Source organism: Camellia sinensis, chromosome 3, assembly GCF_055761805.1.
Source record: "Camellia sinensis isolate YWXY chromosome 3, ASM5576180v1, whole genome shotgun sequence".
NCBI lineage: Eukaryota > Viridiplantae > Streptophyta > Magnoliopsida > Ericales > Theaceae > Camellia > Camellia sinensis.
This window is the reverse complement of record NC_138963.1, coordinates 205382348-205454436: the sequence shown is the minus strand read 5'-3', so window position 1 is coordinate 205454436 and position 72089 is coordinate 205382348. Positions and strand designations below refer to the sequence as shown.

The 72089-nt window shown below is 41.9% G+C and overlaps 3 long non-coding RNA genes and 1 pseudogene across 3 annotated transcripts; 3 read left to right on the top strand and 1 right to left on the bottom strand.

Moving 5' to 3' along the window:
- Positions 1-16472: 16472 nt before the first annotated feature.
- Positions 16473-29591, bottom strand: LOC145822176 (subtilisin-like protease SBT3 pseudogene; annotated as a pseudogene).
- Positions 18538-20722, top strand: LOC145823052 (uncharacterized). The gene is made up of 4 exons (XR_014365141.1): positions 18538-18776; positions 19677-19763; positions 19851-19923; positions 20174-20722. It is a non-coding gene; the product is annotated as an uncharacterized LOC145823052 (long non-coding RNA).
- LOC145823053 (uncharacterized) lies at positions 21861-22554 on the top strand. Its single transcript, XR_014365142.1, has 2 exons — positions 21861-22006; positions 22202-22554. It is a non-coding gene; the product is annotated as an uncharacterized LOC145823053 (long non-coding RNA).
- Positions 23050-26805, top strand: LOC145823051 (uncharacterized). The gene is made up of 4 exons (XR_014365140.1): positions 23050-23218; positions 24999-25079; positions 25473-25536; positions 26473-26805. It is a non-coding gene; the product is annotated as an uncharacterized LOC145823051 (long non-coding RNA).
- Positions 29592-72089: the final 42498 nt, after the last annotated feature.

Below are 72089 nucleotides of genomic sequence, written 5' to 3'. Positions count from 1 at the left end.
CGAAGGATAGGTGGGAGGTAGGCTCACGCAGTAATAGCTCGGGTGGCACGTGCCTCTCGAAGCTCCGAAACTGGCGCAGGCCGTCGAGGGGCAAAACATGAATCGCCGGCCGGTAGGTCACCGGGTCGAACGGGGGCTCGCTCAAAGGTAGGAGCTTGACCCCGAGATCCATCTCGTGATCCGGGGGAGTCCCGCCGCGTGGAATGTCGTCCGCCATGTCGAGAATGATGGGAAAATAGCCGGAGGAAGGAAAATCGGACCGGAATGCGAAAAGTCAACCGAAAAGTCAACTCCCGAGAAGGTCGAAAATGGCCGGAAAAGCCGGGATGTGAAAATGGTACGGAAATCAAGAGGAAAGCAAGGGGAACAAACCCCGAAAAAGCAGGAACGGCAAACGAGGCACCAAAACAAAGTTTTGTTCGGTTGAAAATGTCCGAAACGCGAAGAAAATCGCGAATCCGACGACGAAACGGGCGTAGAACGCGAAGAAACGGGCAAAAGATGAGAGAAAAACGCTCTAGAGAGAGAGTGTATGAGGTTTCGGCGGAAAGGAAAGTGAGGAATAGGGTTTAGAAACCCTATTTTAAAACACCCGAGGTGAAATGTCGAATCTGCCCCGACTCAGCAACTTTTTGCCGGTCGGCAATATTTTCTGCCGGCCGGCACAATATTGTGCCGATGTAATTATTTTGCAGCCGGTGGACAGCCGATGGCTTCCCCTTTCGGCCGGTGGTGTTCCCACAACCTTGTTCAGGCCATATGAGTAGTTTTTGGTCTTCATAGCTCAAGAAAGTGCAAGAAAGTGTACCTCCGATGCTCAACCGGCCTCCGTCTTGACTTCGGACCGCGGCTTCTGTGCGTAGCACTCCAACTCGTGCAATGTTGTATCCTTTGGTATCTTTTTTGCCTCTTACTAGGTCCAAAAGTCACCCCGTATGCGTTGCACGCGTTCACCACAATATTTCGGTACATTACATCGCGCTATCATGCGCCTCGCAGTTGCATTGTTATGCACATACTACATGCGTTGTAACACGCACCCCTTGCATTGTCATGCACATTTCTCATGCATTGTCATTGCATTTTTATTACAAGCATTGTCATGTGTTTCAATGCATTCGTCGCCTCGCGCATCGTTCGTGTTGTCGTGCATTCTCTTACCATGCATTGTCGTGCATTCCGAAACACGTGCGTTGTTTCGCATTTAAGTCCGTTTGCATCATTTTACATTCCGTGTGGCATATATGTCACACTGGGCATCATTTTGCATCTTATGAGGCATGCGTGTCTCATTTGTATCATTTGTATCGGCATGTGTGCCTCATTTGTATTGGCACGTGTGCCCCATTCCCATCGGCACGTGTGCCTCATTTGCATCGGCACGTGCACCTCATTTGCATAGAACATGCATTCAATCGCACTGTCTTGTGCATCTTGTGGTTGTATCTCACTCGCACTATTTTGTGCATTGCATATCAATCGCGCTGTTTAGCGCATCGCACTGTTTTGTGCATTTCAAAATCTTGCGCTGTTTTGCGCATCGCACTGTTTTGTGCATTTCAAAATCTCGCGCTGTTTTGCGGATCGCACTGTCTTGTGCATTTCAAAATCTCGCGCTGTTTTGCGCATCGCACTGTTTTGCGCATCGCACTGTTTTGTGCATTTCAAATCTCGTGCTGTTTTGCGCATCGCACTGTCTTGTGCATTTCAAAATCTCGCGCTGTTTTGCGCATCGCACTGTTTTGTGCATTTCAAATCTCGCGCTGTTTTGCGCATCGCACTGTTTTGTGCATTTCAAATCTCGCGCTGTTTTGTGCATCGCACTGTTTTGTGCATTTCAAATCTCGCGCTGTTTTGCGCATCGCACTGTTTTGTGCATGCAAATCTCGCACTATCTTGCGCATCGCACTGTCTTGTGCATCGCATTTCCATCGCACTGTCTTGTGCATCGCATTTCCATCGCACTGTTTTGTGCATTCACTTTGCATCGCACTGTCTTGTGCAGCCTGCACAGTCTGGCGAGACCTTAAACACGCATGGTCTGTCGAGACCTTAAACACGCACGGTCTGGCGAGACCTTAAACACGCATGGTCTGGCGAGACCTTAAATACGCACGGTCTAGGAGACCCTAAATCCTCTAAAGGTGCAAGTCCTTCGGTGTTTGTCGTGCCTGAACGACTTTCGATTAGTTGCATTATACATGTATTTCAAGCGACTCGTGCCGTCGCATATTTCAGGTTCACCTGTATCTTAAGTCGCGTGTTGTCGCGCATTCCATGCAACATGCATTTTATACATTGTTTGCATTTCAAAAAAAAAAAAAAAAAAAAAAACATGCATTGTCATGCATCCATTTTGCATCCCGGTCTAGGAGACCCAAAATCCTCTGAAGGTGCAATTCCTTTGGTGTTTTTCGTGCCCGAACGACTTTCGATGGTCTGGTAAAGCCACCTGCCTATGTTTGCGGTGAGTTCCTAGAAGACCAACTGGGACGGTGGAAACTAGAGTTCGAATGGCTTATGCCTAGAACGCAAAGGTTCAGGAGTTCCGAGACTAAAGTCTGGTTTAAATACCCAGGGGTGTATCCTCGGCTGGAAATTTGTATGGAAGCCCCATAGATTGAGGCAGCATGTCTGCGCCTCAGTTCTGGATACTGAACCAACCTAGTATATCGCCCTGTTGGTAAGATAGGGAAAGCTGCAATCATAACCGTTGCATCATACTGCATTGTCATGCATTTCCATTGTAGCTTGCATGCATCCATTGCATTTTTCCCAGTAGATCACATCATACTGCATTGTCATGCATATTTGTAAATATCCATTCCATTGCATATTTGTAGATATTGCATTGTAGTTTGCATGCATTCATTGCATCGCCTTCCATCTATGGCTTGCGCCTTTCCAGGTTGAGCTTGGTCTAGTATGTACCCTTACTTTTCACGTTAAAGCACAATTCTGCATGTGTACGCGCCTATTCCACGCTGGTATGTTGGTTTGAGGGTTGCGGCACCTTTTCTGTGTTAGACATGGCTTGTACGTGTACATGCCTTTCCTAGGCAAGATTTAGTTTGGCCCGCGTGCCATATCCATTGCATTGTAGATCGCATGCATTCATTGCATCACCATCCATTTATGGCTTGCGCCTTTCCAGGTTGAGCTTGGTCTGGTATGTGCCCTTACTTTTCACGTTAAAGCACAGTTCTGCATGTGTACGCGCCTATTCCACGCTGGTATGTTTGTTTGAGGGTTGCGGCACCTTTTCTGTGTTAGACATGGCTTGTATGCGTACATGCCTTTCCTAGGAAAGATTTGGTTTGGCCCGCGTGCCATATCCATTGCATTGTAGCTTGCATGCATTCATTGCATCACCTCCCATCTATGGCTTGCGCCTTTCCATGTTGAGCTTGGTCTGGTATGTGCCCATACTTCTCGTGTCGAAACATAGTTCAGTAGACCGTTCTATGTTAAACATGGCTTGTATGCGTACATGCCTTGCCGAGGCAAGACTTGGTTTGGCCCGCGTGCCATATCCATTGCCATTTCTCCAGCATATCTGTATTACATTGTAGTGTAATTTTTGCATCCAGCATTAGGATCATTGTCCTTTCTCCAGCGGGTCGTTTCCCCACTTGTGTCAATCCCCCCCCCCCAATACTTATGCTTGCGTCCGTCTACGTTGCTCATAGTTCAGTAGACCGTTCTATGGTAGACGGACTTGTTACCTCCATCAATCTACTTGACATTTGTGTGGTTTTGAACCGCTCGTGATTGGATCGTGATTCAATTGCTTTGCATATAGTTTGCATTGTTTCAATTACATTGCATCTTCATTTGCATTGTTTATACATTGTTTTGTATATATTGCATATCATTTTGCATCCATTTTGCATTGTCATGCATGTTGCTAACAATATTGTACCTGTTAAGTTTGCTTTCTTTGCAAGCACGATATTGTATGTACGGTTCATTTGAGGTTGGTACAACCAGACGAACCGCACAGGTATTGTATCCTCCGAGTGAGAAGTATCGAGAATTACATAATTCTCTTACATCCTTTCTGCATTGTAGTGTAGTTTGGTGTATGCTAGCTTAAAATTGTCGCATGTATGCTTCATTACAGCTTTCTTTGCATGATCACAAGTTATGTTCGGCTTCGTGCATTGTCTTGCATTTTGCCCCTGCCTTCGGGCGCATATCTTGTTTGTCTTGCATGTTTGTCTAAGTCTTCGGCCTTGTCAAAAATGGGTCGTCTCTGGCTTTGACATTCACTCCCATCATTGTTATGACTTTCGAGTTCTGTCAAGGAGGGACAACTGCAGACACCCCACTTTTGACCGTCCTCAAGATTTGGACGTCACCGTTTGAACACTCGGTGATCATCCATGTTTGTGTTCATTTGGAGTTCCCGGAGGTCTCGGCTACGCGCCTTGCCTCAGGATCTCCGAATTCGACCGTTTAGTGTCTGATTTTACACCAAACACTTGCATTTTGCCTTGGAAGGGTAGGGAATGCCTTGTGAGGCATCCCTACACACCACCGGCAGTGGCTAGAGGCCACCGGCTGGTTTTTGCTGCCACCGGCAATGTATATTGCCGGTCGGCACTGTTTAGTGCCGGTCGGCACTCAATTTTGCCAAAATGGCATCTTTGGCCGGCCGACTACTGTGCATCTGCTTTTGCAGATATTTTATCACAGCTGTCTTGCTTTTGGCTCCCCTCCATACGCGTGTATGGAGGGATCTCTCTCTTTAGAAGCTTGTCTTGTAAGCTTTACAAGACAAAAAGGCTCTATAAGAGAGAGTCTTCTCTCTTGGCTTGAGGGTTAGACACTTGAGAGACTTTAGACATTTTTGGGGAGAGAAACACAGAGAGAAGCTCTGGTTTTAGGGTTAGGGTTCATACATATCTCCTATCTCTCTTTTTCTCTCTTTGTGTTCTAGGTGTTTTAGTCCATACTATTGCACACAAACACCTAGTGTTTCACCTTCACTTAGCTACTGAGGTTCTAAGAGGTTGGTTTTGGTGTTTTGGAGTTGGATTCAAGCCAAGGAGGGCCATTGGAGCATCATTTGTGAAGGTGGTCTACAAGGGTGAGAAACTTCCCTTTTATTCCCCATTTTTGCATTGATTTTCTACCTATCTTAGAGCTGTTTTCGCGCTTATTGTATAACACAAAAAAGTTCTTTTTTTTTATCCCTCTTGATTGTTTATTAAGAGTGTTTTGTGGTTTGAGGGTGTTTGACCCCTCTTAGGCCTTGAAAGGCCCCATTTTGAGCCATTTTGTGCAAGCTCCGGGACTTTAGTGTTTGGGCCTCCTCACCACTGAAATCTTGAGGGATTTCAGAGGTGAGGATGATGCCTTGAAGTCCCAAGAAGGGGAGGGCCACCCCCTCTCCTTGTTGTCCTTAAAATGGGCCCTTTTTGGCTTCTTGAGGGAGCATCATGTTAGAGTGTATATTGACCATGCCTTGGCTGTTTTTTGTGCCTATTATATCATAATATACCTCTTTTTATTGTTGGTTTTGGTACACCATGCATGCTTAGCATACCTACCATGTAATGCCTTGTTATTGCCTTAATATGCCTTAGGTTGTTAGCCTTTGTTCAAGCATGTTTTAGGCTTAGTCTTGTGAACCTTTTGTGCATATTTTGCCATGTTTAAGGTCTGTCCTAGGTTGTTTGGGTTGGATTTGGCATGCTTAGTATAGCCCCTTTGCATTCCGGCTTGTTGGCCTTAAGTATGTGATTGTGTAGTATGTGTTGCTCGCATCATTTCGGTGGTTTGAAACCACCCCACATGTTATTTCAGCCCCTTTGGCATGCTTACATGCTTGTATTCCATGACCCTATTGATGTTTCAAGGGTTGATGTTTCATGCTTCATGTTTATGCCATGATGTATACCTCTAGGATTAGGTTACTTGGATGCCATCTAAGTGGTTCTTGAGGCTTGCTTTTGCATGATTTGGGACTGTTTTGGTTCAATTTGGTCATTTGCTTCATGAGTCATATGATCATGCTTTAGGTCCTTGGGCCGCGTTGCATGTATAGCTTGCATGGGTAGGTTAATTTGGCATCATTTCCTACATGTTTTCAAGGCTTATAATGCATGCTAATTAGTCCATGAATGCCTCGTTCAAATGTACTTGAGAGTTGCCTCATTTGTGCCTAAGTGTTGACCCTTTAACATGTGCATGCGTGTATGTGTATTTGGTCTCTTATTTTGGTCACTTTGGCCACTGTTTTAGGCCTATTTAGAGTTTCCTAAGTCATGTATAAGTCCATCTTTTCATCCATTTGCATTGCCTCATGTTTGCTTGTATGCTTGCATAAGTGTCTTGCCATGCCATGTTGCATCTTTAGCTTGTATGCCTAGGTTGCATTGCATCTTGCATGCATGCCTTGTTCCTTGACTTGGTGATAGGAATTGGGCCTTGGTTTGTTTGTTTGTTTTGCATTTCATTTGACATGGAAGTTGCACACTTGATTCTTTGGGCCATCATGCATGGAAATGCGTGATTGGTGGTCCGAGAATCGAGACACATGCCCTTTTTGAGTCACAAACATGATAGAGGACATGATTGGTGCATACATTTCTTGAATTGTATTGCCATGCAAGTTCTGTCCTCTGCTGCTGTGAGTTGCAGGTTCTGCAGGCTTTCTTTGCCGACCGACAGCATTCATTGCCGACCGGCAGTTAATCACCAGCCGATGGATTTATTTTGTGCCGGTGAGCACATGACACTGCCGGTGGGCATTATACTCAGCCGGTGGTGATTCCCAATATCCAGAGAAGCATCCTTGAGACTTTGGAAGCCTTTAGAGAGGCATAGTAGGGAAAACAGAGGCAGTCTATGCATGGCCGTGCATTTCCGAGCAGGACCGAGCATGCATTGCATCGATCCCCTCTTCCCGAGGCCGTTTGCTGCTTTCATTAGATTAGTTAATTTGTTAATTAATTAATTAATTTGTAATATTTAATTAGCTTGCGTAGTTAATTAATCTGTAATATTTATTCGGTCCCTCCTAGTGAGGGCAATTATGTAATAAGTGTGCGTGGGTGGGTGTATGTCTTCCAACCTCACGTCTTTCTTTCCTTTTATTTACCTGCTTATGATGGTAGATTAGGGCACGTTTAAATTAGCATACCTTGTGCTATGCACGCATGCATCCATGCATTTGTACAACATGCATCAGGCTCGGTACATCATGCTAACTGCATTTGTACTTCAATTCCAAATTGAATACGTGCATCAATTGACTGCATTTCACATGCCATGCTTAGGTTAGCCGAGCCTACTCTAAATGCATCCTGTATGCGTTGCATTAGTCAATTTGACATAAACTAGGACCATGCATGTTGGCTAACAAGTTTATTGTTTTGGCACGGAGTACTATGTAAGTATTTTCCTGCTTTAGCATATCGCATGCGTGTGAATGCTATCATGACAACATGTTTACCATGTGGCTAGATGCTTATGTGTTAAACTGTTTGGATGCCTGTGGGTGAAGGTTGGATTGTTTGAGTTAGAAAAACTCGTTGAAATCTGTGTTTTAGCCTACTTGCGAGTGGCAAATTCCAAAGCGCTTTTCAAAACAAACGGATATGCAATGCTTATTTTCGAATTTGGCAATCTAGTCTATACTTGTTTGCTGTGGGCATAACATAGTAATTCAAGGCTAAAAAATCGGAATAAGAACACATAACGTTTTCAAAATTAGATATCACGGTTAGTAGAGGCCGGTCTTCGGACCGGGTGAAAGGGGGTGCTCATAGCTGACCTTCCCCGATCGTACCCAAGCTCCCGAGCCGAGACAACTCCGGTGATGACGGACATGTGGCCTTCGGCACCGAGTCAGGGTTTCCTAAATTTCCTCATTAAAAAATATTTAGGTGGCGACTATGTATCTGGCAAAGCAGTCCATGTTCGGCACTTCTTTTCAAAAAATCAGTTTCTCAAAACGATTTGCCGGATTTGGACTCTTTGGTTCAGATTAAGAATCGTGAAACGAAATCGAGTCCGAACTGTAGCATGAGGCCCCACGCGGGCGCATCTACAGAAGCATCTCATGAACCGTAGGCCTGTAGGTCTCTGGATCGAACGGCCGGACGCGGAGTGGCAAGGGCTCGACCTCAGGGTCCATCTCGTGCTCTGGAGGGATCCCGCCCTGTGGAAGGTCGTCCGCCATCTCGAAGAAAACGTGAAAATGGCCGGAAGACGAAAAACCGGGCAAGAAGGCAAAAAGTCAACAAAAAGTCAAACCCCGAGAGGGTCGGAAAAGGCCGAAAAAGCTGGAGTACAGAAAAGGTACGACTATCGAGGAAAACTCGAGGGAAACAAGCCCTGAGTGGCGGAAATAAAATAAAAAAACACCGAAACGAAGTTTCGTTCAGTTAAAAATGTCCGAAACGCGAAGGAGATCGCGAATCGAACAACGAAATGGCAGCTAGAACGCACGAAAAAGGGAGAATCGAAGGAAGAGAACACTCTAGAGAGAGAGGGAGAGGATTTTCGAGCAAAAGGAAGTGAACAAAATAGGGCTAGAAGCCCTATTTTAAAAGACCCGTAGCGAAATGACAGAACTGCCCCGATACAGGGAGTTTTTGCTGGTTGGCCACACTCTTTGTCGGTCGGCAATATATTGTGCCGATGGAATTTTATGAAGGCCGATGGACGGCCGGTGATGTATTCTGATGGCCGGTGGGCATCCGGTGGTCTCCTACAGTGATTTTGGAGCCTCCTACACCCTTGTTTGAGTTATGTGTGGGGTCTAGGGCCTTTAGTGCTCAAAACAATGCAAAACAGTGCATTTCCGATGCTCAACTGGCCTCCGTTTTGACCTCAGGTCGTGTCTTCTGTGCGTGGCACTCAAATTAGTGCAAGGTGTATCCTTCCTGTATCCTTTTGTCTCTCACAAGTTGCCCCAAGCGTATCGCATATCAATCGCACTGTCTTGCGCGCTCGCGTTGCCTGAAACGCATCGCGCGGTTTTGCGTATCTCATTGCATTTTTGCATGTTTGCATGTTTGTTCAAATTCATTACCTGCGTAGACCGCATGTTTTGATTGCGTAGACCGCATGTTTGTTCAAATTCATTACTTGCGTAGACCGCATGTTTTGCTTGCGTACACCGCATGATTGTTCAAATTTCATTACCTGCGTAGACCGCATGTTTTGCCTGCGTAGACCGCATGATTGTTCAAATTTCATTACCTGCGTAGACCGCATGTTTTGCTTGCGTAGACCGCATGTTTGTTCAAATTTCATTACTTGCGTAAACCGCATGTTTTGCTTGCGTAGACCGCATGTTCGTAATCATTTCATTACTTGCGTAGACCGCATGTTTTGCCTGCGTAGACCGCATGTTCGTAATCATTTCATTACTTGCATAGACCGCATGTTTTGCTTGCGTAGACCGCATGTTTGTTCAATTCCATTACTTGCGTAGACCGCATCTTCTGCTTGCGTTGACCGCATTCTTATGTTCGAATTCATTACTTACGTAGACCGCAATGCTTTCTTTGCGTAGACCGCATGTTTTCTCTGCGTAGACCGCATGTTTTACTCGCGTAGACCGCATGTTCTACTTGCGTAGACTGCATTCTTATGTTCAATTTCATTACTTGCATAGACCGCATGTTCATGATCAATTTCGTTGCCTGCGTAGACCGCATGCTCCACTTACATGCCTGTGCCTTCATAGCATCGTTATGCTTCCCATTTGCTTTGCATTGTCACGCATTTCGAATACATTATTATGCATGATGCCAACGATATTGTACCTGTTAAGTTTGTTTTCTTTGCAGGCACGATATTGTATGTACGGTTCATTTAAGGCTTGTGCAACCAGACGAACCGCACAGGTATTGTACGGTCTAGAAGACCTTAAATCCTCGGAAGGTGCAAGACCTTTAGTGCATTGATGTGCATAGTCCATTTACATTGTCATGTATCTTAAGCCGCGCATTGTCGCGCACTTCGAAATCATGCATCATCATGCATTTGCATCTAAAAAAAAAACGTGCATTGTCATGCACCATCATGCATCATTATAATATTTGTAGATATTGCATCGTAGCCTGCATGCATTCATTGCATCACCTTCCATTTATGGCTTGTGCCTTTCCATGTTGAGCTTGGTCTGGTATGTGCCCATACTTCTCGTGTCGAAGCATAGTTCAGTGGACCGTTCTATGTTAGACGTGGCTTGTATGCGTACATGCCTTGCCTAGGCAAGATTTGGTTTGGCCCGCGTGCCATATCCATTGCCATTTCCCCAGCATTTTCATTACATTGTAGTGTAATTGTTGCATCCGGCATTAGGATCGTAGTCCTTTCCCTAGCAGGTCGTTTCCCCACTTGTGTCATTCCCCCCCAATACTTGTTCTTGCGTCCGTTTACATTACTCATAGTTCAGTAGACCGTTCTATGGTAGACGGACTTGTTACCTCCATCGATCTATTTGACATAGGTGTGGTTTCGAACCGCTCATGTTTGGACCATGATTCAATTGCTTTGCATATAGTTTGCATTGTTTCAATTACATTGCATCTTTATTTGCATTGTTTTGTATATATTGCATATCATTTTGCATCCATTTTTTGCATTGTCATGCATGTTGCTAATAACATCATTCCTGTTGAGTTGTTTTCTTTGCAGGCACGATATTGTATGTACGGTTCATTTGAGGCTGGTGCAACCAGACGAGCCGCACAGGTATTGTATCCTCCGAGTGAGACGTATTGAGAATTACATAATTCTCTTACATCTTTTCTGCATTGTAGTGTAGTTCAGTGTATGCTAGGTTAAAATTGTCGCATGTACGCTTTATTACAGCTTTCTTTGCATGATCATAAGTTATGTTTGGCTCTGTGCATTATCTTGCATTTTACCCCTGCCTTCGGGCGCATATCTTGTTTGTCTTGCATGTTTGTCCGAGTCTTCGGCCTTGTCAAAAATGGGTCATCTCTGGGCTTTGACATTCACTCCCGTCATTGTTATGACTTTCGAGTTTTGTCAAAGAGGGGCAACTGTAGACACCCCATTTTTTACCGTCCTCAAGACTTGGACGTCACTGTTTGAACACCCGGTGATCATCCATGTTTGTGTTCGTCTTGAGTTTCTGGAGGTCTCGGCTTCCGCGCCTTGCCTCAGGATCTCTCGACTCGACTGTTTAGTATCTGGTTTTGCACCAAACACTTGTGTTTTACCTTGGAGGGGCAGGGACTGCCTTGTGACGCATCCCCACACATCACTGGCCATGGGCAGAGGCGACCGGCTGGTGTTTTGTTGCCATCGACAATGTATATTGCCGGTCGGCATTCTTTGTTGCCAGTCGGCAGTACATTTTGTCAAAATGGTAATTTTGAGCAGCCGACTACCGTTCATCTGCTTTTGCAGATATTTTAATACAGCTGTCTTGCATTTGGCTCCCCTCCATACACGTGTATGGAGGGATCTCTCTCTTTAGAAGCTTGTCTTGTAAGCCTTACAAGACAAAAAGCTCTATAAGAGGAGCCCTTCTCTCTTGTTGAAGGGTTGGACATTTTAGGCATCCATTTTAGGGTTTTGAGTTCTAGGGTTAGGATTGATACATATTCTATCTCTATACCTCTCTCTCATTTGGCCTTTGTGTGTGTATAAGTGTGCTTGTGTCTTACTATTGCACACAAACACATAGTGTTACACCTTTGCTTGATTCTCGAAGGATCAGAGGTTGTTCTTGGTGTTCTTGGGTGGTTTTGAGCTTGAAGAACCAGCTGGTCCACCATTTTTGAAGAAGGTCTTCAAGGGTAAGAAGTTTGTCCCTTTATTCATTTTTGCATACTATTTTTCCCTATCTTAGAACTATTTTTGAGCTTAGTGTATAATATAAAAAAGTTCTGTTTTTAGGCCCTCTAGATAGTTTGTTTAGAGTGTTTTGTGGTTTGGAGGTGTTTGACCCCTCTTAAGCCTTGAGAGGCTCCATTTTGTGCCATTTTAAGTGAGCTCCGGGACTTTGGTGTTTGGGCCTCCTCACCACTGAAATCTTGAGGGATTTCAGTCGTAAGGATGGTGCTTTGAAGTCCCAAGAAGGAGAGGGTCCCCCCCTCTCCTTGTTGTCCTTGAAAAGGGCCATTTTTGCCTCTTTAATAAGCACCTAGCTAAGCCTCATGTTGACCATTCCTTGGCTGTTATTTATGCTTATTTTGCCATGATATAACATTGTTGTATGTTGGTTTTGGTACACCATGCATGCTTAGCATACCTACCTTGTAATGCCATGTTTAGGCCTTAACATGCCTTAGGTTGTAAACCATTGTTCTAGCTTGTTTTAGGCCTAGCTTTGTGAAGCTTTTGTGCTTATTTTGCCATGTTTGAGGTCTATCCATAGTTGTTTGGGTCGACTTTGCCATGCATTATATGCCCCCTTTGCGTTTTGGCTTGTTGGCCTTAAGTGTGTGAATGTATAGCATGCATCCTTGCCTTAATTTAGTGGGTTGGGACCATTTGCCATGCTATTTCAGTCCCTTTAACATGCTTGTATGCTTGCCTTGGATGCCTCTTTGAAGCTTTGAAAGCTTGTCTTGCATACTCCATGTTTTGGTCATTGTGCATGCTTTTGAATTTGAGCCACTTAGATGCCATCTAGGTGCCCCTTGGGTGTTGTTTAGGCTCGCATTAGACCTATTTTAAGTCCTCTTAGCCTTGTGAGGCTTTGTTGACTTAGTCTTGGTTTAAGCCTCTTGGCTTGTCTTGGGTTTTTGGCTTTGTTTGCATGCCTTGTTTATCTTGTTTAATTGGCTTAGCACCTTTTGTAACATGATTTTCAATGCTTACCTTGCATGCCATTAGTCCATGTTATGCCTCTTTCAAGCGTGCTTGAGAGTTGCCCTTTTGTGCTTGAGTGTTAGCCCTTTAACATGTGCATGTGTGTATGTGTGTTTAGTCCTCATTTCATAGCACTTGTGGCCACTGTTTTGGGCCTAATTAGAGCTGCCTAAATCATGCTTAAGTCCATCCTTCGCTTGCTCGCATGCTTACCTTGCACGTTTGTTTGCATGCTTACATGTACATCTTTCATTCCCATGTTGCATCCTTAGCTTGCATGCCTAGGTTGCATTGCATCCGGCATGCATGTCTTATTCCTTGATCTAGTGATAGGAATTGGGCTTTGGTTTGTTAGTTTGCATTGTATTTGACATCAAAATGTGCACACATGGTCCATTGGGCCATCACGCATAGAAATGTGCGATTGATGGTCCGAGAACCAAGGAGCATATCCCTTGGAGTCACTAACATGATAAGGGATATGATTGGTGCATACATTGCTTGAATTGCATTGCCATGCTCTGCCTTGCCCTCTGTTGCTGTCAATTGCAGGTTCTGCAGGAACTTTCTGCCGACCGGCAGTTCTAAGTGCCGACCGGCAATCTTTCCTGGGCCGATAGCTTCACCAAAAGCCGGTGATTACATGCCACTGCCGATGGACATTCTACTCAGCCGGTGGTGTCTCCCAATGTCTAGGGAAGCAATCCTGAGACTGTGGGAGTCTCCAGAGGAGTATAGCAAGGAAAACAGAGGCAGCCTATACACGGCGGTGCACTTCCGAGAAAGACCCGAGCACGCATTGCATTGAGCTCTCTTCCCGAGGTGGTTTACTGTTTTTCCTAGCTTAGTTAGTTTGTTAACTAATTAGGTAATTTGTGATAATTAATTAGCTTGCGAGTTAGTTAATTTGTAATATTTATTTGGTCCCTCCGAGCGAGGGCAAATCTGTAATAAGTGTGGGTGCGTGTGTGTGCATGTCTTCCAATCCCCACTTCTTTCTTCCCTTTTATTTACCTGCTTATGCAGGTAGATTAGGGCATGTTTAAATTAGCATACCTTATGCTATGCATGCGTGCATCCATACATTTGTCTTGCATGCACCAGGCTCGGTATATCATGCTAACTGCATTTGTACTTCAATTCCAAATTGAATACGTGCATCAATTGATTGCATTTCACATGCCATGTTTAGGTCGGCCGAGCCTACTCTAATTGCATCCTGTATGTGTTGCATTAGTCAATTTGATATGAACTAGGACCATGCATGTTGGCTAACTAGTTTATTGTTTTGGCACGGAGTACGATGTAAGTATTTTCATGCTTTAGCATATCGCATGCGTGTGAATGCTATCATGACAGCATGCTTACCATGTGGCTAGATGCTTATGTGATAAACTGTTTGAATGCCTGTGGGTGAAGGTTGGATTGTCTGAGTTGGAAAAAACTCGTTGAAATCCGTATTTTAGCCTACTTGTGAGTATCAAATTCCAAAGTGTTTTTCAAGACAAACGGATATGCAACGCTTATTTCCAAATTAGGCAATCTAGTCTATACTTGTGTGTTGTGCGCATAACATAGTAATTCTAGGCTAATAAATGGAATAAGAACACATAAAGCTTTCAAAACAAGATATCATGGTTAGTAGAGGCCGATCTTCGGATCGGGCGAGAGGGGGTGCTCATAGCTGACCTTCCCCAATCGTACCCAAGCTCCCGAGCCGAGGCAACTTTGGTGATGACGGACACGTGGTCTTTGGCACCGAGTCAGGGTTTCCTAAATTTCCCCAAATAAAATATTTAGGTGACGACTCTGTATCTGGCAAAGCAGTCCATGTTTGGCACTTCTTTTCAAAAATCTGTTTCTCAAAACGATTTGCCGGATTTGGACTCTTTGGTTCAGATTAAGAACCGTGACACAAATTGAGTCTGAACTGTAGTGAGGCCCACGGGCGCGGCTACAGATATTCAATTCCGACTGCAATTAAATCAAAGAGTTCAGGCAAGATTGATGGGAATTCTTGCCCTAATCTTGATTCTAGGTTTGTGAATGAAAATGGATTTTTTACGGGTGAAATTACAGAGATGGTTTCTACCATTAAGGCGTTGGGAAAAGGGTTTGTGAAGATGGAGAAGATGAATATAGAGTAGAGTCAGTTGTGTCTTTTTCACAATGTGGTTCAAGGCCATTATGGTCAATTTGGCTATCAATTTAACGTTCGTTTATGTCCTTTTAACGAGAAGAGGGAATCTGTATATTATTTTCAAAAGTAGAGGAGGTAAGTGTTATTTTTTAAACTATAGGGGAGGTCCCTGTAATTAAGGTAAACCTCAGGGAAGTTCAGTGTAATTTATCCTAGAAATTAAAATTTAAAATTTTGAGTTAGGCCTGTTGAGATAATTTTTGGGTTCAAGTAGAATGGCCCAAACTCTGATTGTTTCATGGATTGGGTTAACCAAATGGGCTAATGTATGGGTATTTGAGAGAGTTCAACTTTAAACCAACTAGGCCCATATGAAAGCAATTGTGTAGGAGCCCACTATGAATTGCTGTTACGAGTTAACGAAATTTTCATAGGGCACTCACCAATAAGTCCCATACACAAAGTTTAAAATCCATCTAATCCCAAAACAAAATATTAGCACCAATTAGTCCTAAATATTTTTAATTGTTACCAAAAACTCTTATTTAGTTAATTTTTTTATTTTTATAACTTTGAAAATACTGCTACATCTAACGATTTCCGTCATGCTCACCGAAAACTCGTCGGAATATTCAACGTCACCGGGAAGTCACCAGAGCATCACCAGAAGTTTTTCGGAGTGTTCTAAACGTTACTGGAAAATGTTAAGAACATCATCGGAGACTCACTAGAATATTCAGAATATTGCCGGGAAAGAAAAAAAAAAGAAAAGGAATAAATGGAGAAATTATAGTTAAAAAAACATAACAACAACAAACAACAATGAGAAAAAGTATATATTATTTTTCAATTTTTGTAGAGTTTAAGAAAATAATCTGTAATATTGATCAGACTGAAAAGTAAGCTTTGAAACTTTAAAATGTTACAGTTTCAAAGCATTATTCTACTAAGCTGGAAAACATGTTATGAAACTGTAAATTTCTATAGTTTTAAAGAATGATATGAAACTGCAAAATTTTACAATTTTAAAGCATGATTCATTTTAGCACCAAAAAAGCTGAAATTGTAAAACTTTACAGTTTTCACCGCCTGTAACTAAAACTTAAAAATAACTTATTTAGAACTTGAAATTTTCTTCATTAAAACAGAAAAATAGACGTGTGTAACAGAGAAAATGTAAAAAAATTGAGAAATCAAATGAAAGAATAGATATAGAAAGAATATTTATATATTAGAAAGAGAATAAGGAATGTGTGATCACCGGCTGTCGGACATGACAAAGAGAATGAGAAGAAAACACGGGAAAAAAAAAGAGGAAAACGTAAAGAATGAGAAAAATAACGTAGACACAGAGAGAGGGGGAAAAACATGTAGGACTTTTGAGTCCACTCAAAAGGTTGTTGGATTAAATAGTGTACACATATTTCAAACTAAAAGATGTATTACATATTTTTTCTTTGTAGCCCACTAACATGGAACAAATATTCTCCCAACATTATTTTTATTTAAAAGTTGGAACTTAAATATAAATAGTTACCTCTGCATGCAAAACAATTGGGCTCCTCACCATGTCTGTTCCATTAACTTCAACCCAAACAAGTGAACCAGATGTTGGCGTCTCATTCAAATCACTCTTAAACTTTATCCTCATAGTGTAACTCTTCTGAACGTACTTCTGATTGAAAGTCAACAACTTTGGTGAGATTGTAACTTTAGATCCTCGTGGTGCTATCACCTCAGCATTATAAGTTGCCACACCATCTCCAACACAAGTAAGAGTCCTCTGAAATGTTTGAACCATTATTGTTCTTGATTTGTTACTATAAATTGCAAATAAACGATGGGTAATTTAGGTCAGGCAATGGGTTCGAGCAATTGTAACGATGAGACCTCGTGATGGTGAAAATTTGCCTCTTTGTGTAATTCATGTTGCACAACACATTCACAGTGTTGTGGAGGTGTATCATATATCAAACCCGGATCAAGTGCTCGATTTGGATCAATGTAACCTGAACCCATGGTCAACGGTGAAGTGAATGTAAGATTTAGGCCACTATCTCAAATAGGGTTATTAGTAATATCAAGTGGGTTTGCTGTGGTCGTCATGGCTGACCGAATGCCTGCCAGGCTCCATTTAGGGTATGTTGTAGTCGTTGGACAAAAATATATTATTCCCAATGGTGGCTGCAAATTTAGTTGGTGTCTAAGAGCTAAGACTAGTTGGCGCAAATTTTGCAGCTTGCAGTAGTGTAGGTTGTAGTAAGTCGTGGGTTGGCTGTTAGGTTGTTGGGTGGTTTTTTCTTTTATTATTCTCCTTGGTGTTGTGTTGGTTTCTCACCAACTTTTGGGGGTTGTGCTAGCAAATGTTTAAGCGCTCTCCTTGGTGCCAACCTAGTTAGGATTGGGATAGCATCGCTTTGATGCTCTTTGCACTTCAACTTCTTTATTGATATATTCTCATATGAAATGTATATTTTTTCATCAATAAAGTTTCTTTTTGTTGATTAAAAAAGAAAAAGAAAAAAGAACTAAGACTAGTGACCCAGGTGCCATTAAATGTGGTTTCAAGATTCAACAATGCTAGGTATCATGAAAAACCTTTCATGAAAATAATCATGAAAGTTTTGTGACCCTTGGATTACACTTAAAATAAAGTACCACACACTAATCAAAGTAATCCAATGATCATAAATTTTTCATGATCATTTTCATGACAAAATTTTCATGATCCCTAACTTTTCCCTTCAAGATTTAGTATAAGTTGGAGAAGGACCTCTTGAGGAAGATGAATCCACAACTGGTGAAGGTTTTTTTTCCTAGTATGGTCTGTTTGAACTTCATGCTAACCTAAGGATGATGATCCCTAGTTTTTGCATATTTGATCACTTCATGTCCAGTCTTTTGGCTTATCACAACACCAGGCCATTGAAAAAAATATGGGTAGTCAAAAAATTGATCATCAGATATGAATATAGCAGCAGTGCCTCGGGATTCTAAAATGCGACTTAATTGGTAGAAAAAGTTACCTCTGTACACTAAGGCACTTGTAGGAAACATTGTGAATCCAGTGATCACTACCTTATTCCCCAAAGTCAACGCTCCGGCGAATGAACGGTCAATGCTTCCTACAGCAACCGTCGTGGCCCATGGAATTAAATTGGTTGTGGAAAAAAAAATTGGACCACTGTTTCCAACTGCATGAGAAACAAACACAACTTTTTCCGTGGCCCCAAAACGCAAGTGGGTTCTCACACTACAGGAAATATGTGATATAATGGTGTTTTTTTAACGGCGTTTTTGTAAACGCCACATTTTCTAATATTAACGACGTTTTATAAACGTCGCAATTTAATTTAATAACAAGGTACCGTTTACCCTGTTTAAAAACGCATCCCACATTTTAATTAAATAAAATGGTACCGTTTAACCCCTTTGGAAACGCCTTCGAATGTATGCCACTCTCACGCGCTCTCTCTCCCTCTTCAAACCCTCATTCTAATCTGAGAAACCCTTCTTCTCACTTTCACTCACTCAAATCTGAGAAACACTAGTGTATGAATCTCGCTCGCTCACTCTCTCTAAACCCTTAAAGTGATTTCGATATCAAAGTTCGGTGATCCAATCTCAGAGTGATTTCGATTTCGTAGAGCAGAATCGATTTCAATATCGATTTGGAAGATACGATTCAACCTTCTTCAGCTCAGTGATTTCGATTTCGATTTCGATTTCGAAGTTCTCTCTCTCTCTCTCTCTCTCTCTCTCTCTCGATTTCGAAGCTCCACCACCACCACCACCACCACCACCATCTGCATCGTCTACTAAGGTGAGCACTACTGTCTACAATCTCGATTTCGATGTCGAAGTTCTCTCTCTTTCTGTCAAAATCTTCATTCCGCTGATTCTTCTCCTAGGGTTTACAGTCTTGAATCTCCTTCTATGGTTGGAGGTGAGGTCAGATTGTGTGTCAATCATCATTTCTATCGCAACTTTACTTTTTGTTGTGCTTAAATATCTCAATTGTTTAAATGTTGTTTTGATTACATTTCAGTCCCTTTGTTTGCGATTTGATATGTTAGCAGTCTCTTCGAATGTATCCCTCTTATGTGTTTTTTTATTTGTAATTTTTAATCTATTCTTTTCAGTTTAAGGTAATGATGCATATTGCAATTCATGACTCCATAATTCAAATAAATATTTTCATTTGCAGCCACCCTTTTTTTTTTTGGGCCAAAAATCTATGCAATCATGTATTTACTCCATTTTGTCATTGTGATTTACGCTATTGGCTTTGCATTGCTTTATTTCTCATTTCTTACTTTTGTCTCTGGAGTTTGAGAATGGACAATTTTCTGCACATTTTATTTATCTCATTACTTTTACTACTTCCCTTATTGTGAGCTGTCTTGTATTTACCATTCACTCTAGAGTACTGTAAGGGGCCTTTTTTGGGTAAGGTTTCATAGAGAGTGTTATAGAAAACTGTGCTGCATTGAGAGGTTCTTATAATCCTTATTGAGTATAGTGGATTTGTTCTCCATTTCTGCAGTAGATGTAGGCACACTCTGCCAAACCACGTATATCTTGTGTCTTGTTTTTGCGTGTGTGCTTTTGTTCTATTATTTACTGATTGATTGTGTAATTGGAATCACAATTCTGAAAAACATCTCTACTGACAAGATTGATAAAAATTTTCATTAACCAGTTCTGTTCTTTCGTATTGCAGGAAAATGGGTATCATTTACTTTTGCTAAGCGCACGTGCTATCTCACAGGCCTATCACACTAGAGAATTCCTATTCAACCTTAAGCAGGTGATGAGATGGAGAGTCAATGTCACGAAAATGATTGGTGCTATCTGCGGTCTGTTTCCTCACAGATTCTATTTCTCTCTTTTGCAGGATGGAAAGGCTTTACCCGAAGGGCCTGTTGTTATTTCCCCTGACGGACTGTTTCCTTCCTTGTTTCGAGAAGGTACTTGGTGTAGTGCTCTGTTTATTGAAACTCATTCATGAATTGCCTGATTTTTGTAAATTCCGCAACTTTATTTTCATGCAAGTGTAACAATCCACACATTTTGGGTTTTTTGCAAATTATATTGTTTGATCCATTATCTGAAAACAAGAATAGGAATGATTTGCAATCTCTGCAAATAGCTTCCATTAATATGTACATCTTGCATATATTTAGTGCACTGAGAGATTATCCTATCAAAATTTTGCAGTCATCAGAAGAGCTCCTCATGAATTCAAAATTGCTTGCTTAGAGGTTGGTTCTTGTCATCTCTACTACACAGGTATCTTAATATGTCTGGAAGAGAGAGGTTCTTAATTATGTTTGTTTAAATATGAAGTTCCAAGCACAAACTCGAGCTCATCAACATCAAGACATGGATTTGATTCTCAAATTGTAAGTCAGAAAGATTTTAGTTTCCAAGAAACATTTGTTGACAAGATTCTACTTTTGAGTTGCCTTAATTGGGTTTGGGAGTTTGAAGTCTATTGTTTTAAACATTAAGCTGGAAGTCATAGATATCAGTCGAATGCCTTTACAACTTTTCAAACTCAAGGCAATGTCAGGAAACATGAGATATGTTTTTGTCCAACACTAATATTATTTTGCAGATGTTCTGATGTCTGTACAAACATATATGTTATGTTAATTGTATGTGTAAGCACATGGTTGTGTACCACATATTTTTTATGTGCCTTTTCAGACTTGCGGAAAATCTCCCAAAGCTTTCTAGACCTTATATAGATTACAGAATTGCCTCTCACGCTTTTTTTTTTATTATCTATTTATAAACTTTGCACTTTGGTCACTTGATGTTTGCCATAAGTTAAGATTTGATTTTTAATTAATCTTCATTAATATTTGATTACTACCATATGTTGCAGAGTAAACTTTTATTATTAGTTTCTTCCTTGTGTCATTGCACCCCTATGTTTAGATAATTGTTTACTACAGTTGGGCGTTAGCTCTTCGGATTCCAATCCATGCTAGCTCAGGGTTGATTCTTCTCATTCCCCTCAGATCATCATGTTAGTTGGGCTAGAGCAGATCTACACCAATCCTCAAGTTTTTCTAAGTCAAACTTTGGATTTGACTGACCTGCTCTCTTCTATATGAAAGTTTTAGAACTGTCATTCTCATTCTCATTCTCTCACTCTTAATTTGTGCTATTGTGACCTATATTTTTTCTTATCTTTTTTAGCCTGAAATGTCAGATCTGTGTTTGTTTCAGATTTGAGTTTAGCTTATAATCAAGTTGTATGAGGAAGTTTGATGCTTTTTTACTTTTCACAAAATCTTTTGTAGCTTAATTTCGATACTATATTATTTTCTTCTCCTTCATTTTTTTTTTCCATTTATTTTATGGAACTATTTTTGATCCATCATTGAGTTATGAAGAGCGGGAAAAAAGGAAGAGACAGGCTGCCGAAAGAGCTGTTTTTCTCCAGGATATGCTAGTCTCAACTCTGTTAGACGACTAGTGAAGCAGCAGTAAGTTGATATAGAATAGCTATAAAATTGAGTAATTAAATGATCATGATTAGGGGCAATTTGGGTATGGTCTCGCATTTTCGACAACAACCCAACGTCTAGCCCAATCAAATGTTTTATTGAATAATTTCAGAGGTAATTATTCTTTCTCCTTCCTGTATCTTTCTATAATTTTTTTTGACTTTAACAATGAAGCAAAATTTGAAATGGCAAGTTTTCTAAAAAATTTGGACCAATTTCATTTCATCAGGGTATGCCGAAATAAGTATTTAGTATCTGTGACCCATAAAAAATTTCGTTATGTATCTGTGACCCATAAAAAATTTCGTGCTAATCTGCTGTGTATCTGCTGCTGTTTTTGGCCTATAACTAAGTCTGATATGCTCTGATGGTAAATTTGAGAATGAAAGAGTATTTTGATTCATGCAAATTGACAGTTTGATGTCCAATTGCCAGGTGCAGTTATATGCTCACAATGCAAAGGTAGTGGGGTGAATACTATTGATTATTTTGGCGGACAATTTAAAGCTGGTGAATCATGTTGGCTTTGCGGGTACCCACTGTATAAGTCTTAATTTCTGTCAAATTAGTATCTAATATGCTCATATATCACCAGATCACTAAAGAAAATCATATGTTTATTATCTACGTTTAGATGAAGATTGTTGTCAAAACATGGAAGACACTTTATCTTGCCTTCTTGTACTGTGTCAACCATATTCTGCAAACTAAACTACTTGTCTTGCAGGGGGAAAAAGGATATGTTGTGTGGAAACTGCAATGGTGCTGGATTTGTAGGTGGTTTCCTGAGTGGTTTCGATCATTAAGTGTAGTATCATTAAGTGGAAGTGGAAGGCAATCTCAGTTACAGAAAACCTTCTTAGCATTGAGTATGAATGTGTATAAATGTTACATAAAGCCATGTATCATATTGTGTATACATAATCATAAAAAATTTAGGTACTGCAACTTGGTAGACAATTATAATTCTTCCACCTCTACTCCATAATTTAGCTGTTTTCAATTTCTTCATATTAGGCCAGTTAAATAGTTTTGTATAATATCTTTACGCGTTTATGAATCTCGATCTTTTCTTCTTTACCACAGCCTATTAGTTGCTTTTAAGTGGGAATATTTGGATTATAGCTTTAGAAAGTGAAGAAGAAAATCAAGTTCAGAATAGAATTAGCTTAAATTTATGTGTGTGTTTTAAAAGCAAGGACCACTGATCTCCATTGAGTATGAAATATCATGTAATTGGTTGGTAACTATGTCAAGTTTAGAATAGAATTAGCTTCATTAATTTATTTGTCTATTTTCTTCATGGTTGAGTTAATGAATATTTTTTTCTCACTCATACTTCTGTGTTTTGTTTAATTTTCTTAATTGCTGTTGCTTATAATCAGTCTTTTACTTAAACTATTTTGTTCTATCTTTTTGACATATCATTGTTAATTTGGTTGTACTAGCGACTCTCTTTTAGGAGAACACCAATTTTACCTATTTTGCTGCATTGTTGTTCTTGAGTTAGGTCTCACAGATTCATTCAATAAGAATTTACTGATGAAATGGAAATGAGGCATTTCTAGTCAATTTCTGAATTTCTTTTTCCTGATGCTTTAATTCTATATCTTGTTTCTCTTTTAATCTTTATATGGTCATTTTTTGATCTGTTTGGTTTTCTTCTCAGGTATGTTTTAAAATCAGAAAATCTGAAGAATGGCACGAGTTACTATTGCACTGAGTGTGTTGGTTTTCTTCTCAGGTATGATTTGTGTCTCCCTTTTCTGTTGTTTACCATAGTAGATTCTATGCTTCTTGAGGATTGGCTTGATGTTGATTCAAGGTCTAATAGTAGTGCGTCAAATGACAAAGAGGAAAGTGGTTTTATTTATTTGAACCATTATACTGAAATTCATTTATCTTTGCTTGTGACATTACACATTGGCTTCTTCCTGTTGGTATAAATTATTAACTGTAAACTTATTCTATTTTCTAATTTGACCATGAATTTCTGTGTTAGCCCTTCTTCATGACAATGGTTCAATGCTTAAGGCTTTGTTTGGTTAGAACTAAAAATATACATATGAGAATGTGAAAGAAAATGAAAGTAGAGTCAATGAAAGGAAAAATAACTTTTGAACATGCATTTTGGCTAGTAGAAAGTTTTTCCAAAAAATTACAAGAAAATAAGATTTTATTATTTAAATTTCAATTGAAAGGGAGTTAAAAGAAGGGCAAATTACCTTTCAGTGGTGACTTTTAAAGATTATTACAATTTCATGAAAAAGTCTATAATTTTAATTATTAGGCCAAGTTTGGCTAACCGTAAAAAAGTGCACTTATTTCATCTTTTTATCTTTTTTGGGTCACATCAATCAACATCTCCTCTCTACTTTTTCTACACATAATATAAAAAAAAGTCAAAAAGTACACTTATTTAGTCTTTCCAAACTTGGCCTTAATATTTATAATATTTGTCATGAAGAAGAAGGGCTGACCTGATACACTATGACCAGTAGTTTGTTTGTCATATGAATATTTCAAATTTTAGATAACAATCTTAGTGGCTACTGAAGGACTACATGAACTGGCCACTATCAATGGCTTTGGAGATTTGAAGGAAGCCTGGCAAAAGCTAGCATCTTTCCCTTCAAGAAGAACACTAGTCTTTGTTTTTGGGGTCTGGCCTAACTGAATCTTCAAAACTGAGCCATCCCATCCCCAAAAAATGAGGAAGCAAAAACAAAAACTAGTGCCTGTTCAGTGCAGGCCATATGTCCAATTAGAAAACAAACAGAAGACAGTCATTAGGATTTTGTGGTGGGCATTATGTTGTATTAAAAGCCATCTATTGGTGAAGGAGGCTTTGGAACTGTCTACAAGGCCCTGTTACCAGGTGGTTAGGTAGTTGCCATAAAACGAGCAAAGAAGTAGCATAAGTAGGATACAGGGATCATGATAGATACCAAGTAGGATGCGGCTGGAATAAGTAAAACAAAGAGCTGATATAATATACAGGGATCATGTGAGCATTTTAGTTGATCTTTGCAAATCAATAGCTTAGGACAATCACCCTGTTAAAACGGTGCCACATACATTCATCTCATGGAAAATATGCTAGTTTTAAAGCCAGTATTTCTAGAGAAAAATCTCTAGTTTCTGCAATTAGCACCACTGGTGGTGCAACTAATGCACTCTCTAGCAGCACTACTGATGCAGCTGAACCTGGAGTTGGTGGTGTTCCTAGTAGATACCTTGGAATAATGCCTGCTTTTTATGGCAAACTCAGCTCCAACAAGCACCATTATCCATGGTATTTTGACTGAGATTAAATGCTGGTGAATTTATGCTTTGTGTAGAGGACAAAAGATAGTTCAGATGAAATTTCTCTGAGTTTGTCTTTATGTGGAAAATTACATGAAAATATGCTTGAAATTAGTGGCAGGTTGGCAACCTAGTGTCTACTTAATTTTAAGTTGTTGATGTTGTGCATTGACATTTCATTGTTCTTATGTTTTGTCTTGCTTCTTGATATCTGACAGAGTGAATGTCACTGTTGGAGAGGGAGAAGAAAGAATGATGGTGACCGGATTGCACGCTGTTGCTGATGTTTTCTGCATTGGGTACGTGTTTAGTTGACTGTGGTGCTTAATTACTTTAGGTTTTTGTTTTCAGGAGACTGCCCATGAAAAGAGCCAAAAGTACAAGGAAGAAAACTCTGTCCTTGGGCGGTTAGTAGATAATTGTTTTGATGAGTCGAAGAAAGAGATATTTGCTACGAAACCAACATTGGAATAAAAACATAAAATAAAAAACAAAAATAAGTTGAGGAAATTAGGAAAGCGTATTTTGCCAACACAACTTCAAGTATGAAATAGTGTTTTCAAAATATAGTTTTGAAGAGTTTTACAATAAGTTAATTGAGTTTTACTGTAAGTATGAAATTACATTTATGGTTTTATGATAGTTGTTAACTTTTATTGAGCTGTGAAATTACTTTCCAATTCCAATTCCAGTTTGGTATTCTAGCGGCTTTAACTTCACAGCTTAATTCCGACGAACGGTCTCCAGCAAGAAAAGGTTAGTTCTATTTTTCACTTCACAGCTTTACTCGCTTAAAATCGGTTGTTTTTGCGTCCTTGAAATGTCTCTTGCTCTTTGCACTTGTTTGTGGTTTGTTTACTGAAATCGAAACTGCGAATTTTTGTATTTAGTTGTTAAAATTTCAGCTTAATTTGTTGGGATCTGGTATAGATACTATTGCCGTACTCAAGATACTATAATGGCGGCTTTGATAATTCTAGCTTGAAATTAGGCTTTGAGTGTGTAGAAAAACCGGTATGATGGAGTACCGGTAAAGCGATATTACCTTGTTTACAACTCTTTTTAAATTTTTTATTTTTTGTTTGTTTGTTTGTTTGTTTGTTTGTTTGTTTTTGGAGCTTTATTTGTTTAACATTTATTATTCAGTACTTCTGCTTTCACTATTTAATGGCTCAATGCACTATTGATTGTGATACCAATATAGATTTCCTATCAGATCCTTGTTCTGTATAAGATTGGAGAGAAGTGAAGATATAATAGATTTTAAGCAGGATATAATTGTTGTTCTGGTCTCAAAGCGAAGTCTATAAATTGAATAGAATGTTTTGTGGGACGTAATAGGTACTAATATAAGTTGCAGCATGAAAAGAGATAAAATAAAGTATGTTTAGAACTTGTACGTAACACATTTGTTATAATTTCTTCTAAAAGGCTCTTTCATGCCTTTGCTTTATGGAGAAATCTGCACAACAATGAGACTGAGACAGTGCAACTTCTGAGCCAAACGCACATTCAATCTCCGAGTTCACTAAGGCCTGGGCAATTCATCAATGAGAGTGAAAACTCAATGCTTCACATGTTTTCACCCTCATCAAACTATCAAGTCTGTATTGAAACCCATTTCATGTGTTGGGTATAACTGGGTTAATTAATTAGACCGGCTAATAAATTGTTTTAATCGTGTGGTTGTAGGTTCAGTATCCTAGCAGCAGCAGCAACAACAATGGAGGTCAAATTGGAGCCACCACTGGAGGCAATCACCTCTCCCTGTCAATGAGCAACAATCAGCAAAGGCCGTTCATCAATCCTCCGCAACTGTTTGCAACTGCTGCAGCATCATCAGGATTCCCACAGCAGATAACTACCTGACCTGAAAATTGGCTACACCAGAAAAATGGATTTTACTCTCTGATGAGACCCTCTTGACCCAACTTTTTGCTTTTTGTTTTTTGTTTTTTAAATCTTTATGTAACAAGGCCTTTGGAGTTTGTAAACATGTAAAGATTAATGCTTTGAGTTTAAATATCTTCGTTTGTGTGTTTCTAAAACCGTCTATATGTATATTATTATTTAGGTTGCCTTCTTATTTATTACTACATCAATAGGTCGTCGTTCATATTAAATTTAAAATTAAAAAAAAATTAAAAAAGGGGATATCACGGCGTTTCAGAAAACGCCACCTAAACTCTAAAAGCTAACGGTAAGCTTTTTAAAAAGATATGGCGGCGTTTTAAAAATGTCGTTAAAATCATTGTGATGTCATAGTATCTTCAGTGGGACATTTTGCGGCGTTTTTAAAAACGCCGCCTATAGTCATATAACGACGTTTTTTAAACGTCAGAAAGCTATGGCGACGGCCGCAGCATCGGCGTTTGGTATTAAACGTCACAAAAAGAATTAACGACGTTTGTTGTACCTATAGCGGCGTTTTAAAAACGCCGCTAAAAGCAGATTTTCCAGCAGTGTCATAGGAAGGAAGATCCAAGAGAGAGCCAAAAGAAAGTGACAATATATCGATCCCATCGGTAACTGCTTGGTCTATTCCAGCAATAATATCAGAAGAGTAGGCAGAATACGGATCCCAAAAGACCTTATAAACAGCCACTGTAGCGTGCGGTGCAAGCCCTTTCACTGTTCCCTCAGCATATCCTACACCTTTTACGTAATTCCCTGTAACTGTCAATGCAGCGTGAGTACCATAGCCTTCAGTGTCCTGTGCCGAGTTCATGCTGATGGTAAGATTAGGTTCACCTGCTGCAATTAGACCTTTGTTGAAGTATCTAGCTCCGATCAGCTTTGAGTTTCACATGGAGGCATTGAATTCTTGTCCTACCTCGCACGTTCCCTTCCATCTGGCTGGAATTGGGGACGACCTCATGCCATCTTCTCTAAAGCTTAAGCTTTCAGGCCCGACTCCGGAGTCAACAACACCGACAATCACGTCTTCGCTGCAATCCGAAGCGGGTCACAAGCCTGACAAAGGATTGAGGGAGAGGAATTCGGGGGTGTGGGTGGTATGAAGTTGGAATTTTCTATCAATGTAGGCCAAAACATAGCCTTGTGACTTTTTCACAGAGGCTAGTTCGGCTTCAGATAGAAGTGCAGTGATACCATGAACCACGTTGTCATAAGTGTAGATAAGCTTGGGTGGTGATGATGGTGTAGAGAATTGAGAAGTGTGTGTTGTGTCTGTGAGAGTTGGTGGTTTTAAGGAATCAATGGTGGAGTACCAGTGGTGGTGGCTAGTGAAAGCCTTGGGCATGAGAGACTTGTCCATGTGGACAATGTAGGTGGGTCTCTCCACTGAAGTTGATTTTGCTTCTTGAATCAATAGAAACCATGTGAAGAAGATGAGGATCAAGATGAAAAGTGATGAGCAGAGTGTGTAAATATTATCATACAAGTAACCATAATAATAATACAGAATTGAATTTTTGTATGATGTTGAATTCAATACAACTAAAAATAAAACGAACATACCTTTGTCAGCCACTAAATTAGAAAAGTTGAAAAAATACTCCTAATATTGGTTCACCTTCTTCTCTCTGTCTCTCTTAATTAGGATGACTATATAACTTAGAGTGATGAAACAAATACTTATGATATGAAAGGGGAGTCACCCATCCTTATATAGAGAAGAGAAGAGGGTCAGATAAACTCTATTAGAAGAATTCATATTCATTAAAGTTTCCTTCCTATCTTAGAAGAGTAATTATCCCATATTTAAAATTCTAATTACAGAACTTTATCTAAAATATTGGCTTTATCGAATTGTAGAGTCCAAATAAAATAAGACATGTAAAAGATATATAGGCTATTGGGAAACACCAGAAAATAAATCCAACATTCTCCCACTTGGCCCATTAAGCCGATTATGATGCAATCATGAGTTTTTCCAAAAATATGTAATTTACAAAAAAATTTGATTCATTGGATTCAACACTAAAAACTGACACGTCATCACAAATTTTTAAAAAGAGCTAATAAGTTCAGATATATTAGAAACTATAATACTATGATTACTTCAGATTACCAATGTGAGTCATAGCGATTATATAACATTTATGTCATATTTCCTTCTATGGACCACACCATCGATAACCTTCACTAACCAGTCCATTATCGGGATATGTAATTATTTGCCTGAAAGGCCCCTGTAATTTGTCTTATTAAGACATTTCTTGTTTATCAATATTCAACTTAATGTGTACACACACTTTTAGAAACAGGAAAATAGAAACAAAATTATTATTGCGCAAATAGTGTCAAATAAAAATAAGCACTCAAGATTAACCATACACATCATGGGTTGCTTAAAAGACCCAGCCTGATAACATGCTCTTTGTATGTCTTTGGTGGCAATCCATTTGTGGATGGATCAACAATCATAAGAGAGGTGTTTAAGTTTTCAATTAACACTTGTTATTTCTAGATTCTTTCTCTATCAACTAAGTACTTTACTTCCATGTGTTCAGAACCACTGGAGTACTTTTCATTCTTAGAAAGAAAACTGCTGCGGTATTGTCACAATATATCTTCAGCGGCTTGGCAATTGAATCAACAACACCAAGCCTTGAGATGAAATTTCGCAACCTTAAAGCATGGGTTGTAGCCTCAAAGCATGCCACAAACTCAACCTCCATAGTAGACAAAGCAATAATGGACTGCTTCACACTCTTCCATGAAATTGCTCCACTAGCTAGTAGAAAAACAAAACCTGATATAGATTTTCTACTATCAAGGCAACCGACAAAATCTGAGTTTGAGTATCCAGTCACTTCTAACTGTTCTGATCTCCTATAGCTGAGCATATAATCCTTTGTTCGCTAAAGATATCTCATAACCTTCTTCACTGCTTTCCAATGTTCCATTCTAGAATTACTTTGGAATCTTTCCAACATTCCAACTGCAAAACTAATATCTGGCCTGGTACATGTATAGGTATACATCAAATTCCCTACTGCTGATGCATATGGAATATCCTTCATTTGTTTTCTTTCCAAGTCATTCCTTAGACACTATTTTCCCCTTAATTTATCACCCTTCATGATGGGTGCATCACCGGCTGAACAAAACTGCATATTGAATCTCTCCAAAACACGATAAATATACTGAGATAGTCCTAGCAATCCTCGAGATTGATCCCTAAAGATCTCTATGCCAATAACATAGTGTGCCTCACCCATATTGACCATTTTAAAATCCTTGGAAAGATATTTCTTGCTTTCATGCAATAAGCCAAGGTCATTACTAGCTAACAAAATGTCATCCACATATAGCACCAAAATAATGAACTTACTCCCACTAACCTTCAGACATATGCACTGGTCAATTGCATTTTCCTTAAATCCGAAGGAGATAATGGTATCATTAAACCTTAAATACCATTGCCTAGAAGCTTGTTTAAGGCCATATATAATTATTTTTTTAATTTGCAAGCTAAATGTTCTTTACCTTTCTTGGCAAATCCTTCTAGCTGCTCCATATAAATTTATTCATCCAAATTTCCATTTAGAAAAGCAGTTTTCACATCCATTTGATGCAACTCTAATTCATAATGAGCTACCAATGCTAGGATGATTCTAAGCGAGTCCTTCTTTGATACCGGAAAGAAGGTCTCTTTATAGTCTATGCCTTCTTTTTGAGTAAAACCCTTGGCAACAAATTTGGCTTTAAATTGTTCAATATTTCCTTTTGCGTTGCGCTTGGTCTTGAAGACCCATTTATACCCGACCTTTTTACAATTATTAGGCAATTCGACAAGATCCCAAACACCATTTTCTTCTATGGATTTTAACTCTTCATTTATATCATTGACCCATTTAGTAGAATCATCACTATTCATAGCCTGTGAAAATGAGACTAGATCTTTGATAATCCTAATATCAAAATCAGATTCCTATAGATACACTATGTAATCATCTGGAATGACAAGTTTTCTCTATCTCTAAGATCTTTTCAGAACTACCAGTTGTGGTAGTTCTACAATATTTTCAATGGTGGTATCTTCATGAAGTGGTGAAACATGAGGTGGTGGAGGATTTTCACAATGTTGTTTGTTTCCCTCAACCTGTGGAATAGTTTGAGGAACAACAATTTTTTGATAAGGGTCAAATGTTGGCACATCCACCATAATTTCCTCGAAATTCATCACTCATGTTTTCTCACTCCCACTAATTTCACTATTCTCTAGAAGTCTAGCATTACCAGTCTCCACTATCCTCATGCTGTGATTAGGACAATAAAATTTGTATCCTTTAGACTTGTCTAGATAACCAATGAAATATCCAGATATTGTTCTTGAGTCCAACTTTTTCTCTTGTGGGTTGAAGATTCTTGCCTCTGTTGGACAACCCCAAATTCGTAAGTGTCTCAAACTAGGTTTCCTACTAATCCAGAACTCAAAAGGAGTCGTTAGGACCGCCTTACTAAGAATCATATTTAAGATATACATTGCAGTCTTTAAAGCTTCACCCCACAATGAAATGGGTACAATTGAGTAACTTAACATACTCCTAACCATATATTTAAGTGTACGATTATGCCTTTCAACAACTCCATTTTGCTATGGCGTACCAGGCATTGTATATCGAGACCCCTGTCTAATCTCACTATTTTAACCTTTCTATCTAATTGTCTCTCGACTTCAGTTATGTATACCTCAAGCATGTCAATAGCCTAAGACTTTTCATGAATTAGATACACATATCTATAATGTGAGGAATCACCTATAAATGTGATAAAATATTTTTCACCACTACGACATGGGATGTTGAGTGACCCACAAATATATGTATGAATTATCTCAAGAAACTCATTACTTCTTGTGGCACCTTTTTTCGTGTGTTTGATTTGCTTTCCTGTAATGCAATCCACACATATCTCAAAATCAGTGAAGTCTAGGTTTTCCAAAATCCCATTCTTCACTAATTTTTCAATTCTATTTCTGGAGAAATGCCCTAACCATTTGCCACAAGATTGAGGATTTTTCATTAATTAGACCACTTTTTAAACCAATATTCAAATGCAGAGTTACTAATGATTGTGCAATATCATGATTTAAGATAATTTTATATAAACCATCACATAAATTACAAGAACCAATTATTATTGAATTAAACATTAAATTAAGTTTTCCAAAACTAAATAAAACTGAACATCCAACACAATCTAATTTGGATAACAAAACTAAATTCCTAGAAATTTAAGGAACATAAAAAGTGTCTTCTAGATCCATCTGATGACCTGTCTCTAAGATCAGTCAGATCAGTTGGTAGGTTCCTACAGCTACGACTTCAGCTTTGAGACGGTTCCTCATATAGATAAATCGTTCACTTTCCTTCGGTTTCCTAGCTGAGAGGTATCCCTACATGTCATTTGTAATGTGGGTCGTGGCCTTAGAGTCAATCCATCAAGTATTAGAAGATACTTCAGCAAGATTTGATTCATAACAAACAAAAGAAAATTTCTTACCTTTCTTTTCGAACCAAACCTTTCGCTTGCTGTAGTCTTTTTTCACATCTCCCTTCTCGCCACAAAAGTAGCACCTGACAGTGAAACCATTATGAACCTGATTTTCTTTCCCAGGTTCATTCTTTTTCTTGGGTGGATTTTTCTTGGATTTTGCAAACTTACCCTTCTTTTTCTTTATAGCTCCATGAGTTACAGCCAATTGTAGGCACCCCATTTTTAACCGCCCTTAATACTTGGGTGCCTCAGGTTGATCATTCGATGATGAAAGTTATGTTGTACAAACGTTTGATTTCTTCAGTAAGAAGAGCTTCTAAATCCCAACCTTACACCCCATTTTGGACCAAAACTATTTTGGATTGAAACTTTTTTGGACCTTAAAACCCTCTTTTTCAAAATATTTTCCCAATGTTTCTACAATGCTCCGAGGCTCACGTTTCATTAAAAATTGCATTTTTCGATAAACCGAGTAAGGACAAAGTGGAAATAAATGAAAGGGAGGTGAACTCTTTGAAAAATCTTTAAAACATCTTATTTAGAGTTTTGGAGTTGAAGAAAATTGGAGGAGAGGGAAGAAAACTAGTTCGGGAAGAAGTTGGGCATGAAACCATTAAGAGAGAACTGGGCAGCCTTCACTAAATTAGGCCTATCTCTTTTCACACTTAGACTTTAGTTGTGAGGCCACCACCATTGGAAAGTGGACTTCTAGGGCTTCAATTTAACTCAAGAATGTCCTAAAGCCGAGTCCGGATGAGAGAGATATGGCCATTTGAAGTTGGGCTTAGAACCAGACCACAACTTGTGGACAGTAGGCCACCACTTCTGGCCTGCCGGCCACTTGTGAAAAACACACATATTTTGTGCCATTTGTCCCCAAAAGCTCCAGCTGTTCTTATATGGACATTTCTGACCTGTGAAGTTGTTTTTTTATATATAGGGGACCTTCTCTCATGGTTTGAGGTTATAAAAATTTCTGAAGGGATCAAAACTTGAAATTCTCTCTCTATCTCTATCTCTATCTTGCAACCTATACACTCTCTCTTTTCACTTCCTGAACCAATATTGGAGCTCTCCTTGCTGAGATTATTGAGTCCAAATTTTAGCCCTTGAGAGTGAGAACTTGTTGGTTTGTGAACAAAAGTGTTATTCCTCTTCAAGAGGTATAACTACTAGCTCCTTTGCACTACTTCCTTCTTATATTTTCTTGCTATTTTTGAATTGTTGTTCAACTATTTTTTTGGGTTGAAACTTGTAGTTTAAAGCTACCGAAGGTGGAGGGGTTAACCACCCTTCTTTGAACCTTGTCCTCTAAGCTTTTGCCCTTATGTTTTCCATTTTTTCATAAACTTTTTTTGTGCTTTTTACCATTGATTTTCATGGGTTTTCAGAGGCTAAAATTGCAGTTTTGAGGTCCCAGAAATGGAGGGGTTAGCCACCCCTCTTTATGCTTGTTTACTAGCTCAAAAGCTCTATTATCTTAGCTTGCTTTTTTAGCTGTTTCCAGTTCAATTCTAGCACTGTTTTAGTGTATATTAGGACCATTTTTATGATTTAGTTTCATTTATGCTTTGTATAGTATGCTTGTAGTGTAATGGTCCTCATAGGCTTAGTAGTTTAGGCCTTAGCCACCAACCTATTTGAGTTGATAGTATTTATTTCTTCTTTTCCATACTTATTTTCACCTCTAATCATCTCCGCAACCTCTCCCTTTTCTTGGCATTTTATTTGTTTGGAAAGTTGTTTCAAACCGGTTGTTTGTTTAAGCTTGAGATTGAGGTTGTTGTGCTTAATGGTTTAATCTCTTTGGGGGTTCATTACCAATGGTATGACACTTCTCTCATGCCTAAAACAACTCTTGGTTTGATGCTTTTTTCCATTAGAGGACTTAAAGCTCACCTTTGGACTTAATTTACTAGGGAATGGTTGATAATTAAAATGGAGTAACAAAATTGGGGACTTAAAATGGCGCAAGATAATAACTTGGTTAGGGTTCAACCGGACGTTAATTAAACCCTTGAGTCTTGAATTGTTTCATACTTGTTAGTGATATAAACGGTTCAAGAATCATTGTCAACCACTTCCCTTGATCAATGCATGGTAGGGAGGGGGTTTGAGAGTCTTTTTTGTTACATTTATTGAAGTTGCACCCTTTGGTTCATAGGCAATCATGCAATGAAATTTCATCCAGTGATGGTTTGTGAATTAAATTTTACCACTCCTTTAAGTTGTTTGATGATAAGGAGGCATAAGTTATGCTAAAAACCTTCGAAAATATCTTGTTCTTGCTCTGTTTGTTCTTTATTGCCGCAAGAAGAACTAGCCTCGCTGGCAGGCCACTATTTGGGGACGATAGGCCACCACTTCTAGCCTACCGACCACCTTTGCAAAATCCAGCAGTGACTTTTTGAAATAGAACATAGTTGGTTCTGAGGTGGAAATCAGTGCAAGTGTTCTGTTGTGCAACAAAGGCATCTGGCAGTAGGAACAATGGCTTTTTCGGGTGGAAAGTCCACACATGCATGAGCATTTCTCGTTTCCCACTGAGGAGTAATTAGAGTAGTTAACTTAGTTACCTCATGTTGTAAGTAATTAGTTAGCTAATTAGAATTTTGTAATTAATTAATTGATGTAAATTGTGATGTTGTAATAACTAGCTAGAATAGTTAGCTTCATTCAGTTTGTATAGCTAGTTAATTAGTTTAGCTAGTTAGTTTATTCGGACCCTCCCCGAGTGAGGGGCAAAACTTATAATAATATATATGTCTTCCAACCCCACATCTTTCTCTCTTTTATTTAACTGCTTATGATGGTTAGTTTAGGGCATCATGTTTCTTTTAGCATCTTTCATGATTTGCATCCACTTGTTTTGCATGCACCAAGACTCGGCACATCATTCTAATTTGCATTGTTGTTTAAATACTTCTTTGAAAAAAGGTGCTTAAATTGCATGCTATCAAATTGATTCATATGCTATATTAGTAGCCGAGCCTAGTAATTGCATATCGTATGTTTTGTATTAGTCATGTTGCATTAGTTAGAGCATAAATTTTTCTAACTCTTTTATTTTGGCTTGCCTTGGAGTACTAGGTGAGCATTTTATTGCTTTAGCATAATTGCATAAGTGTGATTGTCCCCATGTCTAGCATGTTCATCATGAGGCTAAGTGCTTAATTGATAAATTGTTTGAATGCTTGTGGATGAAGACTAATTGTTTGAATTGGAATAATTTGAGTAATGTTTCTATGTGATCACTTTTTCAAGTGGTACACATTCGAAACAATTTTGCAAACGAACATGAGCCAAATGTTCCAATTCTTGCAAGTTAGTCTATACTTCTGTGTGTGTGCATCACATAATAATGCTAGTCTAATAACCGGAAGAAGAGCATATAATGTAAATAAGATTCACACCCTGATTAGTAAAGGCTGATCTTTGATCGGGCGAATGGGGGTGCTAAATTCATGACCTTCCCCTCTCGTACCTAAGTTTCCAAGCTGAGACATTCTGGGTGATGACGGACACGTGGCCTTTGGCACGAGCCATGGGTTTCCTAAATTTTTCAAAAATATTTAGGTGGCGACTCTGTATCTGAAAAGCAATCCATTTTTGGCAATTTGATTCAAAATCAATTTTTCAAAAGATTTGCCAAATTTGGACTCTTTGGTGTTTATCTATTTCACGTTGCATTTGTGGAATCAGATTTTGAACCACGGGAGTCCGATACTGTAGGGCTAATTCGTCTTCCGAAAGAGGGCACGAAAAGTTGAGCTATAGTTTCTGGCAACTCTGCTAGGAAATTAGAGAACTTGACTTGAAATTCATGATAGGAAATGTTAGCTACACCTATATGTTTCTTTGCATTTGCATTTGCATTGGTGCACCTAAGTCACTGTGTTTGCCATCTGCTATTCCTAGACGGTTTGCTGGAGGCTCGCCTAAAAACTTGCCAGAAGGCTGACCGGTCGTGGGCTCTGCCATAATGGGAACACAACCCTTGGGTGTGGACTACCGCTGTACTGCTTGATCTTCATTTCACTTCTCGGTGTTAGGTCTGAAAGGTATATTTGGTAGTCTTGCTGAGGTACCCCTTTTGACCATTTCGCCTAGCTGCATATAGCAAAGCCATAACGACTATTCCAAACTTAGGACAGGATGCTCGCCTGAATGCAGGATTGTGTGAAACCGCTTGATTAAAGTAGTGAAACCCTAGATCATGTCAAAGCTAGGATAGGGTAACCCTCCCCCCTCATAAAGGTGTTTTGGCTCTCTTTACCTGGTATGTGCTTTGCAGTGAAACTATACAGGGGTGCTTCATATCAGTGGCACAGTTGGTATCTATTTTAAGGCAGAATTCAGTGTGGAGTATAGTCACTCAACTGTGATCATATCTGTTCTAGTGAAATTGGGCTGAGGTGCTGTCTGTTTTCCCTTTTGATAGGTAGTCCTGGAACCATAGCTTCAGAAGGTTCCGATATCCTCCGGGTACTCTAGACTAATGTCGATAGACTTTGTAAGGTCGGGGACCTAGTTCAGGGGCAACCAGTGTTTGCTTCACTACCACCGGTTACAAGGCGAATGAGGATTAGGCAAAATTCACCGATCTGGTTCCTACAGCAGTCATCCCTTAGCTCACCTGTGTCCAGTCCAATTTGGGAACAGTCATCTACTCCCAACCCAGTATGAGACCAATCACCTATTCCAATGGCATAGTATCCCCCTGCCAGTATGGAAGAACTAATACACCACCTGCAACAGACAGTTGAGACACTACAACATGACACAGTCCGTCAAGTTGAGGTTATGGCCTGTCAGACTGAGGTTATAACCCGGCTACAGCAACAATAAGTGCAGCCAACAATGGCCTTTGCATCCCATACGCCCACCGCAACTATCCTTGTGCCCTGTGCCACTACTAATACTGTTGGAAAAAGGGTACCTAGAGCTCGTAGAACCTCGACCCCTGCCAAATCCTTTTCCACCAAGACATGACCCCGCTACATATTGTGCCTATCATGAACAACACGATCACGATACAGACCTTTGCATCCGCCTCCATCACGAGATTCATGATCTTATTGACGAAAAGATCATAGCTCCACCAAAAGGACCTCAGGCCACCACTAACCCATTACCTCCACATCTCAACCTAATCCATACACTACCGTCCACCAACAACCCTAGCATATACATTATCCCAGCCCATTTACCCAAGCCTGAGGTGGTCATTTCGGAAAACATGAACTTGTGTATGATGGATGCACTTGAACCCCAATCATCTCAAACCCATAAACCCACTACTTATGAGCTAATGAGCATGATTGAAAATTTGCAGAGAATTGTGGCAGATTTAGCCTTTGGGATTTTGGCTCCATCATCGACCAGATCACATGCCAGAAATTTCATGCCAAAAGGCTTCCCAATCTTGGGGTGAGCTGCAATTGAAAAGGGTCAACCTGAAGCTATTTCGAGTCTGGGTGACAACATGTCAACAGCAATTGTGCCTCGCTTCAATATAGTCACCCAATCCCTTGGCAAAGCTAAAGCAAGTCACAAGAACAAGGCCGAGGCAAGTATTTATCATTATGAACAGCTTCAGTGGGCTATTGAGGCTTTGAAGGTCAAAGGGCTGAACAAACAGCAAGTGCTTGCAGTTGTTGCAAAGACTGTGGATGACACTTTTGTCGTTCAAGTTGGGGGAATTTTGAATCCAGGGATAAACCATGAAAAGGGCTGTCGTGCCAGAAACACCCTTTTCAGCTCCAATCCTACACCCGTAAGAGATCATCAAACCCAGTCAGCACTTGTTGACCCCATCCTGTTAGGACTAGTAACTGCACCTTCAATCCCCTTCACATGACCTTATTCCAAGCTCTCCAAATCCTTATAGGACAAGGCTATCTCAAGCCCTTTGACCCTCGGCCTCGCCATGATCCTCTGCAGCCAGGTATAAAAGTGCTATGTACTGTGTCTTCTATCAACAAACTCGCCACGCAATTGCTTTTGTCTTTGCCGTGAAATTCAAGACTTGATTGACAATAAGGTCATCACTCCGCCAAGTCCTACAAAGTCTATTCGCACTGGATCGATGGACTTGGGAGATAATGTGACTATGTGATCAGGGATGAACCACCTGCTGATGGCTCTCATTTTACTCCAGATGTGGTGGATGGCACGCACTTTTTAGCACTTTAAAAATGCTGTTTATTTTACTTTCTGAACTGGGCATCGAGTCAATCTTGTTGTATTGAGTCTGTCTTGTTTTGTTAGAGTCAGGTCATTTCGGGCATGTTAACTCGGACATCACATCACTGTCTTGTTCTATTTGTCTTTTTCACTCTTTGAGTTAGTTTCTACTATTGAGCCAGTTGTGCCCGAAGATCTGAATGAAATAATAGTACCTTTCCACTTACTTCTCTATGCCTTTAAATCGTTGCATTGACCAAAAAAATTTCAAAACTATTTCCAAAACTGTGGTGAAAACAAAGATGAAGGAATTCCTCGGGATTTGGAAAATTTTGATCAACTGAGAGGAAGAGAGGCCTGTTAAGCCCTTGATGAATGAAATCATGTCTGTTAATGTGAGTACTGAGAAGGATCCTGGCTTGGTCTAGATTGGTTCTACATTGTCTTCAGAAGAGCACGCGCGACTATTCGCTTTATTAAAAGATTTCAAAAAATGTTTTGCATGGTCCTATGAAGACATGCTTGGAATTGATCTTGAGATTGTATAGCATAGGATCACTCCTGGCCTCGAGACTTAACCCCTGATGCAGAATGCTCAAACAATCAACCACAATGTGAGGCTTGCATGGCCAGATTTGAAGCATCCCTTGAACTAGGGGCAATAAGGTCAGATGTGATCAAAGGAAGCTTGCATAGCTGGATGAGAAGTAGCCCTTGAACCTGGGGCAAAAATGGTCAGATATGCTCAAAGATTCAAAATTGGGCCATTTCTCAAACCAATGAAGACTAGCAAGAAAGCCAAATCCCATAATCTGAGAGAAGAAAATTTATTGCTGAAGGACAATCGAGTTCCTATCCATAACACTAGGGGCAAATGCAAACCCAATTGGATGGGTTCTTACATTATCAAGACTATTTAGTCAGAAATAGCAGCCATTCTCGTGGATTCCGATGGTTTAGAGATCCTACGGCCAATCAACATAGACAAGTTATACTTTTCTATCCTTAAGAGGCTTGTTGGGCCAAAAACCCAGAGGGGTGACCTAGGCAAAAGTTAGAGAAAGAAGAAAAAGAAAAAGAACAAGAACAAGAAAAGAATAAATAAAAACAAAGAAAAAAGAAAAAAAAAAGAAGAAACAAAGAAAAAAAGAAAAGAAAATAAAAAGAAGAACGAAGAAAAATGAAAAGGAAAAATAGAGGTCGGAAGGTTGAAAATTCGGAAGAGCGGCTTTGGCAAAAGTTAGAGCATAAAAGGAGAGTGTTAATACCCGAGTGCACCTTAACCCCCGGGAACTACGTACGGCCTGATTCCCATCTTTGGGATACGTAGGCACCTTCATCTTGAAGTTCGGCCCCAACCATTTTCAGCTTGTTGTTCTCATCCATGTTGATTGGCTAATCCTTGTTCAACTTGGCTATTCTATCCATCTCCAATTGGCCTATCTTCATGCAAAATCAGTTGTCCTATTATGTTAGAAGATTCAACTACAAGACAAATCAAGTTCAGATCTGAGGTTGTGCATCTCAAGATTCAGTTCCGTGTTGGTTGAGTAGTGGCCATTTGCAAAAATAGTTTTTAGGATTTTTAGTGAAGTTAACTAATTTCCTTAGAAATTATTCCATTTTTCCCAAAATCAGACCATTTCTTGGACCCAAAAAAGGAAAATTTTCAGGGGTCAGTTTGACTTGCATGATTTCAAATCAGAAAATTGAACAAGCTTGTTAATCTAACTCTCATGTTGATCAAAATTGTTTTAGCAGAAAGCCAAAAATAACAAAATGGTCAAAATGATGAACTTGGTGTAGATACCCCATTTTTGACCGACCTCAAGACTTAGACATCATCACCTGTGCACTCGATGATTATAATTTTATTTGTTTGCTTTGAGTGCCAGAAGTCCTCGGTGGAACGCCCTGCCTTTGAGCCTTTAAAGCTTGTCCATTTTGTGCTTTGTTTTGGACCAAAACCTTATTCTTTCAAGCTTGGAACTTGTGATGGCCTGTCGACCACCACCATAGACTGTCAGCCATGGCTCATGGTTGTTAGCCATTGGTGTGGCCGGTCGGCCATCAGTGGTGGCCGATCAGCTGCCAATGGTGGCCGACGGCCACCAATGTCTTTTTCTAGATATTTGTTGACAGCTGTGACAACTGTTAGCATACTAAGCTGTATCTCCCTACATGTGTATGGTAGGATGTTCCTAAGCTCAAGGCTTGTTTTTCTATATATAGGGCAGTTCCTCCCCCACTTTTGAGGGTTAGAAAATTTGGCACCAAATTCTCTCTCTCTCTCTCTCTCTCTCTCTCTCTCTCTTGTAATTTTATACGCATTTCCTTACAAATCCTACACTTTTGCCTATACACCCTTGATAGAAGTTTCTAGTCTTTGGGTTAAGGTAGCCTGGGACTTGTTTTGAGCTCTAAGAGGAGGTTTTTGGCTTGGATTGTTGGCCAAATTGTGTCTTGGCTTCAAGAGGTATAATACTCTCCTTTTATACTTGTTTTGCACACTTGCTTTGCCATCATTTTCAATTATTTTGAGGCTAATTTTGAATTGTAAAAAGCTCTATTTTTTATGGCTTAAAAGTGTTGGTTTGAGGCCATTTTCAATTAAGGGGCGGTTCACCCTTCTTGCTTCTTTGTTTATAAAGTTTTTGTGCCTTTGTTCATCACTTTCAAACCAACTTTTTTGGGCCTTTTAACCACTGAATTTCAGAGGTTTTTCAGTGGCAAAAAAACTCATTTTAAAGTCCAAAATTGGAGGGGTTAGCCTCCCCTCCTTATGTCTTGTTTGCATGCCTAGTTAGCCCCATGTATTGGCTTAATGTTTTAGTTTTTATGGCTCAAGTCCAACATGTTTTACACTCTGTTTTGAACTATTTTGCTACTGTTTTGGTTGTTTGGTGCCTTTTGAGTCTTGTATTGCATAGTTGTAGTGTAAGTCCTTTTACTACCTTGGTGTTTTAAGACTTTAACCACCATTGGTTTGAGTTGATTGCATGTTTTCGTGCTTTTTCTCACCTAATTTCAACACTAATAATCTCTGCAATCTCCCTTATTTCTTCACTTTTTCAGTTGCTTTGAGGGTTGTTTAAGCTTGAGATGGAGGCTCATGCTTAATGGTTTAATCCTCCTTTAAGGGTTCAGTTCCAACGGCATGAAGCTTCTCTTATGCCTTAAACTATCCCTTGGTTGACACTTCTTTCACCTTAGAAGACACTCACCAATGGACTAATTGATTAAAGAATGATTTGGTAATTAAAATGTGTAAACAAAATTGGCAAGTAAAAGTGGCAAGATAAGCACTTCTTTGTGTTGCATTACATGTGTTCAAATCAGACGTTAGTTTGAACACAAGAAAAATGGAACATTACATACTCAAAAGTGATGAAATGTGCCATTTTCCTAGGTCTCCATTGCCCTTGATCATGCATGATAGGGTGATGGTCATTTGAGTCATGTTTTGCATTCATTAAACTTGTACAAACTTCGTTCTTTGGCCATCATGCAATGAAATTGCTTGGTTGATGGTTTGAGAGCCAAGAGTATCACTCCTTTGAACTTGTTTGATGATAAGGAGGGTAACAGTACAAACAAACCTTCAAAAAGTACATTGTCTTGCTCTGTTTTCTCTCTGTTGCAGCAAGGAAGTCCAAGCCAATGGTGGCCGACGGCCACCATTGTTGGCCGACCCACCATCAGTAGTCGACCGACCCCCCTGTCGGCCCCCAATGCAAATTCAACAGTGTGCTCCTGACACAAAATAGAGTTGATCTGGAGAAGGAGAAAGCATAAGTACTTCAACACAATAGAGGCTCACAGCAGAAAAACTGTGGCCTTTCGAGTGAAAAATCGAGCATGCATGCATCCCTCGTTTGCTGTGGCGTTTTAGTTAATTTGTTTAGTTAATCAGTTGTAGCTAATGCTTGCAAGTGATGTAATTATTCAAGTGGATTAGTTAATTAGTTCATTTTGTAATTAATTAGCTTAGTTGCTTTGTAATTAATTAGTTAAGTATTTAGCTAATTAGTTTGCTTTGTAATATTTAATTAACTTAGATAGTTAATTATTTATTTGTTTTACTTAATTAGCTTAGAATAGTTAGCTAATCCTTTTAAGTGTTGTAATAGTTAGCTTAATTAGCCTAGTTAGCTTTTATTCATTCAGACCCTCCTTCGCGAGGGCGTAATGTTGTAATAAGTGTGCATGCGTGCGTGCGTGTGTGTATGTCTTCTAGTCCCACGTTTTTCTCCCTTTTATTTAATCGCTTTTGATGGTTAGATTAGGAGCATGTTTCAATTAGCATACCTTATGCTTGCATCCATTCATTTATCTTGCATGCACCGAGGCTCGGAACATCATTCAAACTACATTGTCATTTCAATATCTTATTTGAATACGTGTTTAATCGCATGTTGGTTAAATTGCTTCATATGCCATATTAGTAGCCGAGCCTATTAATTGCATATTGTATGTGTTGCATTAGGCATCTTGTATAGCTCGGAATCATGCATTATTTTCTAACTCATATTTTTTTGGCTTGGAGTACTAGGTGAATTTTTATGCTTTAGCATATTCGCATGATTGTGAATATTGCCATGATTAACATGCTTGCCATAAGGCCATGTGCTTAAATGGTAAACTGCTTGAATGTCTATGGATGAAGGCTTGTTGTTTGAATTGGAACGATTCAACAAATGTGCATTTTAAGCCCACTTTGTTGAGTGGCAAATCATGTTTTAAGCCCACTATATTTGGTGGCAAATCTGCAATCTTTTAGCCCACTTGAGGTGGCAAAGTCATGCCATTTTCACAAACAAACATGACTTGAATTGTTCCAAATTAAACAAACTAGTCTATACTTGCTTGTAGGTATCACATAGTAATGCTAGTTTAATAATCAGAATAAGAGCACATAATGTTTATAAAAATCATATCATGATTAGTAGAGGCCGATTTTTGATCGGGCAAATGAGGGTGCTCAATTCATGACCTTCCCCTCTCATACCTAAGTTTTCCAGCTGAGGTAACTTTGGTGATGACGGACACGTGGCCTTTGGCACGAGTCATGGGTTTCCTAAATTTCTCCAAAAAATAAAATATTTAGGTGGCGACTTTGTATCTGGCAAAGCAGTCCAATTTTGGCATTTTGATTCGAAATCAATTTTCCAAACGATTTGTCGGATTTAGACCCTTTGGTGATCATCAGTTTTACATTGCACTTGTGAGATTAGATTCAGAACCGCAGGAGTCCGAACTATAGGGCTTCTTTTCGAGTTTCTGAAATGGGTCGCAAAAAAGGCGAGCCACAATTTCTAACAACTCCGCTGGGGACTTAGAGAACTTGACTCGAACTCATGATATGAATTTTTATCTACGCTTATGTGTTTCTTTGCATTTTCATTTGCGTTGGTGCGCCTAAGTCATAGTGTTTGCCATCTGCTATTCCTAAACGGTCTGCCGGAGGCTTGCTTGGAAAAGTTTGCCAAATGGCTGACTGGTTATGAGCTCTGCCACGATGGCAACACAACCCTTGGATCTGGACTACCGCTGTACCGTTTGATCCTCCTTTCACTCTCAGTGTTAGGTGTCAGAGGTATATTAGGTAGTCTTGCTGAGGTACTCTTTTTGACCAATCGGCCTAGTTGCATATTAAAAACCATAAAGACTGTTCCAAACTAGGACAGGTTGCTTACCCAAATGCAGGATTGTGTGAGCCACTTGTTGTGTATAGTGAAATCCTAGCTCCTGACGAAACTAGGACAGTGTAACCCTACCCTATCATAGAGGTGTTTTGGCTCTTACTAAACTATTATGTGCTTTTATAGTGAAACTCTATAGGAATGTATGTATCAGTTGCAAGTTTGGGCATCGGTTTTGAGGCAAAATTCAGTGTTGAGTACAGTTTTCTAGCTTATGATTGCAACTGCATGTTGTTTGTATCTGAGCCGAGGTGCTATGCGGTTTCTGATTTTTGCTTTCTTTTGCTTTATTTCTTTTTGCAAGGTAATTTTTTAGCATTTCTTCAGACAATTCTGTTACCCCCCAAGCACTCTAGACCTGCGTGAGAAGGATTTGCAGATCCGGGGATCTTGTCAGGGGACAACCAGTGTTTGTTTCACTTCCACCGGTTACCAGACGGAGGAGGATCAGGTAGAATTCACCAATCCAACAATCACCGTTACTTCGACTGTACCCAGTCAAGCCCAGTCTTCTACTTCTACTCCAAAAAGAGAGTATCCGCCAGTTTTGGTAGCTCAACATCGCCCAGTTAGCATGGTGTAGACGCGCCCGCGAAGGGGGACCTCGCAGCTACAGTTCGAACTCGATTTTTGTTGTCGCAGTTCTTAATCTGAACCAAAGAGTCCAAATCTGGCAAATCGTTTTGAGAAACGGATTTTTTGAAAAGAAGTGCCAAACATGGACTGCTTTGCCAGATACAGAGTCGCCACCTAAATATTTTAAAATGGGAAAATTTAGGAAACCCTGACTCGGTGCCGAAGGCCACGTGTCCGTCATCACCAAAGTTGCCTCGGCTCGGGAACTTGGGTACGATCGGGGAAGGTCAGCTATGAGCACCCCCTTTCGCCCGGTCCGAAGACCGGCCTCTGCTAACCGTGATATCCGTTTTTGAAAACTTTATGTGTTCTTAAACCAATTGTTAGCCTAGAATTACTATGTTATGCGCGCAGCAAACAAGTATAGACCAAATCGCCCAAATTGGAACAAAACATTTCATGTTTGTTTTGAAAATGGTTTGCTACTCGCAAGTAGGCTAAAATGCAGATTTTGCCACCCTTAAGTGGGCTTTTAGAGAAGATGATTTTGCCACTATCTAGTGGGCTTAAAACTCACAGTTTTAATGCATTATTCCAATTTAGATAATTCGACCTCCAACCATAGGCATTCAAGCAGTTATATCACATAAGCAACTAGCCTCATGGTAATCATGCTATCATGGCAACATTCACACACATGCGATATGCTAAAGCATAAAAGCTTACCTAGTACTCCGTGCCAAAACAGTAAACTAGTTAGCAAAATGTGCATGTCCTAGTTCGTGTTAAACTGCCTAATGCAACACATACAAGAAGCAATTTAGATAGGCTCGGTTAACCTAAGCATGGCATATGTAATGCGATCAATTATCACATATTCGATTTGTAAATTGAAGTACCAATGCAGTTAGCGTGATGTATCGAGCCCAATACATGTAGTACAAATGCATGAATGCACGCATGCATAGCATAAGGTATGCTGAATTTAAACATGCCCTAATCTACCATCGTAAGCAGGTAAATAAAAGGGAAGAAAGAAGTGGGGTTGGAAGACATACACACCACACACACACTTATTAGAGATTTTCCCTCACTCGGAGGGCCCAAATAAATATTACAGTCCCAAATAATAAACAAATAAAATTATTACAGAATTTTCTAATTAATTAAAAGAAAGGATGCGAAAGGAAAAAAATGAGGGTGGCCACAGCCTCTGCCTCGGGGTGCGCAGATGATGCATGCTCGGAACTTGGCTCGCCCGAAAAACCCGTACCATAACACTGCCACCTCTGTTTATACTGCCCTGTCTCTCTGAAAATTGCCAAAACTCCAGGACAGGTTCCTTGCATGCTGCAGAGCACTACCGGCCAGACAGAATTCCCACCGGCACTCTACAATTTCCACCGGCTGTTCTTGGACTCATCGGCACTTCAAAGTTTGCCGGGCGGCACCAAATTCTGCCGGTCGGCAGAAACTTCCTGCAGAAGACAGTTTGACAGCAAACAGAGAACAGACAGTGCATGGCATGGGGTTTTCAGGAACATGTGAGCATGGTCATGCTTCCTATCATGCTTTGAACTCAAGGAAGCATGTCCCTCGATCCCCGAACCATCAATGGTGCATGGTGGCTCAAAGAATCAAATTTGCCATTTGATATAAAGATGCATGCAACAAACAAAATGAGAACCGAAGCCTTATCAAGTTGGAGTCAAAGGCCCCGGTGACCGAGAATCAAGGTACATTACATCACTCGAAGTATGAATGTCCCTTGACCCTCATATTTGGCTTGACACCCCAAGCCAAATGATGCAATGCATGTTATGCTCACAAGACTCAAGATGCAACATGATGCTAATTATGCAAGACATGCCAAATGTTATGCAAGAAATATGACAAGTATGCAATGCTAGCATGCAAGATGCAAGTGTGATGCAAACGTGGACCAATTTACCATGAAGTTAGCATGGGACTACACATTTATGAAACAATTATGTAGCAAACAAGGGACAAGCATGCAAGAGGGCCTTAAAGTGATAAAGGTGCAGGCCTTAATTCATCCTAAAACAGCACCAAAAATGCTCAAAATGATGGACAAATTCTCATGTCAACATGCAAGCCAATAGACCCAAGGCTAAGGCACCAAAAGGGCCACTTCATTTCCAAAAACAAGACCAAATCATGGCATGGTTTAAACAAGTAAAAACAGAGTTTTTTCATGCAAAATGGGACTCCAAAACCTCCTAGTATGGCAGCTAAAAAAAGACTCCAAAGGAGTGTATGCACCAAGGCTCAAATGTAGGCATAAAAGGGCACACCCTCAAGACACAAAAGAGATCATAAATGCAAGCATGCAAACATGATTTAGGGACTGAAATAGCATGGCAAACAATTTCAACTCATTAAAGTGGACCAACTAAGGCATGCTTGTGACTCATATACTTGAGGGCTCACAAGCCAAAATGCATAGCAACCATATCAAACATGTCAAACATGACCAAATGGATAACCAACAGACTTTAAACATGGAAAAATAGTGCTAACATCTTCATGGAACCAAGCCAACACATGCAAAAATCATGGTCTAAACACAAGGGACATTTCTAGGCCAAATGGAGCAATACAAAGCAAGTGCTACAAGCATACAAGGAGGCACAAATCCGGCCAAAAACAGAGATCCCACATGACCTAAAAACACCCAAAAAGTTCTGAAATGAAGCAAAAACCAAGCAAGCATGCATGCCACCCTTTTGGGCCACAACTCAAGGAAACAAGACCATAAAGGGAGAGGGGTGTCCCTCCCCTATGCAAGACTTCAAACCGTCCTCTTCAACACTAAAAATACACTGATTTTCAGTGGTAAAGAGATCAAAATCCAAAGATGACCAAAGCTTAACCAAAGAGGCAACAAAAGTGGCCAAACAAGGCCTAATAGAGTGAGTTTGCACTCAAAACACCAAACAACCTTAATGAAAGTTCTAAAGCATGAAAATATAGGCCTTTTTCATGTTATATACAAAAGCTAAATCAAAAAGCAAAATAGGTAAAAGATGATTGCAAGTTTGGGGAATATAAGGCAAGATGCTCACCCTTGAAGAACCTTTGAAGAACAAATGGTCTAGCCCTCTTCTTTTGATCAAAATCAGTCCAAAAACTCAAGAAACAACTCCCCAAGTCCCTCAATCTCGGAGCAAGGTGTAATAGTGTGCGTAATGGTGCAAACGTAAGGTAAAAACACACTTTTGAGCTAAGAAACACACACAAAGGAGGAGAGAGAGGGAGATATAGAGATAATATGTATCTATATCTCTAAGCTCTGGTTTTTGGTTCCAACTTTCTAACCTAGACCAAAGAGGAAGACCCCTCTCTCTTATAAGACTCCCTCTTGCAAAGCTTATACAACAAGCTTGCTTAGAGGGAGATCCCTCCATACACGTGTATGGAGGGAGGCAGAGTTGGTGCCAGCTATCACAGTTGGCACAAAATATCTCCATAAAGTGGATGAACAGTGGTCGGCTGCCCAAAAAAGTTGTTTCGACAAAAAAAGTGCCGACCGGCAACAAACTATGCCGACCGGCAATAAAATATTCCGACCGGCAACAAAATGTGCCGATGGAAGCAAATGACCAGCCGGTGGCCTCTAGCCACTGCCGGTGGTGTGTGGGGATGCCTTACAAGGCCTTCCTTGCCCTTCCAAGGCAAAACACAAGTGTTCGGTGTGAAACCAGACACTAAACGGTCAAGTTCAGAGATCCTGAGGCAGGGCACGCGAGCCGAAACCTCTGGGAACTCTAAACGAACACATACATGAATAATCACCGAGTGTTCCGAGCGGTGACGTCCAAGTCTCAAGGACGGTAAAAAATGGGGTGTCTACAGTTGCCCCTCTTGACAGAACTCGAAAGTCATAACAATGACGGGAGTGAATGTCAAAGCCCAGAGACGACCCATTTTTGACAAGGCCGAAGACTTAGACAAACAGGATATGCGCCCGAAGGCAGGGGCAAAATGCAAGACAATGCAAAGAGCCGGACATAACTTATGATCATGCAAAGAAAGCTGTAACAAAGCATACATGCGACAATTTTAAGCTAGCATACACCAAACTACACTACAATGCAAAAAGGATGTAAGAGAATTATGTAATTCTCAATACTTCTCGCTCGGAGGATACAATACCTGTGCGGTTCGTCTGGTTGCACCAGCCTCAAATAAACCGTACATACAATATCGTGCCTGCAAAGAAAACAAACTTAACAGGTACAATATTGTTAACAGCATGCATGGATAGCGTACTTGAAATGCGTGACAGCGCAAAGCAAGTGGGGAGCATAACAATGCTGTGGAAATACAAACATGCAGGTGGAGCATGCGGTCTACGCAGGCAATGAATTGACCATAAGCATGCGGTCTACGCAAGTAATGAGATTAACGAGAATGCGGCCTACGCAATCGACACATGCGGTCTACGCAGGTGATGAAACTAAAATAATCATGCGGCCTACGCAATCAAAACATGCGGTCTGCGCAGGTAATGAAATTAAGATGCGGTCTACGCAATCAAAGCATGCGGTCTACGCAGGTAATGAAATTAAGATGCGGTCTACACAATCAAAAACATGCGGTCTACGCAAGTAATAAAGGTGCGGTCTACGCAATCAAAGCATGCGGTCTACGCAGGTAATGAAATTAAGATGCGGTTTACGCAATCAAAGCATGCGGTCTACGCAGGTAATAAAAGATGCGATCTACGCAATCAAAGCATGCGGTCTACGCAGGTAATGAAGTTAATCAATATGCGGTCTACGCAATCAAAACATGCGGTCTACGCAGGTAATAAAGGTGCGGTCTACGCAATCAAAACATGCGGTCTACGCAGGTAATAAAGGTGCGGTCTACGCAATCAAAACATGCGGTCTACGCAGGTAATAAAAGATGCGGTCTACGCAATCAAAGCATGCGGTCTACGCAGGTGATAAAGGTGCGGTCTACGCAATCAAAGCATGCGGTCTACGCAGGTAATGAAAGATGCGGTCTACGCAATCAAAGCATGCGGTCTACGCAGGTAATAAAGGTGCGGTCTACGCAATCAAAGCATGCGGTCTACGCAGGTAATGAAAGATGCGGTCTACGCAATCAAAGCATGCGGTCTACGCAGGTGATGAGGTTAATCAATATGTGGTCTACGCAATCAAAACATGCGGTCTACGCAGGTAATGAAATGTATTGTTACACAACACGATTGAAACAATTTGAGGAATTCACAAGGTATGAAAAGGATACAGGGTGGGACATTCCTCGCGCGCATCGAGCATTGTTCGCAAAAATTGTGGCCTGAGGTCAACTCGAAGGTTCACATTTCAAAAGTGCGCGTCCTCTCATGGTTTAAAGTAACGAAGGTGCGCAAACGCGTCGTTGACCCAAACAGAGGTACGGAAGGTGCGTTGACCGCAATGGGGAGTTTTACTGGCATCAATTCTGATACTTTGCTTCCTTGTCACTCTATGCTTTACTTTCCTTTTTACTAGTAATTTAAGCACATTGCACTGCCTCGGGCAGGTTTTATTCTTTTTCAAAGTTTCACTTTTTGCAAAACATGTGATGGGAATGAAACAATTCATTTTGTTCAGAAGATGTTGCATTTGTAAACTTCTTATGCATCGCATCGCAAGGTATCACACCACAATGTGAACGAAATTCAACTCATTTTGGAAATTTGCATCGTAATAATCAGGTAGTGAACCGACTTACAACTCGATAAGCAAAACAAAGACATAATATAACCAAACAAGCGTGAGTACAACTCGATAAACAAATCAAAAACTCAAAGAGGGTGAAATACAACTTGATAAGCAAATGCACAACAAGTTGACAATCGGACAGGCGTGCCCCTGCGAGGATCGATCACCGGGGAGGGGTTGGAGGTGGTGAAATTCCCCGATGCCTAGCATAAACAGCTTAGGAAACCAGAAGGAAGCTCCATCGGCTTGGGGGAGAGACCATCGGCTACAAAGAATGGCTACCAGCCATAAAATTGCCTCGTTGGCAAACTATTATGGCCGGTCGGCAAACAGTTTGGCCGGCTGGCACTAAATGAGGGGATCAGCAGAATGTTGACACCTGTCCCCCACTCAACCTTATCTCCTACAAAAGATCCCAACTTCGTAGTTTTTCTCATTTTCACACTGATTTGCTCCAATGGAAGAGTTTCTTGCTCAAAATCTCTCAGCTTGGATTGCTAGCTTGGATAGCTCGGAAAAAGTGAATTTCCGGGGATTTGGCATAAATGCACTATTCACTCTGGGTCGCACCCCCTTGCACTTCCCGTTTCTTCATGCCGCGGCAAGGTTTTGGAATCCGGTGACACATGTCTTTAGCTTCGCCGGGCAAGAGATATATCCTACCTTTGAAGACTTCCGAGCCTTAATGGAGTCCGAGCGCGACGAGGAGCTCCTGCCCCAACTTAATTTTGGTCATGCCCAATCCTTAGAGCGCATGTGCGGATTCAGCATGCGTGACGCTCGGTCCCTGATTTGTGACGGGATGCTGGACATTCCGGGTATGTTTGGTTTGTGTTTGAGAGATGTGTTTTAGAGATAAAAAGTACGAAAACATGTTTGGTTTAGTTTTTTTTAAAAGATGTTTTGGAAAATTATTTTGAGATAGAGTTTTGGAAAAAGTGATTGATTTGATATGTGTGAGAGAGAGATTTGTTTGGAAAACTTGTTTGGTTTACAAGTTTTGAGAAATTTTTTTGGGAAAATTTGTTTGGTTTCATTATTTTTGAAAACTTATTTGTAGAGAAAATTTCCCAAAATTTTTTCAGAAAATCAAACCAAACGAGCCCTCCGAGTTTGGCCAATCGATTTTCTGATGCTGGTGATCGCAGCAACCATCACTGGCAAGGCTTCCGGCGGCACGCCCTCTGTTTGTGCATGCTATCCCATTTTCTATTTGTCTCAGGCTCTGGAGGGGCTAGTGTCCGGCTGATTGAGGTTGCCCAAGGCTTGAGAGAGGGCAAGAGCTGTATTGCCATGGCTCTGGCCGAGACGTTAATGGGCTTAGACGCCTTTTATCGCCATGAGACAACCAGATTAGCAGGAAGTCCACTACTACTACAGGTAATGTTTCCCACCCAATCTCGCATTCATGTATTGCTCACATCACTCGGTCCTCAAACTCGGTCTTTTCTCACAAAAACCCCATTCTCACTCTTCTCTCCTCGTGCATCTCTCTATTCTTTACTCTCTCATTTTTCAATCCCTCCCCAGGTATGGCTGATGGACAAGCTACAAGTTGTGGACTCTTGCCCAGCATATTCAGCTCGCGGTTACTTCTTCCGGCACCGTCTACTCAATGCCTTGGATGAGGGATGGTGGTTCGCTTGGATGTGCCATTTGTCTGCAGACCGTATTGCTTGGCGGTGCCCTTGGCTGGACCTTCCGGCAATGAGTTACAACATGCCCCGGCAGACTGGGATTTAATTGATTGGTCTCACTCACTGTGTATTCTATTTCCCATTTCGAATTCGACGCCAATTTGGCCATGATCAGACCTGCCCGCCAGAGGGGATAGAGTATCCTACTGCATTCCCGGCCCGAGGCGCACGACTTGCTTGGCAGGCCACCGCATGGAGGATGAGAGAACTCCTGGTCCCCGCTCTTACTTTCAGTTGCACTTTGTCTGACTAGTGCATGGATTGGCTTAACGAAGAAGCACATATTGGGCCCAGTTTGGCATCAGAGGCTTCGACCAGCTCTGGGAGGGGGCGCAGGAACACCTGACTTGACTATGCCCCAGATTTATTGCTTTATTAGTACTTTCAAGTTTTCTTTATGAATGTAATAATAAAAAAAAAAAACTTCAATTGTATGCAAGAGCAGGAGAACTCTGTTTTGAAATCAATGAAATTGAAAGTTGTGGTACTGAAAATTTTCCGTTTGGTCCAAAGATGGTCAAAGTTTTAAAAAGATTATTTGAACAAAGTCAGCTTTTATTAAAACTTCTCAAAAACATTTTTGATGTGGATCAGAACTGGACACGCCTGAGATTTGTCACTGAGACGCACAACCCCAGATCCCCGCAACTGGAAAGTTGCCCCTAGTCTGAAGAGCGCCGCAGCACTGCACAGTAACAGAAAGTTGCCCCTAGTCTGAGTAGCACTGTATTGGGGATTCCAACGAATGCTGATAGACAGAGATGACTGAGATGATCAAATGGACAAAGTTGATCGAGGAAGTGTTATGGCTGAACTTCAGGATGAAGCTGCCTACGTATCCCAAGGATGGGAATCAAGCCTTACGTAGTTCCGGTTTAGGTTCGCTCGAGTATTTTCACTCTCCTTTTGCGCTCTAACTTTTGCCAAGGCAGCCCTTTGCGGGTTTTCAGCCTTGCGAGCTCAGTTTTTATATTTTCTAATTTTTTCGTGCTCTGACTTTTGCCTAGGTCGCCCTTTCGGGTTTTCGGCCTAGCGAGCCTCTCAAGGGTAGTATTTCTTCAACTTGTCCATGTTGATCGGTTGGGAGAATTCCAAGCCATCTAAGTCCATCAGAACCACAGCTCCACCTGACCAGATAGCTTTGATGATGTAGGGACCAGTCCAATTGGGTCTGAACTTGCCCCTCAGGTCATGGATGGGAGCTCGGTTGTCTTTGAGCACCAAATCCCCTTCCTTTAGATTTCTGGACTTAACCTTCTTGTTAAAAGCCCGCGCAATTCTGCGTTGATAACTCTGGACGTGGTACAGTGCTTTCAGCCTTCTCTCGTCAAAGAGCATGAGTTCCTCAAACCTGCTCTGCTGCCAATCTGCCTCAGCTATCTGACACTCAGCCAATACCCGTAAAGACGGAACTTCAATTTCAATAGGTAGAACAGCCTCCATTCCATAAACTAACGAATACGGAGTTTCCCCGGTAGAAGTTCTAATTGAAGTCCTGTAGCCCCACAGAGCAAACGGCAACTTATCTGGCCAATCTCGATAGGTCTCCACCATTTTCCGCAGTATATGCTTGATGTTCTTGTTGGCGGCCTCAACTGCTCCGTTGGTTTGCGGCCGGTACGTAGATGACTTATGAAAAGCCACGTTATACCTTTCCAACAAGTCGACCACTTCTTTCTTAAAGTGGGATCCATTATCCGAAATGATCTCGTTTGGCACCCCGTAGCGACAAATGATGTTGTTTCTGATGAACTTGGCGACGTGCGACGCCTTCAACACCGCGTATGATTGGGCCTCGACCCACTTTGTGAAATAATCTATCGCTACCAGGATATACTCATGTCCGTTCGACCCCTTCGGGGTAACAGCTCCGATCACATCAATTCCGCAAACGGAAAATGGCCACGGGGACGTCATGTTGTATAGCTTGGACGGTGAGATGTTCATACGGTTTGCATGGATCTGGCATTTGTGGCATCGCCGAACAAAGCCGATACAATCTTCCTCCATGGTTGACCAGTAGTAGCCCTGTCTGAGGATCTTTCTGGCCAGCATTACTCCATTCATGTGCGCACCACACTCCCCTCTATGGATGGCCTCCATTAGGCGCTTCGACTCTTCAGCTTCTACACAGACCTTATGCATTCCCAGATGACCCCTTTTATACAGCTTACCCCCGCAGATGATGAACTGAACAGCCATTCTTCTAATGGCCCTCTTATCCTTGGCGCTTGCCCCTGGTGGATACGTCTCATTTTCTAAGAAGTTCCAAATGTCGTAATACCAGGGGTTGTCATCTTGAGCCTCATCTATGGCGGAAATCGACTCGTATGGCGGTGCAAACTTCTGATCAATGACGACTGGACGCATCCGGACTCCGGACGGGATGTCTATCATGGAAGATAGAGTTGCTAATGAATCGGCGAACCTGTTGTTCTCTCTTATGAGGTGGGTGAAATTTAGCTTCTCAAACCGAGGAATTAACAAATCCAAGGTTTGGTGGTAAATTATCATCCTTTCCTCCTTGACTTTCCAGTCTCCTTTTGCTTGAGACACAACAAGGTTCGAGTCCCCAATGACGTCCAACCGTCTTGCCCCTAGTTCTAGGGCTGCTTCCAGACCAGCAATACATGCCTCATACTCTGCCTCATTGTTCGAGACTTTGAACTGGAGCTTGAATGCTAAAGGGATACGGGAATCGTCAGGCGCTATCAGCAACACCCCTATCCCATACCCATACTGGTTTGACGCTCCGTCAAAGTACATCGTCCCAGTTTCATCCTCGATGTGCAGAATGGCTTCATCTGGGAATAGGTACTCAACCGCTTCATCCCCCTCAACCGGGTGGTCGGCAAGGAACTCCGCTACCGCTCTTCTTTTCACTGACTTGCGTGTTACATACTTCAAGTCGAATTCAGAAAGCAATAGCAGCCAACGGGCTAGCCTACCCGTAAGTGCTGGTTTCTCGAAAAGATATTTGACGGGATCCAAACGTGAAACCAACATTACAGAGTGAGCTAACAGGTAGTGCCGCAGCTTCCTGGTAGCCCATACCAAGGCCAAACAAGCCTTCTCCAGTGGTGTGTAGCGGGTCTCGTAATCCAGCATCTTCTTGCTGAGATAGTAGATGGCCCTTTCCACTCTGTCCTCTAACTCTTGCGCGAGCATGCAGCCCATGGTGGTCTCAGTTACCGAAAGATAGAATATCAACGGTCTCCCTGGTTCTGGCGGTGAAAACACGGGCGGGTTCTGTAGATACTCTTTGATCTGTTCAAAAGCTGCCTGACATCGGCCGTCCCATTGGAACTTCTTTCCTTTCTTCAGGAGACCAAAAAGTGGTTCACAAGTCAAGGTTAATTTAGAGACAAACCGTCTTATGAATTGCACTTTACCTAGAAAGCCTCGCACCTCCTTTTCAGTCCTTGGTGGTGGCATTTCTAAGATGGCCTTGATTTTGGAAGGGTCGACCTCGATGCCTTTTTGTGTAATCAGAAACCCTAGCATCTTCCCTGCTGTAACACCAAAAGTACACTTCTGGGGATTCAACCGCAGCCGAAACTCTCTGATCCTTTGGAAGAATTTTTGTAAGGCGGTGTAGTGGCCTTCTCTTTCTTTGGACTTGACAATCATGCCGTCCACATACACCTCGACCTCTTTATGGATCATGTCATGCAATATTGTAGTTGCTGCCTGTTGATAGGTATCTCCAGCGTTTTTCAGCCCAAATGGCATCACTCTATAACAATATGTACCCCACGGGGTAGTGAATGCAGTCTTCTCCCGGTCTTCGGGTGCCATCACTATCTGATTATAGCCTGAAAAGCCATCCATAAACGAAAGCAAGGCATGTCCTGCCGTGAAATCTACCAATTCATCAATGAGCGGCAAGGGAAAGTCGTCCTTCGGACTGGCCCTGTTCAAATCTCTGAAGTCTACACAGACCCGAATTCTGCCGTCCTTCTTCGGCATCGGAACAATGTTGGCCAACCAAGTCGGGTACTCAGACACCAACAGGAAGCCTGCATCAATTTGCTTGGTGACCTCTTCCTTGATCTTAAGGGCCCAATCAGGGCGGATCCTTCTGAGCTTCTGTTTGACAAGTCGGGCCTCGGGATCAAGAGGGATCCGGTGCTGTACAATCTCAGGATCGATTCCAGGCATGTCTTCGTAGGACCACGCGAAAACATCTTTGAAATCTTTTAACAAAGCGACTAAGCGCTCGCGTTCCTCAGAAGACAACGTGGACCCGATCTGGACCAGCCGCGGGTCCTTCTCAGTACCAACATTCACAGTAGTGATTTCATCCATTAAAGGTTTAACAAATCTTTCCTGCTCTTGATCAATTAACCGTTGCAAAACCGGAGGAATTTCTTCCTCGTCGTTTTCATCAAAATTTTGAAAATCCTGATTTAAGCAATAAATCAAAGGCACAGAAAAATACTCCAAAACCACATCCACGTCGTTCTCATTAAATACTTCTGAGCTGTCGGATTCCTCTATTACAACAGACTCAAAAGAAAATGAAAATGACGACCTAGACAGGACCGTGGCATCCGGGTTATCACCCCCAGGAATACCGGACTCAGACTCAGTTGAGCTGGAACCTGATTCCGACGTACAAGATTCAGTGGAATCAGATTCCGGCTCACTACCTGACCCGGTGCTGCTAGATAAAAAGCCTTCTTCATATTGCCAGATGAGAGAAGGTGCGATGGACGTATCCAAAATAGCTGATGGCAGGCCCGCAGCCGCTTCATTCCCAATCACACATACCGAGGAGCTATCCCCCAAGCACCTCTGTTCGATCGGAGGATCTGAAAGCAGACACGCCAGCGCTGCCCCCATTTCGTTTTCATCGTCCTCAGACTGCACTTTCTTACTTTGCCCAGCCTCAGCCGATAGACCTGCCTGTCCTTCGGCGATGTCATCCTCAGGTAACTGTAAATCAAAGAAGATCTCAAACCCCGGTACGCGCTTCTTTTCCGCGTTGAGCCACGGCTCTGGGAAGCCACAGAACGGAAAGTCCTCCCCCTCCAGGACGAAGCGTCCGTTTAGGGTCTCCCGAATGGGTTGGTGCATCAAGTCAAAGGGTTTCCCCATCTGTTTTGCCCTGGCCCTTCCGGCCATTTCCTTTCCTTTCCTTATCCAATCCTCTTTGGTGGGTAGGTAGCCCAAACCAAAAGTATGGGGGTTATGTGGCACTTCGGCCGGTGCTGCGACACCTTTCCTGCCGCTCTTGCCCAGTCCCATCCTGGGGATGTGCTGGAGTTTGTTCATGAGATAGACTGCTTGGGCACTGACATATACCCCTTCATTAGTTGCCATGATGTTCTGTACGACCCGAGCCTCAGCCAAGGTAAAACCCGATATGAACACATCTTCCACACCGTGCTCGATTTCTAGAACAGGCGTAGATACCTCCGGTGGTGGATGAATTGATGAGTTTCCAAAAACAATGGCTACTCCCTTCCCATAGGGGTATTTCACGACTTGATGTAGGGTAGAGGAGACCGCCTTTACCTGATGCAGCCATGGCCGCCCCAAAAGCAGGTTGAACGTTGCAGGAACCTCTAAGACGTGGGAACCTATCCCGGCCCAACCTTTGTTTGAATCTTAACTGTTCCCATTACTTCCCGGCTTGTGTGGTCATACGCTCGAATTACCTGGGCCGTTGGCACGAAATCCGCGACTTTCAAACCAATCGCATAAGTTGTCCTTGCCGGGCAGACGTTGATGGCGGACCCCGTGTCGACAAGCACCACAGGTATCCATTTATCCCTGCACTCCACAGAGATGTAGAGTGGCTTGTTATGGTTCGCACCCTCGGGTGGCAGTTCTTTGTCAGAAAAACTCAATGCTGGGGAACTTCCTCCCGTGTCGACAAGCACCACAGGTATCCATTTATCCCTGCACTCCACAGAGATGTAGAGTGGCTTGTTATGGTTCGCACCCTCGGGTGGCAGTTCTTTGTCAGAAAAACTCAATGCTGGGGAACTTCCTCCCGAAAAGACTAAGCCCACCAGCTGTTCGGGCGTGGTGTCTATGGAAAGCTTGGCTTTGTCCATGGCTGTAAGGACGGCTTGTCTATGTACTCGAGAAGCCATAAGTAGTCCCCAGATGGAGATGTCTGCTTGTATCTTTTTCAATTGTCTCAATACGGCCTCATCTTCGAGTTGTTTTTCCTTTTGCTTCTCTGCTTCCTTATCTTTCCCCGACGCTTCCGGTTGATCTAGGTGTGGAGGCTTGAAGTACCGTCCACTCCTGGTCATGTGATCGACCTCGCTGATATACTAGGTATCATCTGGTTGGTTATCTTCCCAATCTTCGTCCATGTGGGCAAGACATAGATCGTCGTCTTCCCACTACATACCATCTGCAGCCGACAGGCAACTGTCTAGTTCTGGCATAACTGTCCCGATACTTGCAGTACCTTTTATCCCTACGCTCGCAGCATCCTCCATTTCTGTACTTGTGGCGGTCTCAACCCCCACATGGCCTTTTGCCTTCCTGATCCTCTCAGAATCTTCGAATCTTCCCTGTTCTGACTGTGCCAACGCAGTAGATTGCTCAATGATCCCTGTACTCAAAATGCTCCATTCCCGAGCGAAACTCTCGACACCGGCGCCCTCCGGCGGTGTATTCTGTTCTTCGACCTTCCCGGCTGTTATTGACACTTCTGCCCCTGCCGGGCCTTGTTCTGACTGAAATCCTTTTACCACATCTGGCTGATCGTCCAACCATCCCGTGGCCTCAGCTGATTCCTCACAATCGAACCAGTTGACGGTTGGGTCTTCTGGATCTTGGTTATCTTGAAACTGGAACTTGGCAAGATCCTCTTCCACAGCTGTCAAATCATCTGTCCCCTGTTCTGGACTGTCCCTTTGGATTGCACACAGCTCTCCCCTGACTGGAAATTTGACATCTGGTTTATTCTGACCCATTGGTGAAATGTAGTCACTTGGACTATAAGCGTTCCCAACATCACTTCCAGATTTCGCAGACTCTGGCTTGACAATCTCTTTCTTGTTCTCGGTGGTCACCACCACTGGCTTGGGTTGGGTTATGGAGACGTCCATCATGCACAAATCGGTGCTATCAGGAAGGAAAACCTCCGGCTTAGGCAGGTAGGAAGGTGTGATATAAATACTAGGATCGTAGGATGTGACCCCAGTGTGGATGAAATTGACTCTTTTAGGTGGTGGAACTTGGTTATGTGTGGGGAGAGGATTTGTAATAACATTGGGTTTTTCAGGAGGTAAAATCACCCCATTATCAATGAGATCTTGGATTTCATGACGCAATCGAAAGCACAGGTCGGTGTCGTGACCGTGTTGCTGGTGGAATGCACAATACTTGGCTGGATTGTGGGTGGCGGGGAGTCTTTCGGGTAAGGACCGCGGCTCTAGGGGCTTCAGATGCCCTTTTCTGATCAAAACCCCCAAAGCTTTGGATAGGGGCATATAAAGTGGAGCGAAGGTTCTAGTATTTCTGGGAGGGTATTTGGTTGTTTGAGGGTTGCTTCCAGATGCACCGGAGAATGGTGTGGCTGCTGTAGTTCTTGGGGAAGGGTTGGTGGTGACCATACTCACTTCAGAGGTCCTGGCAGTCGTAATGTCACTCGGGCCTGCAGTAGTATTTCGATTGAAAGTTCTGCGGGGTTGCTCCCGGTCATTATCAATCAGGCCTTGTTTTAAGGCATCCTTGATCTGCACCCCCATTTCATGTAGATCAGCAAAAGTAGGAAAGGGGATTACAATCATCTTCTGCCTTAGCTTTGGCTGGAGATTGCGCACAATCATCCGAATCTGGTCCTTGTCCGTGGGTCTTAAGGTCATCATCGAAGCCTTAGCCCGCCATCTGGTTACAAATTCCGAGAAACTCTCTTTGGTTTCTTGTCTCGTTGTCTCGAGATCCCGGGTCGTGATCTCGATTTGCGTGTTATACGAGTACTGCAGGATGAAGGCCTCAGCCATCTCATCCCAACTTCTCTTGACGTCATCTTCCAATTTTGCATACCATGCGGCCGCTACACCCGACAGGGTCTGGCCGAATAAAGACAGCTTCTGCAATCTAGTGAGGCCCATTGGCCTTAGGACGTCTGAAAATAGTCACAGGTGTACCATGGGATCCTCAGATCCGTCAAAACGAGCGATTTGTGGCATCTTAAACCGATCTGGCAGCGTCACGGCCGTATCAGTGTATCCGTCCCTAATGTCCGGAATGGACTTCGCACCCTGAGACTTTTTGAACAGCTTTTCAAGCTTGTGCATTTTCAATGCCACGGGGTCCACCTCGGACTCGAAGGGAGAATCCGATAGGTTGATGGGAGTGGGTGCCTTGGATTGCTGAGGCAGAATCGGGGGTGGAGCTGGCCCCGTTGGGATGTCCGTATCTTCTTGGACGTTCCGGGCATTTGGAGTCTCTTCGGGTATCGGAACCCTTAGTGGGGGAGGGACTTGCTGTGAAGTTGACGTCCCGGTTTGCTGCTGCAATCTCACAATTAACTCCGCTTGCTCACCCATAACTGTGGCTTGTTGTTTCGTGAATTCTGCCTGTCGGACAGCATCCTGCTGCATCATTTTCATGCTTTCCTGAAGTTGGCGCACCATCTCCTCTAAGCTAGCCATACTATTCTGCTCTGGTTGAATTACTGGTATGCGTTCCCTCTCTGCAGGTGAAACAGGACCCTGACCCCTACTGAACTCAGGTGGGGTAGATAAGGCCCTCTGAACTGACTGTTGAACCGATGCCCTCTGCCTAGTTGCCTTCCGTTTAGTAACCGGGGGTAGAGAATGGTACACCGGTTGTCCTGCTATCAGATCCTCAGATCGATGGAGTCGGCGACCTCTGACCCAGAGTGCTTGGGGGATGTCTACCGGGTTGGAAGCAATGATGCTAAACTACCTAGCAAAAAGATAAATAAAGCAGTAAATAAACAAGTAATCGGACGGCATAACCGCTTTAAAATAAACACATACAACATGCAGTTGGGCATTCACAATGCACAGTTCGATAAGCCGTACACACTGTTCCCTGATACTGATCACTGTTTCCCTAAATCTCTGTTCCCAACACTGAACCCTGATATCCGCGGATAACTGATTCTCATAAACTGATGCTGATATCCTCAGGCCTAATACTCAATCTTGCAAACTGATATGCACATTCCTGTAGAGCAACACTCTAAAAGCACATAGCAGGTAAAGAGAGCCAAAAAAACACCCCTATGTTGGGGTAGGGTTTCCCTGTCCTATTTTGTCAGGAGCTAGGGTTTCACTACGCACGCAGCAGTTCTCAAACAACCTAACATCGGGTAAGCAACCTGTCCTAACTTGGAATGGTCACTATGGATTCCGAATATGCACTAGGTCGAATGGTCAAAAAAAGGGTGCCCCGGTAAACCGGGGTTTGTGTTCCCATGCTGTCAGAGCCCATAGCCGGTCAGCCTTATGGACATGTCTTGACAAGACAAGCCTCTGGAAAACCGTTCAGGAATGGCAGATGGCAAACACTGTGTTCCTAGGCGCACCAATGCACATGCAATGCAAAGAAACACATAAGTGAAATCAAAACAGGATATCACGAGTTCGAGTCAAGCTCTCAAAATGTCCCCAGCAGAGTCGCCAGAAACTGTAGACGCGCCCGCGGAGGGGGACCTCGCGGCTACAGTTCGGACTCGATTTTTGTTGTCACGGTTCTTAATCTGAACCAAAGAGTCCAAATCTGGCAAATCGTTTTGAGAAACGGATTTTTTGAAAAGAAGTGCCAAACATGGACTGCTTTGCCAGATACAGAGTCGCCACCTAAATATTTTAAAATGGGGAAATTTAGGAAACCCTGACTCGATGCCGAAGGCCACGTGTCCGTCATCACCAAAGTTGCCTCAGCTCGGGAACTTGGGTACGATCGGGGAAGGTCAGCTATGAGCACCCCCTTTCGCCCGGTCCGAAGACCGGCCTCTACTAACCGTGATATCCGTTTTTGAAAACTTTATGTGTTCTTAAACCAATTGTTAGCCTAGAATTACTATGTTATGCGCACAGCAAACAAGTATAGACCAAATCGCCCAAATCGGAACAAAACATTTCATGTTTGTTTTGAAAATGGTTTGCTACTCGCAAGTAGGCTAAAATGCAGATTTTGCCACCCTTAAGTGGGCTTTTAGAGAAGATGATTTTGCCACTATCTAGTGGGCTTAAAACTCACAGTTTTAATGCATTATTCCAATTTAGGTAATTCGACCTCCATCCACAGGCATTCAAGCAGTTATATCACATAAGCAACTAGCCTCATGGTAATCATGCTATCATGGCAACATTCACACGCATGCGATATGCTAAAGCATAAAAGCTTACCTAGTACTCCGTGCCAAAACAGTAAACTAGTTAGCAAAATGTGCGTGTCCTAGTTCGTGTTAAATCGCCTAATGCAACACATACAAGATGCAATTTAGATAGGCCCGGTTAACCTAAGCATGGCATATGTAATGCGATCAATTATCACATATTCGATTTGTAAATTGAAGTACCAATGCAGTTAGCGTGATGTATCGAGCCCAATACATGTAGTACAAATGCATGAATGCATGCATGCATAGCATAAGGTATGCTGAATTTAAACATGCCCTAATCTACCATCGTAAGCAGGTAAATAAAAGGGAAGAAAGAAGTGGGGTTGGAAGACATACACACCACCCACACACACTTATTAGAGATTTGCCCTCACTCGGAGGGCCCAAATAAATATTACAGTCCCAAATAATAAACAAATAAAATTATTACAGAATTTTCTAATTAATTAAAAGAAAGGATGCGAAAGAAAAAAAAGGAGGGTGGCCACAGCCTCTGCCTCGGGGTGCGCAGATGATGCATGCTCGGAACTTGGCTCGCCAGAAAAACATGTACCATAACACTGCCACCTCTATTTATACTGCCCTGTCTCTCTGAAAATTGCCAAAACTCCAGGACAGGTTCCTTGCATGCTGCAGAGCACTACCGGCCAGACAGAATTCCCACCGGCACTCTACAATTTCCACCGGCTGTTCTTGGACTCGTCGGCACTTCAAAGTTTGCCGGTCGGCACCAAATTCTGTCGGTCGGCAGAAACTTCCTGCAGAAGACAGTTTGACAGCAAACAGAGAACAGACAGTGCATGGCATGGGGTTTTCAGGCACATGTGAGCATGGTCATGCTTCCTATCATGCTTTGAACTCAAGGAAGCATGCCCCTCGATCCCCGAACCATCAATGGTGCATGGTGGCTCAAAGAATCAAATTTGCCATTTGATATAAAGATGCATGCAACAAACAAAATGAGAACCGAAGCCTTATCAAGTTGGAGTCAAAGGCCCCGGTGACCGAGAATCAAGGTACATTACATCACTCGAAGTATGAATGTCCCTTGACCCTCATATTTGGCTTGACACCCCAAGCCAAATGATGCAATGCATGTTATGCTCACAAGACTCAAGATGCAACATGATGCTAATTATGCAAGACATGCCAAATGTTATGCAACAAATATGACAAGTATGCAATGCTAGCATGCAAGATGCAAGTGTGATGCAAACATGGACCAATTTACCATGAAGTTAGCATGGGACTACACATTTATGAAACAATTATGTAGCAAACAAGGGACAAGCATGCAAGAGGGCCTTAAAGTGATAAAGGTGCAGGCCTTAATTCACCCCAAAACAGCACCAAAAATGCTCAAAATGGTGGACAAATTCTCATGTCAACATGCAAGCCAATAGACCCAAGGCTAAGGCACCAAAAGTTCCATTTCATTTCCAAAAACAAGACCAAATCATGGCATGGTTTAAACAAGCAAAAACAGAGTTTTTTCATGCAAAATGGGACTCCAAAACCTCCTAGTATGGCAGCTAAAAAAAGACTCCAAAGGAGTGTATGCACCAAGGCTCAAATGTAGGCATAAAAGGGCACACCCTCAAGACACAAAAGAGATCATAAATGCAAGCATGCAAACATGATTTAGGGACTGAAATAGCATGGCAAACAATTTCAACTCATTAAAGTGGACCAACTAAGGCATGCTTGTGACTCATATACTTGAGGGCTCACAAGCCAAAATGCATAGCAACCATATCAAGCATGTCAAACATGACCAAATGGATAACCAACAGACTTGAAACATGGAAAAATAGTGCTAACATCTTCATGGAACCAAGCCAACACATGCAAAAATCATGGTCTAAACACAAGGGACATTTCTAGGCCAAATGGAGCAATACAAAGCAAGTGCTACAAGCATACAAGGAGACACAAATCCAGCCAAAAACAGAGATCCCACATGACCTAAAAACACCCAAAAAGTTCTGAAATGAAGCAAAAACCAAGCAAGCATGCATGCCACCCTTTTGGGCCACAACTCAAGGAAACAAGACCATAAAGGGAGAGGGGTGTCCCTCCCCTATGCAAGACTTCAAACCGTCCTCTTCAACACTAAAAATACACTGATTTTCAGTGGTGAAGAGATCAAAATCCAAAGATGACCAAAGCTTAACCAAAGAGGCAACAAAAGTGGCCAAACAAGGCCTAATAGAGTGAGTTTGCACTCAAAACACCAAACAACCTTAATGAAAGTTCTAAAGCATGAAAATATAGGCCTTTTTCATGTTATATACAAAAGCTAAATCAAAAAGCAAAATAGGTAAAAGATGATTGCAAGTTTGGGGAATTTAAGGCAAGATGCTCACCCTTGAAGAACCTTTGAAGAACAAATGGTCTAGCCCTCTTCTTTTGATCAAAATCAGTCCAAAAACTCAAGAAACAACCCCCCAAGTCCCTCAATCTCGGAGCAAGGTGTAATAGTGTGTGTAATAGTGCAAAAGTAAGGTAAAAACACACTTTTGAGCTAAGAAACACACACAAAGGAGGAGAGAGAGGGAGATATAGAGATAATATGTATCTATATCTCTAAGCTCTAGTTTTTGGTTCCAACTTTCTAACCTAGACCAAAGAGGAAGACCCCTCTCTCTTATAAGACTCCCTCTTGCAAAGCTTATACAACAAGCTTGCTTAGAGGGAGATCCCTCCATACACGTGTATGGAGGGAGGCAGAGTTGGTGCCAACTATCACAGCTGGCACAAAATATCTCCATAAAGTGGATGAACAGTGGTCGGCTTCCCAAAAAAGTTGTTTCGACAAAAAAAGTGCCGACCGGCAACAAACTATGCCGACCGGCAATAAAATATGCCGACCGGCAACAAAATGTGCCGATGGAAGCAAATGACCAGCCGGTGGCCTCCAGCCACTGTCGGTGGTGTGTGGGGATGCCTTACAAGGCCATCCTTGCCCTTCCAAGGCAAAACACAAGTGTTCGGTGTGAAACCAGACACTAAACGGTCAACTTCGGAGATCCTGATGCAGGGCGCGCGAGCCGAAACCTCCGGGAACTCTAAACGAACACATACATGAATAATCACCGAGTGTTCCAAGCGGTGACGTCCAAGTCTCAAGGACGGTCAAAAATGGGGTGTCTACACATGGAAAATATGTTTCGTCAGCTCCAACAGACTATTGAGACTATGTAGTTAGATGTACCCTGCCAAGCTAAGGTCACAGCCCGCCAAGCTGAGGTAGTAGCCCGCCGAGTAAAAGTGATAGATAGTCTTCAACAATAGCAACCATAACCAGCAGTAGCCTCTGCATCCCATGCACCCCCAATGGGTATGCTGGCACCTGGGGTCGCAATCAATGTCCAAGAGAATATGGGCATCCTGGCAAATCCGATCCCACCTCAGACCTCCATGGCACCAGTTTACCAAATAGAGGCGCCATTTGAATTCAAGGTTGACCCCACTGCATTGAAGGTTAACAAGCTAGAAAAGCTCTTCAAGAGGGCACAGGGCGTGAATTCAATCCCTGACATTAAGGATAAATACACAAACTCTGCAATGACTCTGTCGGATAGATTCAAGATACTATATATAGACCGATTTGATGGCTCCGGGGATCCTATGGTCCATCTACGTTTATTCTCTGATATCCTAAGACCAATGGGTCTCACTAGACTTCAGAAGCTATCACTTTTTAGCCAGACCCTATCAGGTATAGCGGCCATCTGGTACGCAAAGTTGGAAGACTCCGTGAAATGGAACTGAGAGAAAATAGTTGAGGCCTTCATCGTGTAGTACTTCTACAATACCTAAATCGAGGTCCTTACTCATGATCTTGAAGCAACCCGCTAGGCGCCAAAGAAGGGCGTCTTGGACTTTGTGACTCGGTAGAGAGCTAAAGCCTCTATGATGACTATCCGGCCGTTTGAAAAGGACCAAATCAGATTGGTGGTCCGTAACTTGCAAGGGAGACTATTACAGAAGATGATAGTCTTGCCTTTATTTATATTTGCTGAGCTCCATGAAATAGGGGTTCAAATTGAGGATGTGATGAAGCAGGGATTGATAGACTATGAGAAGGAACAGCCCAAGAGGCCTTTTATACGTAGCTCCAATGCAAACACGAGAGGTAGCACTTCTGCACGACCTTCGGATGTGAGTATGGTCACCACTACACCAAAGGCTGTCAACCCGTTGGCCAACACATCCAACACAACTTCACAAACCTCAACCAACTAGGCCCGATCTCAAAGGGTCTTTATCCCGCTCCATATGCTCTTATCCAAAGCCTTAGGGGTCTTGATAAAAAAGGGGCATCTTAAACCACTAGAGCCTCACCCTCTACCCTATCCTCTCCTCCCGAGACATAACCATGCCAAATACTGTGCTTTTCACCAACAGTACAGTCATGACACTGATCAATGCTATAGGTTGCATCATGAGATTCAAGATCTCATTGACAATAAGGTGATAGCACCTCCTAAAAAACCCAACGTCATTACAAATCCTCTCCCACCACATAACCAAGTCCCTCCACCCCAGCATATAAACCTCATCCACACACTGGCCATCCCTTATGACCCCAGTATATACATCACCCCTCCCACCTACCTAAGTCCGTTTTGTTCATTCCTGAGAGCACAGACTTGTGCATGATGAGCACATCTTCACTCCAACCCAAACCAGTGGTCGCGACAGTGGAAGATAAAGGGAGGTCCACTTTGGTGGAGAATGTTAGTCTATTGCCCAAGGGCTCTAAGGATTTATCTGAGGGTTGTACAACCCATATTGCTATATTGTGCCAATCGATCAAGATAAACCGAAAGTGGTATTGCCAGCTGGAATGGAGGTTAGTGTAGTTCAAGAAGATGGGCCAAGTCAGGGATTAGATGATCTAGCCGACCTGGAGGAAGATATAGACAATTTGTAGTTCTTTGATGAGCATGATCAAGGGGACATGCATATTGATTGGTTCGATCTGAACGAGTCGACAGGCAATTCTGGGTGGCTAAATGATGAACCCGATATAGACGAGGGAACTGAATTGAAGTTGTAAGAACCAAAAGCAAGAACCACTGCAGTGGTCGGAATGGCTGAAGACAAGGGGAAATTGCCGAAGAGCACCGGTGTCAAGAATTTAGCTCAAGAACTGGACGCCATAAGCACCGCTGATACAGAGCAAGTGGCCTCATTGAAGTGGTTTGAAAAAGAAAAAGATCAAAACAAACAGGAAGATGGAATAGCTCAACACCCTACGGGAAATGTTTCTGCCGAGAGAACACTCAGACCAGAATTGTACAATTGCTTGTCGGTTACCGGAGGTATATGGCGGGAAGATGATGATCTGCATCTTTCCCACACTGATGAGGATTGGGGTGAAGACCTTCCCGACAATACTTGGTATGTGGAAGAAGTCGACCATATGACAAGAAGTGGCTGATATTTTAAACCACCGCATCTGGACCAACCCGAGGCATCTAAGAAGGATAACGAAGTTGAGAAAAAGAAGAAAAAACAGTTAGAGGAAGAGGCGGTCCTGAAATAGTTGAAGAAGATTCAAACTAATATATCTATCTAGGGTCTGCTTATGGCTTTGCGAGTGCACAGACAGGCTATACTGTCGGCGATGGATAAAGCTAAGTTGTCCATCGACACCAACCCGGAACAAGTGGTCGGATTAGTCTTCCTTGGAGGCGCTACGCCAACTTTGATGGATGGATTTCTGGGTATAACTACATTCTGATGGCACCCAAGGACAGGGAGAAAATTGTTTTCACTACATCGTGGGGAACCTACTGCTACAGAGTGATGCCGTTTGGGCTAAAAAATGCCGGGGCTACCTATCAACAGGCTGTAACAACAATTCTACATGATATGATACATAAAGAGGTTGGGGTGTACATGGACGACATGATTGTCAAGCCCAAGGAAAGAGAGGGCCACTACACCGCCTTGAAGAAATTCTTTCAACAAATCAGAGAACACCAGTTAAGGTTGAATCCACAGAAATACACTTTTGGTGTAACAGTAGGGAAAATGCTAGGTTTCTTGATCACAAAGAGGGGCATCGAGGTAGATCCTTCCAAAATCAAGGCCATACTAGAAATGCCACCACCAAGGACTGAAAATGAGGTGCAAGGCTTTCTGGGTAAAGTGCAATTCATAAGACAGTTTATTTCTAAATTAACCTTGACTTGTGAACCATTATTTGGTCTCCTAAAGAAAGGAAAGAAGTTCCGATGGGATGATCGATGCCAATTCGCTTTTGAGTAGATCAAGCAGTACCTTTAGAATTCGCCCGTGTTGTCACCGCCAAAGCCGGGGAAGCCTTTGATTTTGTATCTGTCAGTAACAGACACAACGATGGGATGCATGCTTGCTCAGGAATCTGAGGATAGGATGGAGAAAGCCATCTATTACTTGAGTAAAAAAATACTAGATTAGATCCCATCAAATATCTCTTTGAGATTAGATCCCGCTAGAGAAAGCTTGCCTAGCCTTGGTATGGGCTACCAGGAAATTGAGGCACTACCTGTTAGCTCACTCTGTAATTCTGGTTTCAAGATTAGATCCCATCAAATATCTCTTTGAGAAACCAGCACTTACGGGTAGGCTAGCTCATTGGTTGCTCCTTCTCTTCGAATTTGATCTGAAGTATGTTACTCGCAAGTCTGTCATGGGGAGAGCCGTAGCGGAGTTCCTGGCAGATCACCCAGTGGAAGGGGATGAAGCAGTAGAATACCTATTCCCAAATAAAGCTATTCTGCAAGTCGTGGGAGAGATTTGGACAATGTACTTTGACGGAGCGTCTAACCAGTATGGGTATGGGATAGGTGTGTTGCTGATAGCACCCGACAATTCCCACATAACCCTAGCCTTCAAACTGTGGTTCAAGGTATCTAATAATGAAGTAGAATACGGGACGTGTATCGCTGCTTTGGAAGCGGCCCTGGAACTAGGGGCAAAAAGGTTGGACATCATTGGGGACTCGAACCTAGTTGTGTCTTAAGTAAAATGAGATTGGAAGGTCAAAGTAGAAAAGATGAAGATCTATTACTAGACCCTGGATGTTCTGATTCCTAGGTTTTAGAAGCTGACCTTCATGCATCTACTAAGAGAGAACAACAGGTTCACTGATGCCTTATGAACTCTCTCTTCCATGATAGACATCCTGTTTGGAGTCCAGATGCGTCCGATTATTATTGAGTAGAGATATACACCGGCCGATGAGCCTATCACCGCAATAAATGAAGTGCAAGATCAAAACCCTTGGTTTTATGATATCTGCAACTTCTTGGAAAAGGAGTTTATCCACCAAGGGCGAATGCCAAAGATAAGAGGGCAATACAATGGATGGCCGTTCAATTTATCATCAGCGGATGTAAACGGTACAAGAGGGGTCATCTAGGAATACACAAATTGTGTGTCGACGCAAAGGAATCAAAGCGCCTAATGGAGGCCATCCATGGGGAAGAGTGTGGAGCGCACATGAACAGAGTGATATTTGCCCAGAAGATTCTCAGGTAAGGTTACTACTGGTCTACCATAGAGGTGGATTGTATCGGTTTTGTTCAGTGATACCACAAATGCCAGATTCATGCCAATCGCATGAATATTCCGACGTCGAAGCTATGCAACATGACTTTAACATGGCCTTTCTCAGTTTGGGAAATTGACGTCATTGGCGCAGTTACACTGAAAGGGTCAAATGGGCATGAATACATTCTGGTGGCAATTGACTACTTTACAAAGTGGGTGGAACCTTAGTGTTATGCAGTGTTGAAAGCAGGGCATGTGGGTAAGTTCATTAGCAACAATATCATTTGCCGCTATGGAGTCCCGAACAAGATCATTTAAGATAACAACTCCCATTTCAAGAAAGAAGTAATTGGCTTGTTGGAAAAATACAACATGGCTTTCATAAGTCATCCACATACCGGCCGCAAACCAACATAGCTATTGAGGCCGCTAACAAGAACATCAAGCCTGTGTTGCAGAAAATGGTTGAGACTTACAAGGACTGGCCAGACAAATTGCCATTTGCACTCTGGGGTTTTAGGACTTCAATTCGGACGTCTACTAGGGCAACTCCTTACTCCCTTATTTATGGGATGGAAGCTATTCTGTCGATTAAAATAGAAGTTCCGTCACTACGGGTCATGGCTAATTGTCAGATAGTAGAGGAAGACTGGCAGCAGAGCAGGTTCAAAGAACTGATGCTGTTTGATGAGAGAAGACTGAAAGCACTGTACCATGTTCAGGGTTATCAATGTAGGATTGCCAGGGCTTTTAATAAGAAGGTTAAGTCTCCGAATCTCAAGGAAGGGGATTTGGTGTTGAAAGACAACCGAGCTCCTATCCACGACCCTAGGGGCAAGTTCAGACCCAATTGGACTAGTCCTTATATCATCAAAACTATCTGGTCGGGTGGAGCTGTTATTCTCAGGGACCTGGATGGCCTGGAATTTTCCCAACCGATCAACATGGACAAGTTGAAGAAATATTATCCCTAAGAGGCTCGCTAGGCCGAAAACTCGAAAGGGCGACCTAGGCAAAATTTAGAGCATAAAAAAATTGAAAACAAAGAAAAAATGAGCTCGCAAGGTTGAAAAACCTAAAGGGCGGCCTTGGCAAAAGTTAGAGCGCAAAAGGAGAGCATTAATACTCAAGTGAATCCAAACCGAACTACGTAAGGCCTGATTCCCATCTTTAGGATACGTAGGCAACTTCATTCTGAAGTTCGACCATAAACACCTCTAACTCAACTGTCCTGTCCACGTATTGATCAGGTCATTCTTTATCTGAATGTTTGATTGTGATCCTCTCTGAGAACTGGTTACAGTGTTGAGCAGTGTTATTCAATCAAGGGGCAATTTGTTGTCTTCGGATCCAGGGTTGTACATCTCGAGGATAGATTCCGTGTGTGTCAAGTTGTGATCCTTATCGAAAATGGTTTTGAAAAGTTTTAATAAAAGTTGATTTTTGCTCAAATTTTACCTTTTTACAACTTAGACCATTTTTGGACCAAAAGGAAAACTTTCAATTCACACAACTTTAATTTCATTGATTTCGATATAAAGTTTTCCAACTCTCAATACAAATCAAAGCTGCTTTTATTTCATTCATAAAACTTGAAAAATAAAGATCAAAGCAAATAAATTTGGAGCATAGCTAACTCAAGTGCTCCTGCGTCCCCCGCTTGTGCTTGTGGAAGCCTCTGATGCCAAAGTGGGCCCGGATTGTGCCTTATTTTCGAGCCAAGTCAGGCACTCACCAGAAACTGCGCAATTGAAACTAGGGGCAGGAGCCAGAAGTTCTTTTGTCCTCCAAGCAGTGAGGTACCTAGCCAAATGTAAACCTCGGATGGGGAATGAAATCGGGTATTCTACCCCCTCCTCTGGGCAAGTCAGATCATGTCCACCACCAGTAGCCGACCGGCCACCATCAGTAGCCGACCGACCCCCCTGTCGACCACCAATGCAAATTCAACAGTGTGCTCCTGAGACAAAACAAAGTTGATCTGGACAAGGAGAGCGTAAGTGCTTTTGTGCAACAGAGGCTTGCAACAGCAAAACAGTGGCCT